This window comes from Castanea sativa, chromosome 4 (genome assembly GCF_040712315.1).
Source record: "Castanea sativa cultivar Marrone di Chiusa Pesio chromosome 4, ASM4071231v1".
In the NCBI taxonomy this organism is placed as follows: domain Eukaryota; kingdom Viridiplantae; phylum Streptophyta; class Magnoliopsida; order Fagales; family Fagaceae; genus Castanea; species Castanea sativa.
In genome coordinates this window covers 20063151-20135239 of record NC_134016.1, presented here as the reverse complement: position 1 = coordinate 20135239, position 72089 = coordinate 20063151, and the positions used below count along the sequence as shown (strand labels likewise).

Here is a 72089-nt window from a genome sequence, read left to right as displayed (position 1 = left end):
GAGTTGCCAATTTTAGACCAAATCAACTTTAATTTAGGCTTCTATTATTTAGAATGTTATTTAGCTATTTTCCTATTTTGGAGCTGCTAATTTCAGATCAAATCAATTTTAATTTAGGCTTTTATTATTTAGTACATTTTTTTTAATAGATTTTTCTATTTTCAGTCATGTCTTATAAATAGCATGCACTCAATGTAATAGAGGATCATTGAATAAAAAAATCGAAAAAAAAACGTGAGGTTTTGCTTCTTCTTTTGGTTCTTCAATAACTGTGAACTTATCAGAGATTCTTCCTTGTGGTGTTCAAATTTTATACTTTCGGTTCGTGATTCAATTATAATCATTGGATCGAGGTCTGTTACTTATACCTTTGGTTCGCGTTTTATTTATAAATGTTGGGTCGGAGTTTCTATCAAAATCTAAATTTTAGCTTTCTTGGGTAAGTATTCCAATATTAATTGTTGGGTCTCAAGGCATGTTGATTGAGTTTCGCATCAGTAGAAGTGCAGTTTCCTTGTTGAACATCAAGATCACGTCAAATATGGTAGGTCTATCAGCTGCATTTTCTTGGATGCAAAGGAGTGCTATGTTTATGTATCTCAACAGGACATTTGCAGGACAAACCCACAACCATAAAGCAAAAAGCAAAAAAATAAAATAAAATGAAACCCATGAAGTGTTGCAATCTGATCGCCCTCATCCTCTCTTTCTCTCCTGTCCACCCATAGCTACCACAACCACTATCAGAACCCACAACTTAGCACTACCACCACCTCGCCCACAATCCACAACCACTGCAATACACAACCCATAACCACACCATAATCAGATCATTATCAAACTCACAACCCCCAAAAAAAACCCTTAAAGCAAAGATGGTGGTGGTCGATTTGGTTTATCGCTATGGTGGCTAATCGGCCTCGTCAACGCCACCATTGGAAAGAGGAGATGAGAGAGAGTGATTAGCTAATTTACTCATATCAAGAACCCAGATTGACTTTCAATGCAATGGAACAAAGGGATAAATTTGAGTTTGAGAGAGAGAGACGATGGTAGTGAGTGAGAGAGACGATGAGAGTTTGAGAAAGAGAAATGATGAAGTAAATAAGTTGGCCTGTCAATTTGATCTTGTTTTGACACACAGCTTGTTTCTCTATAAAATTCCCTATTTGATCTTTTTTTTTATGTTTTTTTTTTTTTTTGGAGGAGAGAGACATAGAAGGGAAGAGAAAATACATTTTTCCCCTTCATTTTAATGGAGGTGGGTAATGGACACTAAATAGAGTTAAGCATAGGTGGGCAAAATGTTAAGTTTTAAACTACGAGTAGGCAAGGTGCAAAATGGGCCAAACCACTAGTGAGTTTATTGTAATTTGCCCTGTTTTTATTTTATGAGACCCAATAAAATATTTAAGAGAGAAATTGATTTGTTTGCCCATGGCCAAGCCCATTTGAATAATCCATTATTCACCATTTATGAATTAAAACAAAAAATAATCAAAAGCTAGAAGATGTCTACCCAGTTAAAAATGGGTTAAAATTAAATAAAGAACAAGACCCAAGCAGGAAGTGCTTGCTAGCAAGCCTTGGTGGTTGACAATAAAGCAAGCAGCAAAAAAGAAGTTTTCAAAGGCAAAAATGCAGAAACAACGTCATCAAATTCGGAAGATGTTGGTGTGATCTTATCTGATAGCATCTCATGTGGTTGAAGCTTCAGCCTTCAACAATGGCTCTAAACTTGTAAGTACTCAAAAAAAAAACTTTAACGGTTTGACGTATGAGAACCGCTTACGGTTTTCAAACTCGGAAGGTTCAACCGCAGTTTGCACGATTCACTGACTTTCCTTACATAGGCCAGTTCTTAGAGTTTAAAGAATCGTGTTGGTGAACGGTTTCTAGTTAATCTAGTTAGACAATAAGGTCCGATCCGAGTTTCAAACCCATGTCAGAGACTTTACCACTGAAAAATAATTGAACTTGTATTACACTAAATAGTTCTTAGCATGTCAATCACTGCAACTCTTGGATAAAAAATTTATAAATTGGATATAATAAAGAAGAAGATAAAGGAAACGATGACTAATTAATTTTGGTTTAAATGGCATCTTCTCTCTACTCATTGGGCATATATATATATGGTTCTACAAAATAAATCTTTGAATTGATTAACATGGGATTCAGGATTTGGCCAGATTTATTCCAATATCAAAGATTGAGCTAATTATTATCCAAATTAAAAATACAAATTGAATTATATAAGTCATTATGGCATGTTAGAAAGGGGGTTCTAGTAAGCTTAATTAATTAATGGTGGTGAGATTTGAAACTCAATTGCTTAACGAGGAATAATATTGTAAAGAAAATTTGTGAGAGAGGAGCATTCGATATAATACACTTGAAGTATGTAGTATCCATTGCCGTCACGTGGCGTGGAGTCGATGAGCACACACCAAAGACCCTCCCTTTTTTATTTAGCAAAAAAAAAAAAAAAAAAAACCCTGAATCATGTACTCCTCTCGTCTCTGTATAGGCTCTTTTCACCAGTTCAATTTTTTTTTTTGGAGTGAAAAGTTTAATTTTATTGACTTGCTAGTTGACATGAAGTGTAGTTTAATACATTATTTTTCTTTTTTATGCACTTATTATGCATATCCTGTGTATTAGGGTTACAAATTTTTGTTTGTTTTTTATGAAATTGTCTACCTATTAATTTTTTTTTTTTTTTTATATAAGTTCATTAAGAAAGGGGGAATTACATAAAAAGACCAAAACTTTACCCTATTTCAAATTAGTTCTTAACTTTTATAACTCTCATCATTCATCTTCATTATTCATTTATGTTAATCTGAGCAGTAATACTAATAGGAGAGATTATAATTTTTGATTTCTTGACAATCACTTTTTCACTTAAAGCTAATGCTTTTTTTTTTTTTTTTGGAGAAAGAAAGCATTGAATTTCATTATATATATATATATATAAATAGTCATGGTCGGCTAACAATACAAAGTCGAGGTGTGGAGGAACATCCACCATCCACGCCGTAAAACCTGCAACATGTCTTGCATGTTTAGCTAGGTTATGAGCAATAAAATTGCCAAGTCTTCAAGTGTGGGAAAAGGAAATACAATTGACATCTGTAGTAGCTTTGGCCAAAGCAAGAATGTGGCCAAATGGAGATAAAGAATCTTCATTACTCTTGAGAGCTTTTATTACTTACTCTTACCTATGTGATGGGATAATCCTTGTTACTTACTCTTATTTGATTCCTACGAAACCATATAGTCCATAAGATAACTACCATCAACTCTAGCTCTTTCCTTTCGTTGTTCGGATAGAGAAGTAAATCCTTAATGTTACAAAAGAATTAAGTTCGACGAAAAGAAAACTCTAGCATGGAATCCCAGATTGGTGAGAGGTTCAGACACTCCCAGATTTCGTGTAGGATAGTTTCCTCAACTTGCTTGTAGTGATTAAGTGTTTCATCTTGGAGAATTTGTCACTTTTTCAAGTTCTTCTTCACTGGGACAACATCTCCACATGACCTCCAAGTGAAATTCTTAACTTTGTTTGGGACATTAAGATCCCAAATCAGCTTCCATATCCCATTGTCATGCATCAAGTTTCCAGAAGTCTAAGTGTTCAACTTTTCTTTTGCTAGGAAATTGCAACCCGACTTAACTGTGTACTCACATAAAGAATGAGATACCACATTTTGTTGCCCAAAATTGCGTGCGGAAACTGTGTTGTTCATGGGTTGAAACCGGCCTTCCCTATTTCTGGCTTGTTCCTTGGTACTTGGGCAGAAACTCTAGTTTTTTTGTTTTTTTGGGTCAATGGTCAACTGGTTAACGCTGACTAGCAGCCACAAAAGGTGCGCCAGGCAGTCCCGACGGCTACTAAAGGTGCGTTGGGCTGTCCAAGCCGTATGGTAGCCTAATAATGGGCCCCAAAGCTCCATTTTGACCATTCTGACTTCATTTCTTTAAATTCTCACTTCTAAAAAGTTTCTTGAAGCAAGTCACGATCTAGCGAGTCCAGCTTTCAACTTCAGTCTTCAGTTTTGCACTTAAGGTCAATGTCTATTTCTCTCTCTCTCTCTCTCTCTCTCTCTCTCTCTCTCTCTCTCTCTCTCTCTTTATTTTTTATTTTTTGCAAATATATTAGTAGCAAAGCAACCACCAAAGCATGCTAGCATTTATTTTATTTTTGGTATTTTTGAATATTTTATTTTTGGTTTTTATCGTTTGTTTTATTTTATCATCTATGCCATGATGATGTTGGAAAATATATATGTTCAAATGTTTAAGTAGCATAGCTGAACTTGCATATGTTGGATGTTATGAAAACACATGAAACACTAACAAAACTAAAAGGAAAGCTAGGTAAATATGAGAGACTATGCATGATAAAGATAGGAAATTTTGAGAGAATTGAAAATGTGAAAGCAATGCAATTTTGAGTGAGGGTAGTTTTGGAAAACAAAGGATTAAACGGTCTCTGCCAAATTTGAATCTTGGTGAGATGAAATAGTTCCTGCCGAATCTGAATCTCAAATAAGGCATATGATGCATAGGACCAAACGGTAGCTGCCAAATCTGAATCCTGGTGAGACTAAACAGTCGCTGCCGAATCTAAATCTCGAAGAACGTATAGGATGCATAGGACTAAACGGTCGCTTCTGAATCTGAATTCTGGTGATACTAAATGGTCACTGCTGACTCTGAATCTCAAAAAAGGAATAGGATGCCTAGGACTAAATAGTCACTGCCGAATTTGAATCCTAATGAGACAAAATGGTCACTGCCGAATCTGAATCCTGATGAATGTGATGGAAAAATACATCTTTGTATCGCATACAAGACATACGCAGTGAAAAATAAATGGATCTACTTCATTCGTAATTGATAACATGCACCATATAAGTTTCAGAAATTAAAAATAAGAGAGTGTACCTTGAAGCGGTGAATTTCAAAACAAAGATTAGAAGCACTTGGGAACACTTTCAAACTTTACTCCAATTCCACTAACGCCCAAGAAGTGTGGTCTCTCAATCAGTTCAAAGGAGAATAAGAGAGAGGCATTTCCTCACTCACATACACACCATTTTACAATAGTGTCTCACACACACAAAATTCTGTATGTTTCTTCCTTTATATCTAACTGATTATCTAATTAGGCTGGTCTTTTAGGCCTTTCCAATTGGGCTTAAGTATGTGGCTTGGAGTGGGCCTTGGGCTTTTTTGTCAACTCTTGACAAGTCCAAAGTTACTATTAACTATATTTAATACCACTATATAAATATAGTTGCACTCTAGGCCTTATTTATAAATTATATCCCAAGACTTTATTGTACATACAACCCCTTCATAAAATATTCGTAGTAATACAAAGTCATGAATGTAGACTGCCACTTTATAAATTACTACATCTTAATTCCTTGAGTATCCGGTTTAATCATTTTAATGTTATTCATCATATATTTATGAAATCCAATTCCATAAATATATACTTTAGTAACTCCTTACTAAAGTGGTTAGGCCTAACGCTCTGAATAACCAAACCCATGAAAGTTATCTCAAGGAAATATTTTACATCTCCATTAAGAGACTATGAATTCCATCTTAAGAATATATGTTCCATCAACATTTAATGTGGCTGCTCAACATACTGAGGTTTTGATCATTACTCTAGCTCTCACTCCTGATATATCAAAGCAACCTACACTTCATGATCAAGTTCATTATTCTCTCAGGATTAAGAGTTCATGTAAATAGAAGTTGTGAGATTTATTATTCATTTGACAGTCGTTATGAGAATAATAAATCTCACAGCGGTCCAATTCAATATGTCTTAACACTAAAAACATATCAACATACCAACTAGAAATCTCCATTTCCTTGATCAAGACAAATCATCTTAGTTGATATATTATAGTCTTCACAGATGAAATGCCCAAATTCATCACCAACTACGAACTAAAATTCTGAGTTTACAAAGAACTTGTAATCTATATCTTCTGTGACTAAATCACATAGATCACATACTATGCATCTCATGGACTATATGATAATGTCCCAATATTCATGTTACCATTATTTTTAGATAATAATAAAACAACTTTATTAATTACAACATTAAGTCATACATAATGTCATACATAGCATCATACATAATGTCATAATGTCCCAATATTTAAGGGCACACATCCCAACAATCACTCACTTGCCCTAAAGACTATTAAGCACTAATCTAACTCCCATCTCTTCCAAATGTGACTCAAAAGTCCTTTGGGGCAAGGCTTTGGTAAAGGGATCCGCTAGATTCTTTGCACCATCAATCTTTTCTACTACTATATCTCCACGAGCAACAATGTCTCGGATGATGTGGTACTTTCTCTCTATGTGCTTTACTTTCTTGTGATTCCTTGGATCCTTGGATTGTGCAACCGCTCCACTATTGTTGTAGAATAATGTGATAGGAACTTGCTCAATTCTCACAACACCAAGATCAGAAAGGAATTTCTTGAGCCAAACAACTTCCATTGCCGCTTCACAAGCAGCAACATATTCAACTTCCATGGTGGAGTCGACAATACAAGATTGCTTAACACTTCTCCAACTTATGGCTCCACCTCCCAAGGTGAACACACAACCAGAAGTGAATTTTCTGAAATCAAGATCTGACTGAAAAATTTGAATCTGTATAACCAATGAGAATCAAATCCTTACTATGGTAAACAAGCATATAATTTCTCGTTCTCCTTAGATACTTCAGAATATGCTTTACAGCTTGCCAATGTTTAAGTCCTGGATTTGATTGATATCGGCTGACCATGCCAATTGAATAACAAATATCCGGCTTAGTACAAAGCATGGCATACATGAGACTTCCCACTACAGAAGCATAGGGAACTTGGCTCATCATGTTTTCTTCCTCAAGAGTCTTAGGCCTTTGGTCATCAGACAGAGGAACTCCATGTCTGAAAGGAGGTAATCCTTTCTTGGAGTTTTGCATGCTAAACCGTTCTAGAACCTTATCTATATATCCAACTTGTGACAAACCTAACATCTTCTTCTTGCGATCTTGCCAAAGCTTGATCCCTAGAATATAGTTAGCATCACCTAAGTCCTTCATATCAAATTGGCTTGACAACCAAACTTTTACTGATGACATCACCCCTACATCATTTCCAATGAGCAGTAAGCACTAGGAACATTACTACTTTGTCTCATTATCTTTTGTACACACATGGTTCATCAAGATTTTGTTCAAAACCAAATGACTTGATTGCTTGATCAAATCTAATGTTCCATGACCTAGATGCTTGCTTAAGTCCATAAATGGACCTTTTCAACTTGTATACCATAAGCTTTTGGTTCTTTGCTATGAAACCTTCTGATTGCAACATATAGATTTCTTCCTCAAGATTGCCATTAAGAAATGCAGTATTGACATCCATTTGTCAAATCTCATAATCATAATAAGCAGCAATGGATATGAGAGTTCTGATAGATTTAAGCATGGCTACTGGTGAAAAGGTTTCATTATAATCAATACCTTCTTTTGTGTATACCCTTTCACCATTAGTCTTGCTTTAAAAGTTTCAACATTTCCATCTATCCTCTCTTCCTCTTGTAAACCCAATTGCAACCAACATTTAATGCCGTTAGGTGCCTTTACAAGATCCCAAACTTGATTGGAATACATTGAATCTAATTCAGATTTCATAGCTTGGACCCAATGATGTGCATCTATATCATTCATTGCCTCTTCATAAGTGTAGGGATCCGATTCAGCCTCTTCTGAGATAGCTTTATAAATTTCTCCCAAACCTATAAATCTTATAAGAGACCGAACAATTCTCCCACTACGACGAGGCACTTGTGTACTAGACATCTCATAAGTAGTATCTTGTGGTGTATCTAATACAGCTACATCATCCCCTAGTTTCATCCATTGGTTGTTCAACTATAGGTTCATCTATTTCAGCCAAAACAACTTTACTTCTAGGATTAAACTTATTCACATAATCATCTTCCAAAAATTTGGCATGGGTACTTTCAAACACTTTATTGTCCTTATGATTATAGAGTAAAAAACCCTTAGTTTCCTTTGAATACCCTAAAAACATGCATACTTCCGTTTTTGCTTCCAACTTATCAGACTTCCCTTTCAACACATGTGTTGGACATTCCCAAATGTGGAGATATTTAATACTAGGCTTGCGTCCACTCCACAATTCCTTGAGTGTGTTGGGAACAGATTTTGATGGAACTAAATTCAAAATGTATATTGCATTTTTTAGTGCAAATCCCCAAAAAGAAACCAGTAAAGTTGAATAACTCATCATGGACCTAACCATTTCTAAAAAAGTCCTATTCCTTCTCTCTGCTACACCATTTTTTTTGGGAGTTCCAAGTGTAGTCAATTGGGATACAATCCCATTTTGAATTAGGTAATCCTTGAAATTCCCAAGAAGGTATTCGCCACCTCGATCAGATTGAATGGCCTTTATGCATTTACTTAATTGATTCTCAACTTCAGCTCTAAACTCTTTGAACTTTTCAAAGGCTTCGGATTTTCGTCTCATTAGGTACACATAACCATATCTTAAGTAATCATCCGTAAAAGTGATGAAGTACTCATAACCTCCTTTTACTTAGGTTGACATAGGACCACATACATCTGTATGAACTAATTCAAGCAACTCTTGGGCTCTTCTACCTTTTACGTTAAAAGGTCGATTGGTCATTTTACCCTCCAAACAAGATTCACAAACTGGAAAATCATCAAGTGCCAAAGATATGCATCATTAGAAGAATGAAACTTTCTCTTTAATGATTTCACATGAGACCTATCATCTAATTCAAAATTGTATAATTCATGCTTATTAGGAGTTAAAATATAAAGACCATCCATAATATCGCCAGAACAGATAAACATTTTATCCTTATTTATTACAACATTGCCTTTCAGGATAACACAATATCCATGCATACCTAAATAAGTTGTAGAAATTAAATTCTTAAGAACATTAGGTACATACAAACAGTCTTCCAATATTAAAACTCTAGACTCAAAGCATAAATTAAACACTTCAACAGCTACAACCGGAATCCTGCTCCAATCAGCCAAAGTAAGAAATAGTTCTCCCTCATTCAACTTTCTGGTCTCCTGAAACCCCTGCAAGGAATTGCAGATATGATTAGTACAACCTGAATCCACACACCAGGAATCCGTGGGATTCTGTACTAAACATATTTCAAGAAGAAATGAACTTTTCATACCCCTATTCTTTGCAGCTTTGAAAATTAGACAATTCCTCTTCCAATGTCCTTTCTCACCACAATGGAAACATTTTCCTTTGGCCTTCTTTCCTTTGTTGGCAACTCCTAAGGCAATTTGCCATCTTGCTTGGTAAAGTCCTTCTTCTTCTTCTTCTTCTTACCCTTACCTTTCGACTTAGGTTGAGAAGTAAAAGCTTCACCCACATTGGCCTCAACACTAGAAGTACTAAGGATGCCTTACACCACCACCAACTCATTCATCAATTCAGACAATGAATAAACCTTTTTGTTCATATCATAATTCAGTCTGAATTCCTTGAATGATTCTGGTAGTGACTGGAGTATCATATCCACTTGGGATTCTTCATCAATATCGGCACCTAAAACTTCCAATGTATTCAGATTAGAGATCATCCTAAGACAATGCTCTCTAACTGAAGTGCCTTCAACCATTTTGGTATTATAAATCTGCCTCATAGTTTCTTGCCTTGCAGAACGGCCTTGCTCACCAAACATCTCCTTCAGACTTAGCATAATGTCCAAAGCTAGTTCTACATCCTGCATTTGATGATGTAGAACATTTGAGATAGATGCAAGGATATAACACTTAGCCATCTCATTAGATTTCTACCAACGATCATATCGCTATTTTTCCTCAATAGGAGCATCTAATGATGGAAAGTTAGGACATGGTTGAGTAAGCACATACTTGTGCTCTTCAACAGTAAGAACAATATCCAAATTTCTTTTCTAGTCAACATAGTTGGATCCAGTCAGTTTGTTTGATTAAGAATAGCAACAAGTGGGCTAAATGATGCCATGATAAAATTTGAAAATAATAAACATGAATATAACAAGTAAACTGGACATTATCAATTTAGCATATAAGCATATAGTATGGAACCTTAATAAAACCATAATATAATATATGCAACAACAACCCAATCCCATGTCTATAATTCCTTGGTAGCAAGTTTATTATAAACACTATGATTGATTGAGAACTATTCTCATTATTAGTGTTATCATGATAACTCTTATCAAACACTAATAATATGCCGTATTACCTTTGGCCTCTAAGTAATAATGACATAGCTCCTTTGGGAGGTTATCAAGTGGGCATGTAATCGTTATTCCATGTAGGCGTGGGAGCACATGATCATTGAAACATGTGATCATGAAAGAAGTATGTTAACATAAGAGCATCCAATCATATAAGTGTTCGAGCATATGAGAATTAAGGTATATAGGCATATGTACAAGTTCTCTTCAAAGCATGTAGACATAGTAGCATACAAATATCAAAGCATGCAAACATATAAATGTATGATCACCAAAGCATGTGTACATAGAAGTATGTGAATTTCAAAATATGTGAACATAAAAGCATGTGATCATCTAAGCAAGTAGTCATGAGAGCATATGATCAACAAAGCAAGCACACATGTGAGCACGAGATCAACAAAGCATGTGAACATACAAGTACATGAGCATTTAAATCTCAAAGAACACATACATCTTACCGTTCAAATACCTTAGGATCTTAGCACAATCATCAAAGCATGTGTGTGCTCGAGCATCCAATAACATGAACGTTTCAGTCTACAAGCGCATAGATATGTCGCCGATCAAGTGCATTCACATGTGGTAAAAAAATAAACATTTTGAAGGAGTGACACTTGATTTATATGTAGCATATAAGCATGAGAGAATACAATTATTTGATCATAAGAGCATACAATCATGTGATCATTAGAGCTTAAAGCATATGAGAATTTATGAACCCAAGTACACATACGTTAAATCTACCAATAACCTTAGCATTCAAGCAAAATCATCAAAGGATTTTAGCGTACGAACGTCCAACTTCATGATCACTTAAGCCTCCAAGCCTATGCACATATTAGCAGCCAAGTGTGTGCACATGTGCGTGGATATCATACATGTGAATGTCAACGCTTATGAGTGTGTGATTATCAAAGCATATGAATGTAGGAGCATATAATCATCTAATCATCCAAACGTATGGGCATAAAATTATAAAAGCAAGTGGGCATGTAATCGTTAAACCTTGTAGGCGTGGGAGCAAATGACCATTGAAACAAGTGATCATCAAAGAAGTATGTTAACATAGGAGCATCCAATCATAGAAGTGTCCGAGCATATGAGAATTGAGGCATATAGGCATATGTACAAGTTCTCTTTAATGCAAGTAGACATAGTAGCATACGATTATCAAAGCACGTGAACATAGAAATGTATCATCATTAAAGCATGTGTACATAGAAGAGTGTGAATTTCAAAAGATTTGAACATGAAAGCAGGTGATTATCTAAGCAAGTAAACATGAGAGCATATGATCGTCAAAGCAAGTACACATGTGAGAACGAGTTCAACAAAGCATGTGAACATACAAGCACATGAGCATTTAAACCCTAAAGTACAAATGCATCTTATCGTTTAATAACCTTAGGATTTAAGCACAATCATCAAAACATGTGAGTGCCTGAGCATTCAACTTCGTGAACGTTTCAGTCTCCACACGTATAGATGTATCGTCGATCAAGTGTGTTAACATGTGGTTAAAAAATAAATCTTATAAAGGAGTACCACTTAATTTATATGTAGCATTTAAGCATGAGAGAATACAAGCATTTGATCATGAGAGGATACAATCTTGTGATCATTAGAGCACAAAGTATATAAGAACTTAGGAATCCAAGTACACATACCTCAAATCAACCAATCACCTCGACATTTAGTGCTTATGAGCATACGATCATCGAAATATGTGAACATCAATGCTAGTTAGCATAGGAGCATGTGATCATCAATGCAAGTAGACATGTGAGCATTTTATCATCTCAACAAAGACAAATGTGAGTAGTTTATCGACAAAGCATGTCAACGTACAAGCATGTGATCATGAGAGCATACATGCATATGAGCATTTAAGCACCCTAGTACACATACCTCTAATCTCTCAATCATCTCGTGATTCAAGCAAAATCATCAATGCATTTGAGCATACAGGCATCCTAATACACGATCACTTTAGTCTTCGAGCCGATTGACATTTCATCATCCATGTGTGTGCACATGTGTGTGGATATCGAACATGTGGATATCAATGCGTGTGAGCATTAAAGATGTAAACGTGGAAGCACTCTATCTTCTAGCATGTGAACTTAAAGGTATGTGATCAATGAAGCATGTCAACATAGGAGCATCCAATAATAAAAGTGTCCGAGCATATGATCATCAAGGCATATAGGCAAGAGAACATGTTCTCGTCAATCCATATAGAGATAGGAGAATAAGATTATCAAAGCATGCGAACATCAAAACATGTGAACATAGAAGCACATGATCGTCAAAGCAAGTAGACATGAGAGCATATGATCGCTAAAGCAAGTACACATGTGAGCGTGAGATCAACAAAGCATGTGAACATACAAGCACATGAGCATTCAAACCTCAAAGTACACATACATCTTACCGTTCAATTTCCTTAGGATATAAGCACAATCATCAAAGCGAGTGCCCAAGCATCCAACGTCAATGCAAGTACACATGTGAGCACGAGATCAACAAAGCATGTGGACATACAAGCACATGAGCATTGAAATCCCAAAGTACACATACATCTTACCGTTCAATTACCTTAGGATCTTAGCACAATCATCAAAGCACGTGTGTGCCCGAGCATCCAACTACATGAACGTTTCAATCTCCAAGCGCATAGATATATCGCCGATCCAGTCCGTTCACATGTGGTAAAAAATAAATCTTTTAAAGGAGTGACACTTAATTTATACGTAGCATTTAAGCATGAGAGAATACAATCATTTGATCATGAGTGCATACAATCATATGATCATTAGAGCTTAAAGCATATGAGAATTTATGAACCCAAGTACATATACCTCAAATCTACCAATTTCCTTAGCATTCAAGCAAAATCATCAAAGGATTTTAGCGTACAAACGTCCAACTTCATGATATCTTAAGCCTCCAAGTCTATACACATATTAGCAGCCAAGTGTCTGAGCATCCAACTGCATGAACGTTTCAGTCTCCAAGTATATAGATATATCGTGGAACGAGTGTGTTCACATGTGGTTAAAAAATAAATCTTTTGAAAGGGTGATATTTAATTTAGGTGTAGCATTTAAGCATGAGAGAATACAAGCATTTGATCAAGAGAGCATACAATCATGTTATCATTAGAACTTAAAGCATATGAGAATTTATGAACCCATGTACACATACCTCAAATCTACCAATCACCTAAGCATTCAAGCAAAATCATAAAAGCATTTGAGCTAACGAATGTCCAAGTGTGTGCACATGTGCATGAATATCATATGAGTGAATATCAACAATTGTGAACTCACGATTATCAAAGCATTTGAATGTAGGAGCATATAATCATCAAATTGTCCAAATGTATGAGCACGAAGTTATCAAATCATGTGAACATAGAAATGTATGATCATTAAAGCATGTGTACATAGAAAAGTGTGAATTTCAAAAGATTTGAACATGAAAGCCGGTGATCATCTAAGCAAGCAAACATGAGAGCATATGATCGTCAAAGCAAGTACACATATGAGCACAAGATCAATAAAGCATGCGAACATACAAGCACATGAGCATTTAAACCCCAAAGTACACATGCATCTTACCGTTCAATAACCTTAGGATTTAAGCACAATCATCAAAACATGTGAGTGCCTGAGCATTCCCCTACGTGAACGTTTCAGTCTCCATACGTATAGATGTATCGTCGATCAAGTGTGTTCACATATGGTTAAAAAATAAATCTTATGAAGGAGTAGCACTTAATTTATATATAGCATTTAAGCATGAGAAAATACAAGCATTTGATCATAAAAGCATATAATCATGAGATCATCAGAGCATAAAGCATACGAGAATTTAAGAATCCAAGTACACATACCTCAAATCTACCAATCACCTCAACATTTAGTGTTTATAAGCATACGATCATCGAAATATGTGAACATCAATGCTAGTGAGCATAGGAGTATGTGATCATCAATGTAAGTAGACATGTGAGCATTTTATCATCTTTACAAAGGCAAATGTGAGTAGTTTATCGACAAAGCATGTCAACATTCAAGCATGTGATCATGATATCATACATGCATATGAGTATTTAAGCACCCTAGTACACATACCTCTAATCTCACAATCATCTCATGATTCAAGAAAAATCATCAATGCATTTGAGCATACAAACTTCCCACTACACAATCACTTTAGTCTTCAAGCCAATTGACATTTCATCATCCATGTGCATGCACATGTGTGGATATCGAACATGTGGATATCAATGCGAGTGAGCATTAAAGCATGTAAACATGGAAGCACTCTATCGTCTGGCATGTGAACTAAAATGTATGTGATCAACAAAGCATGTTAACATAGGAGAATCCAATCATAAAAGTGTCCAAGCATACGAGCATCAAGGCATATAGGCAGGAGAACACGCTCTCGTCAATCCATATAGACATAGGAGAATATGATCATCAAAGCATGTGAACTGAAGGAAAAATTCTGGTTTTGTATCTCATACAAAACACATAGCGGAAGCAACAAACAATGATCTATTTCATTCATGGTTGATAACGTGCACTATGTAAATTTCAGAATTTAAGAACAAGATGGCGTACCTTGGTGTGGAGAAATTCAAAACAAAGATTAGAAGCACTTGGGAACACTTTTAATCTTCACTCCAATTCCACTTTACGCCCAAGATGTGTGGTCTCTCAAGTAAGGGGAGAATGAAAGTGTGTCTCACACTTGAATCACACACCGTTTATTATTTTACGCCTAATAAAAAATCCTATGTATGTTTCTCCCTTTATAACTAAACCATTATCTAATTAGAGCAAATGGCCTTTTAGGCCTTTAAAATTGGGCTTTCGTGTGTGGCTTGGAGTGGGACCAAAACGTTTGGACCAATAAGACACTAGCTCCAATGGGTCTTGGGCTTTTCCATAAAACTCTTGACAAGTCCAAAGTTACCATTAATTATATTCTAAAATACTCACTATATAAATATAATTGCACTCTAGGCCTTATTGCATAAATTATATCCCAAGACTTTATTATACACGTAACCCCTTCATAAAATATTCGTAGTAACTCAAAGTCATAATCAATGTAGATTGCCACTTTGTAAATTACTACATCTTATCCTTTTGTAGGAGAATGGAATTAAAGTTATTCAGTGGATTTGTGAAATCCAATTTCATAAAGCTACATACTTTAGTAATTTCTTACTAAAGTGGCTATGATGAAGTTAAAAAAGACCAACCCATTAAATTTAAGTCTCAATTGGAGCAGGGAATCATTTTATATCTCCATTAAGAGACTAGTTGAATTCCATCTTGAGGATATAGCCTGCACATCAGTTAGTATTTTTGGCATAACTTTAGGCTCAGATGTCCAATTGAGATGATTCAAGTTGGGCTGGAAATTTAACTTAAAGGACTACAACTTTGATAGTTTACCAAAAGTCCGAATTCTGACGTTAAGAATGGGCCAAAATTGTCGGTTAAGTGAGATTTATTATTCATCTGGAATTTTCCCCAAACGGGAATTCAACTTGTAATAGGATTCTTTGACCTATTTAAAGGCTCTTTAGGGCATAAACATATCAACTAGAAGTCTCCAGGGCTTCCATGATCATAGACAAATCATCTTAGTTGATACATTATAGTTTTCTTCCATGACAGTTAGTTTTATTTTATTTGTCTAGTTTAATGTTTAGTTTTTTATTCTTGTGTTTTATTTTAATTATTATGAGTAGCTAAATTTATAATACAATGAAACCTTGTTAAGACTATATGAGTAATGTCTCATGTGATTTGATTTTACCCACATTAGTTGTTAGATAATTATTTAAATTGTTCTTGCTTCATATCAATTGACTAAGATGAGATTCTAGATATAGTTCAATCATGTTTTTCTAATGATCATAGGATTTGTCTTAATTAATTGAATGCTTGGTTTATTAATTCTTGATTATGAAATTGGATATCGCTTGTGATTTATCGGTCAATGGATACAATTTATGATTTGATTTTTAGAATTAGATATGATCTTGTGATTTGTTTGGCTATAGATACAATTGATGATTTGATCAACAAAGCATGTGATGCGAAGAAGAACATGCTTTTGATTTTTAAAATAAAGATTTTAATGAGAATATTTTCCATGATAGCAAGATTGATTTCTAGATTATCATGTAGTAGTTGGGAAAAATTAATGATCATAAATATATGCTGATATGACTTACAAGGCGGATTCCAAAACCTTAATTCTTTTCCCTTGATTGTTTACATCTTTTTATTGCTTTATATATTTGCTTAGTTTAACTATTTGCTTAATTTGATTATTTGCTTAGTTTATTTAATTTTAAAACAACCAATTTTTATTAAACTAGATTAAGATTAATTTGGTTAAGATTTAATTAATTTTCCTACGTTCATTCAAGTCCCTGTGGGTTCGACCTCGTTCTTATCAAACTATACTTTGATACGGTTCGTACACTTGCGAGTATTTTAAAATTTCACAACAATACCTTACCATATCAGGAATCAAATTTTTGACTTAAAAAGCATTAAATGCACCTAAAAACAAGGAAAAAAGCTTTTAAAAAAAACGTTCTAAATAATAAAAGCCCTAAATTCAGGTAGATTTGGTCTGAAATAACAACTCCAGAATAGGAAAAAATCTCCATTAACTGATATAGAGCTGGAAAGTCAAACAGCCATAAATCACTCCCAATTAAGCCAGATCAGCCCTCAATAGCTTTGATTAAATTTATTGCGCCTTCATCTTCCTTTGGGCCAAGCTTGGAATGTCCTACATTAGAATCAACCCAAATCTCTTTAATCAGCCCATTAAGTGATTCTTTGATTTTCTTGGATCTTGCTCTTGTAATAGGCCCAACTGGAACATGCAATGGATCCTTGAATACTTGTTGATTCTCATCAACATGTGAACATACAAGCAAATGAGCATTTAAGCCTCAAAATACACATACATCTTACCGTTCAATTACCTTTGGATTTAAGCACAATCATCGAAGCATATGGGTGTCCGTGCATCAAACTACATGAACGTTTCTGTCTCCATGTGTATAGATATATCGTCAATCAAGTGTGTGCACATGTGGTTTAAAAATAAATCTTATGAACGAGTGACTCTTAATTTATATGTAAACATTTAAGCATTAGAAAAAACAAGCATTTGATCATAAGAGCATACAATCAAGTGATCATTAGAGCAAAAAGCACATGTGAATTTAAGACCCCAAGAACACATACCTCAAATCTTCCGATCAACTCAACATTGAAGCAAAATCGTCAAAGTGTTTGAGCGTACAAAGTTCCAACTACATGATCACTTATGCATCCAAGCCTATACAAATATTAGCATCCAAGTGTGTGCACATGTGCGTGAATATAATACGAGTTAATTGAAGGAAAAAATTCTGGTTTTGCATCTCATGCAAAACCCACAGCGGAAGCGACGAACAAGGATCTATTTCATTCATGATTGATAACATGCACTACATAAATTTCAGAATTTAAGAACAAGATAGCGTACCTTGATGTGGAGAAATTCAAAACAAATATTAGAAGCACTTGGGAACACTTTTAATCTTCACTCCAATTCCACTTTACGCCCAAGATGTGTGGTCTCTCAATCAGTTTTTCAAAGAGAGAATGAAAGTGTGTCTCATCTAATAAAAATTATGTATGTTTCTCCCTTTATAACTAACTAATTCTCTAATTGGGCTGGCCTATTGGGCCTTTCCAATTGGGCTTTAATGTGTGGCTTGGAGTGGGACCAAAAGGGACCAATAAGACACTAGCTCCAATGGGCCTTGGACTTTTCCGTCAACTCTTGACAAGTCCAAAGTTACCATTAATTATATTTAATACCACTATATAAATATAATTGCACTCTAGGCCTTATTAATAAATTATATCCCAAGACTTTATTATACACGTAACCCCTTCATAAAATATTCGTAGTAACACAAAGTCATAAATGTAGACTGCCACTTTGTAAATTACTACATCTTATCCTTGAGTACCCGGTTTAATTCTTTAAAGTTATTCATTATATATTTATGAAATTCAATTTCATAAATATATACTTTAGTAATTTCTTACTAAAGTGGTTAGGCCTAACTTTCTGAATAACTGAACCCATTAAACTTATCTCAAGGGAATACTTTATATCTCTATCAAGAGACTATGAATTCCATCTTGAGAATATATGTTCCATCAACACTAAATGTGGCTGCCCAACATACTGAGGTTTTGACCGTCACTTCAGATCTCACTCCTGATATATCAAAGCAACCTACACTTCATGATCAGGTCCATTATTCTCTCAGGATTAAGAGTTCATGCAAATAGAAGTCGTGAGATTTATTATTCATTTGACAGTCATTAGGAGAATAATAAATCTCACAGCGGTCCTGTTCAATATGTTTTAACTCTTAAAACATATCAACATATCAACTAGAAGTCTCCACTTCCATGATCAAGACAAATCATCTTAGTTGACACGTTATAGTCTTCGCAGATGAAATGCCCAATTTCATCACCGACTACGAACTATTAATTCTGAGTTTACAAAGAACTTGTGATTTACATCTTCTGTGACTTTTCACATAAATCACATACAATGCATCTCATGGACTATATGATAATGTCCCATATTCATGTTACCATTATTTTGGATAATAATAAAATAACTTTATCAATCACAATATTAAGTCATACATCATGTCATACATAATGTCATACATAATATCATACATAGCATCATACAATAGGATTTAAGGGCACTAATCCTAACATTAATATCAACACTTGTGAGCATGCGATTAGTAAAGCATTTGAATGTAGAAGCACATAATCATCTAATCATCCAAATGTGTGGGCATAAAATTATAAAAGCAAGTGGGTATGTAATCGTTAAACCATGTAGGCATGAGAGCATATGACAATTGAAACATGTGATCGTCAAAGAAATATGTTAACATAGGAGCATCTAATCATAGAAGTGTCCGAGCATATGAGCATTAAGGCATATAGGCATATGTACAAGTTCTCTTCAAAGCATGTAAACATAGTAGCATACGATTATCAAAGCATGTTAACATAGAAATGTATGATCATCAAAACATATGTACATAGAGGTATGTGAATTTCAAAAGATGTGAACATAAAAGGATGTGATCATCTAAGCAAGTAGACATGAGAGCATTTGAGCGTCAATGCAAGTACACATGTGAGCACGAGAGCAACAAAGCATGTGAAATACATGCACATGAGCATTTAAATAGTAAAGTACACATACATCTTACCGTTCAATTACCTTAGGATCTTAGCACAATCATCACAGCACGTGTGTGCCCAAGAATCCAATTACATGAACGTTTCAGTCTCCAAGTGCATAGATATATCGCCGATCAAGTGCGTTCACATGTGGTAAAAATTAAATCTTTTGAAGGAGTGACACTTAATTTATACGTAGCATTTAAGCATTAAAGAATACAAGCATTTAATCCTGAGAGCATACAATCATGTAATCATTAAAGCTTAAAGCATATGAGAATTTATGAAACCAAGTACACATACCTCAAATCTACCAATCACCTTAGCATTCAAGCGAAATCATCAAAGGATTTTAGCGTACGAATGTCCAACTTCATGATCACTTAAGCCTTCAAGCCTATAAACATATTAGCAACCAAGTGTGTGAACATGTGCGTGGATATCATACATGTGAATATCAATGCATGTAAGCATAGGATTATCAAAGCATATGAATGTAGGAGTATATAATCATCAAATCGTCGAAACGTATGAGCATTAAATTATAAAAGCAAGTGGGCATGTAATCGTTAATGCATGCAGGCATGGGAGCATATGACCATTTAAACATGTGATCATCAAAGAAATATGTTAACATAGGAGTATCCAATCATAGAAGTGCCCAAGCATAGGAGCATTAAGGCATGTAGGCATGTGGATAAGTTATCTTGAAAGCATGTAGACATAGTAGCATACATTTATCAAAGCATGTGAACATAGAAATGTATGATCCTCAGAGCATGTGTACATAGAAGTGTGTGAATTTCAAAAGATGTGAACATAAAAGCACTTAATCATCCAAGCAAGTAGACATGAGAGCATATGATCGTCAAAGCAAGTACACGTGCGAGCACGAGTTCAACAAAGAATGTGAACATACAAGCACATGAGCATTCAAACCTCAAAGTACACATACATTTTACCATTCATTTACCTTAGGATTTGAGCACAATAGCATATAGAAATAAATCTTTTGAAGGTGTGACACTTAATTTATATGTAGCATTTAAGCATGAGAGAATACAAGCATTTGATCATGAAAGCATGCAATCATTTGATCATTAGAGCTTAAAGCATATGAGAATTTAAGAACCATAATACACATACCTTAAATCTACTGATCACCTCAGCATTCAAGCAAAATCATCAAAGCATTTGAGCTTACGAACGTCCAACTACATAATCACTTATGCCTCCAAGCCTATACACATATTAGCATCCAAGTGTGTGCACATGTGCGTGGATATCATACAAGTGAATATCAACACTTGTGAGCATGCGATTATCAAAGCATTTGATTATAGGAGCATATAATCATCTAATCATCCAAACGTATGGGCATAAAATTATAAAAGCAAATGGGCATGTTATCGTTAAACCATGTAGGCATGGGAGAACATGACCATTGAAACATGTGATCATCAAAGATGTATGTTAACATAGGAGCATCCAATCATAGAAGTGTCCGAGCATATGACAATTAAGGCATATAGGCATATGTACAAGTTCTCTTTAAAGCATGTAGACATAGTAGCATACGATTATCAAAGCATGTGAACATAGAAATGTATGATCATCAACGCAAGTGTACATAGAAATATGTGAATTTCGAAAGATTTGAACATGAAAGCATGTGATCATCTAAGTAAGTAGACATGAGAGCATATGATCATCAAAGGAAGTACACATGCGAGCGCGAGATCAACAAAGCATGTGAACATACAAGCACATGAGCATTCAAACCTCAAAGTACACATACATCTTACCGTTCATTTACCTTAGGATTTGAGCACAATCATCAAAGCATGTGTGTGCCCGAGCATCCAACTACATGAACGTTTTAGTCTCCATGCGTATAGATGTATCATCGATCAAGTGTTTTCACATGTGGTTAAAAAATAAATCTTATGAAGGAGTAACACTTAATTTATGTGTAGCATTTAAGCATGAGAGAATACAATCATTTGATCATAAGAGCATACAATCATGTTATCATTAGAGCATAAAACATATCAGAATTTAAGAATCCAAGTACACATACATCAAATCTACCAATCACCTCAGCATTCATTTCTTATGAATATCATATGAGTGAATATCAATCCTTGTGAGCATGCGATTATCAAAGCCTTTGAACATAGAAGCATATTGTCACGCCCCAAACCCCAAGGGGTCCAAAGCATGCGAAAGACGTCTCAACTACCTGTAAATTTTTCCTTTTTTGACAATTCAATCCACATAAATCCTATCAAGTACCAACATCAATAATTATCATAATAATTGCATTGAATATGCTCTCAAAGTAATTTAGAGCTCTAAGCATTAATTACAAGGACCATTGGCCACAAAAGAATAGAGGTCTAAATAAATAATTACATATCAACAGCTTGTCCCATCAGTGGGAATAAAGTCACAACCACTACAATATACAAACGAATGAGTCAAGCCTATTCTAAGATGTACATCATCTAATGTCTCCATTACCAAGTTCAGCCTCCATCAATAGTTAGTCTAACTACTGTTAGCCACCAATAAAGCTGTCTCAAAAATTGTTGCCTGCTCTGAAAAGTTTATAAAAATAATAGAATGAGACAGAGCCCAGTAAGTAGCATAATTAATGGGGGTGGGGGATATGCAAGTTTCATCTTTAATAATAATAATATGACAAGAATGATTAAGTAATGAAACACAAAGTTTCTCAAAGTAAATACCTTGAAACTATATACCATAATCTACAATCTGTGAGCACTAACAATATAATTTTCCAAGCCATAAAATCTAACATACGGTAAATTATTACAAATATACCACTCTACCACATAGACCGGTCAGGGGATCCACCCATTCACAACTGGCATGGTGTTGTCCTCTCTGGTATGCAGACTCTTGACCCATGGACAGCAGCCTCACCCATACCCTCATGGTTTTTCTCTCTCCACATGCGCAGCAGAGAGAGCGCGTCAAATAGGACCTCTCTTGCATGTGGTCTCTTGGCCCCATGGACAGCAGCCTCACCCACACACAATCAAGGAACCTCTTCCCTCTATGGGCAGCAGGGAAGAACGCGTCATCCAAAGTGAAAGGGCACTAACCTGGATTTGATTCTGTTGTCACAAAGACTACGAAAACTAAATCGGGTGATCACCGAGAAATCACACATGGCATGGTGTTAAAACCACATAAAGCTCACAGTATACATTTCCTTCCAAATACAGTTTCTATCCAGGTAGTTTCAGAAAGTCCATAAATAATCTAACTTCCACAAAGTTTGTAAGGTCTTCAACTTCATTCTTGTCAAAAAGATTTTTTATCAATTTCCCAAATAATAGGACAAGATACACATCTTTAGATTTTCCAATAAACCATAAAAATCCATAATTTCCTTATCAAAGATTAAATAAAAGATGCTCATATTTTTCATGTCAACAATTCATGCATTTCCCCAAATGCAATACCAAATATGATGCATTTTCATATATAATAATATATAATAGGATCACAACACTACACTTTTAAGAAAACATATATCCATATATAATTTTCCAAAATGTGTTTGACCCAAAAACATCATTTATGAAACATGGTTAATTTCCAAAAATATCCCATTAAGAAGCTACTTACCTCGCAACCACAAAAGCCTAACTCTCCAAGCTCCAAGGAGATTAGCTAGAACCTAAACAATATCAAGTAAACCTATCACAATAAGTATAGAGCTTGAAATTGTATCTAGCTACAATTTAGGATTTGCCAAATAAGCGCTTAAGTAGGTAAGACTAGTATTTAACCTCATCAATAATAATATATACCACTTTCCAAAGTTTCTCAACAAATTGATTCACAAGGCTTCAACTCCAATTTATAAAGTTAACCCATTTAATATCATCTCCAACATTATGACTAGCTTCCATAAAATTTACACTACATTATTAAGAGACCTGTAAAAGAAAAATCAAAATATCCTTCAAGACAAGAAATTTAGGACTTCAACTAACTCCAAATAAACCTAATGGCAATAAAAAAATTAAATTTACCGACCATCACATGTCATAACTTAAAACCCCTAAATTTTCCTGTTGGGGTTTATGCCCTAAAAATCCAATTTATTGGCATGTCATAAATAATTAAATTGTTTAGTTATATGAGACTATTTATAAATGAACTAATGGGACATTATCATAGTCCATGAGATGCATTGTATGTGATTTATGTGATTTAGTCACAGAAGATGTAAATCACAAGTTCCTTGTAAACTCAAAATGTAGTTCGTAGTCGGTGATGAAATTAGGTGTTTCATCTATGAAGACTATAACACATCAACTAAGATTATTTGTCTTGATCATGGAAGTGGAGACTTCTAGTTTATGTGTCGATGTGTCTTAAGAGTTAGGACATATTGAACTGGACCGCTGTGAGATTAATTATTCAATCAACAATTGTCATCTGAATAATTAATCTCACGACTTCTAATTTCATAGACTTTTAATCCTGAGAGGGTAGTGAACCCGATCATGAAATGTAGGTTACTTTGATATATCAGGAGTGAGATCTAATATTCATGTTTAAAACCTCAGTATGTTGGGTAACCACACGTAGTGTTGAGGGAACACATATTCTCAAGATGGAATCCATAATCTCTTTTTATAGAGACACGAAATATCCCCTTGAGATAAGTTTAATGGGAAATAGTTATTCAATGCGCCCACTTTAGTAAGGAGTTACTAAAACTTATATTTATTGAAATTGGATTTCAATAAATGTGAATAACTAAAAGATTAAATCAGATACTCAAGGATAAAATAGTTGTTTACAAAGTGGCAGTTTATTATGACTTTGTTCACTGTGGATATTTCATGGACGGGTCAAATGATATTATTAGAGTTTTATTAATAAGGCCTAGAGTGCAATTATATTTATATAATGGTATTAAATATAATTAATTGTAACTTTGGACTTGTCAAGAGTTGACAAAAAAGCCCAAGACCCATTGGAGCTTGTGTCTTATTGGTCCCACTCCAAGCCACACACTAAAGCCCAATTGCAAAGGCCCAATAGGCCAGCCCAATTAGATAATTAGTTTGTTATAAAGGGAGAAACATACAGAATTTTTTATTAGAAAAATGAGAGATATCATTGTGAAATGGTGTGTATGTGTGAGTGAAGCCACTCAATTATTCTCCCTTGGAAACTGATTGAGAGGCCACACTTCTTAGGCGTAAAGTGGAATTGGAGTGAAGATTAAAAGTGTTCCCAAGTACTTCTAATATTTTGTTTTGAATTTCACCGCACCAAGGTACGCTATCTTGTTCTTAAATTTTGAAACTTACATTGTGCATGTTATCAATCATGAATGAAATAGATCTATGTTTGTTGCTTCCGCTGTGTGTTTTGTATGAGATACAAAATCAGATTTTCCAACATTTTCACCATACATAAATCTTAAGTAGTCATTTTTAGCACAAATTATATATCCACTCATCAAATAATTCCACCAATACAAAACCCATACATAAAAACACATAAATATCACTTCCAATGCTCATAAATCACATGGATATCATTATTAAAGCTTAGATAAAAATAACCTCAAGCAAAAGTGTAAAACCCACCAAAAAGATTAGAAATTTTTATCTCAAATAAAAGATGTGAAGGTGCTTATGGGTTCACAAGAATTTTTCCAGTGATCTTGCCGGAAAAATGATGGTGGAAATAGTGATAGGGAGGTACCGGCGGGAGAGTTTGAGGAAGTGGAGAGGAGTGTTCTACCGAAAATGAAAAAGAAGAAAAGAAAGAAAGGAAAATAAGAAGGGATGGCCGGCCAAGTGATGGAGTGATAATGTGAGATGAGTGGTGGGTAGTGAATGAGTAGGTGGGGCACGTGTGGTCCCAAAAATATCTCACCTTACACCTTTTTTGTTTTTTAACAGGATGGGACGTTACACATATAATCATTAAATCATCCAAACGTATGAGCATGAAATTATACAAGCAAGTGGGCATGTTATCGTTAAAGCATGTAGGCATAGGAGCATATGACCATCAAAACATGTGATCATCAAAGAAGCATGTTAACATAGGAGCATCCAATCATAGAAGTGCCCAAGCACATGAGCATTAAGGCCTATAGCCAAGTGGACAACTTCTTTTCAAAGCAAGTAGACATACCTCTAAGCATACGATCATCAAAGCATGTAAACATAAAAGTATATGAATCTCAAAAGATGTGAATATAAAAGCATATGAATCTCAAAAGATGTGAACATAAAAACATGTAATCATTTAAGCAAATAGACATATTAGCAAATGATCATCAAAGCAAGTACACATGTGAGCATATGATCAACCAAGCATTGAACATACAAGCAAGTGAGCATTTTAGCATCCAAGTACACATACAACTTACCATCCCATCACTTGAGGAATTAAGCACTATCGTCAAAGCATGTGTGTGCCCGAGCATCCAACTACATGAGCATTTCAGTCTCTAAGCATATAGATATATCGTGATTCAAGTAGTGCAAGTGCTTAAAAAATAAATCTTATGATGGAGTGACACTTAATTTATATGTAAGCATTTAAGCATGAGAGTGTACAAGCATTTGATCTTGAGAGAATACTAGAATGTCATCATTAGAGCATACAAGCATATGAGCATTTAAGAACCAATGTTCACATACCTCAAATCTACCAATCACCTAAGCATTCAAGCAAAATCGTTAAAATGTTTGAGCGCATGAACGTCAAACTACATGATCACCTAAGCCTCCAAGCCTATAAATATATTAACATCCAAGTGTGTGTACATGTGTGTGGATATCATACAAGTGAATATCAATGTTTGTGAGCATGCAATTATAAAAGCATTTTAACATGGTATCATGTAATCATCAAATTTCCAAGCATATGAGCATGAAGTTATACAAGCAAGTGGGGATTTGATCATTAAAGTATGTAGGCATAGGAGTATATGATCATCAAATCATGTGAGAATCAAAGAATTGAACATCAAAGCATCTAAAACATTGGAGAATTTGATCGCCATATGAGCATGTAGACATGAGAGCATTTGATCGTCAAAGCAAGTATACATGTGAGCATATTATCAACAATGCATGAGAACATAAAAGCATTTGATCATGAGATCAAACAAGAATGTGATCGTGAGAGCATACAAGAATATGAGCATTTAAGTACCCCAATACACATACCTCTAATCTCTCAATCTTCTCAGCATTCAAGCGCAATCATCAAAGCATTTAAGCACACATATGTTCGACAATTCGATCACTTATGTCTCCAAGCCTACAGACATTTCATGATCATTGTGTGTGCATGTGTGTGATCATCAAACATATGAATATAAATGCATGTCAACATGCAATCATCAAAGCATTTGTACATATGATCAAGTAATCATCAAAGCATCCAAGCATCTGAAATGGGAACACACGATCATTGAACATGTGAACATCAAAGCATGTGCTCATGTGATCATCAAAGCAAGTGAACATGTGAGCATTTTATCATCAAAGCAATGACAAATATGAGTAGGTGATGAACAAAGCGTGTGAATATACAAGCTGTTAGAATCAGTGCCCTTAAATCCTATTATATGATGCTATGTATGACATTATGTATGACTTAATGTTGTATTAGTAAAGTTGTTTTATTATAATCTAAAATAATAGTAACATGAATATTGGACATTAGCATATAGTCCATGAGATGCATAGTATGTGATTTATGTGATTTAGTCATAAAAGATATAAGTCACAAGTTCTTTGTAAACTCAGAATTTTAGTTCGTAGTCAGTGATGAAATTGGGCATTTCATCTGCGAAGACTATAACATATCAACTAAGATTATTTGTCTTAATCATGGAAGTGGAGACTTCTAGTTGGTATGTTGATATGTTTTAAGAGTTAAGACATATTGAACTGGACTACTATGAGATTTATTGTTCTCCTAACGACTTTTAAATGAATAATAATTCTCATGACTTATATTTACATGAACTCTTAATCCTAAGAGCATAATGGACCTGATCATGAAGTATAAGTTGCTTTGATATATTAGGAGTGAGATCTATAGTAATAGTCAAAACCTCAGTATATTAGGCAGCCACATTTAATGTTAATGGAACATATATTCTCAAGATGGAATTCATAGTCTCTTAACGGAGATACAAAATATTCCTTTGAGATAAGTTTAATGGGTTTGTTATTTAGAATGTTAGGCCTAACTACTTTAATAAATAGTTACTAAAGTATATATTTATGAAATTGGATTTCATAAATATATGATGAATAACTTAAAAGATTAAACCGGGTACTCAAGGATTAAGATGTAGTAATCTACAAAGTGACAGTCTACATTTATGACTTGTATTACTATGAATATTTTATGAAGGGGTTGCATGTATAATAAAGTCTTGGGATACAATTTATAAATAAAGGCCTAGAGTGCAACTATGTTTATATAGTAGTATTAAATATAGTTAATGGTAACTTTGGACTTGTCAAAAGTTGACAGAAAAACTCAAGGCCCATTGGAGCTAGTGTCATATTGGTCCCACTCCAAGCCACATACTAAAGCCCAATTGGAAAGGCCCAAAAGGCTAGCCTAATTAAGATAATCAGTTATAAGGAGAGAAACATACAGAATTTTAATGTATAAAAAAGAGAGAGACATCATTGTGAAATTGTGTGTATATGAGAATAAGACACTCTATCATTCTCCCTTGGAAACTGATTGAGAGACCACACTTCTTGGGCGTAAAGTGGAATTTGAGTGAAAATTAAAAGTGTTCCTAAGTACTTCTGATTTTGGTTTTGATTTTCACCACACCAAGGTATGCTCTCTTGTTCTTGAATTCTGAAATTTGCATAGTACATGTTAACAATTGCGAATGAAGTAGATCCATTAATTTTCCACTGCATATGTTTTGTATGCGATACAAACATATATTTTTCCATCACAAGTATGTGATCATCAAAGCATACATGCATATGAGTGTTTAAGCACCCAAGTACACATACCTCTAATCTCCAAATCATCTCAGCATTCAAGCAAAATCATCAACGCATTTGAATGTACAAGCATCCTACTACATGAGCACTATAGCCTTCTAGCCAATAGACATTCCATCATCCAAGTGTGTGCACGTTTGTGGATATCAAACATGTGACTAGTAATGCATGTGAGCACGCAATATTCGAAGCATTTCAAAATAGGAGTAGGTAATCATCAAAGCGTCTAAGCATATGAGCTTGAAGGCGTACATGCAAATGGTCACGTGGTCATCAAAGCATGTAAATATGGAAGCACTTTATGATCATCAAAGCATGTGAACAAAAAAGCATGTGATCATTCAAGTGTGCGCACATGTGGTTAAAAAATAAATCATATGGAGTGATAATTTATATGTAAGCATTTAAGAATGAGAGTATACAACCATTTGATCATGAGTGCACACATGTGAGCACTTGATCAACAAAGCATTGAACATACAAACACATGAGCATTTAAACATCCAAGTACACACATACATCTTACTGTCCAATCACCTTAGGATTTAAGCATGATCATCAAATCGAGCGAGTGCCCGACCATCCTACTACATGATCGTTTCAGTCTCCAAGAATATAGATATATCGTCATTCAAGTGTGTGCACATATGGTTAAAAAATAAATCTTATGAAGGAATGACACTTAATTTATATGTAAGCATTAAGCATGAGTATACAAGCATTTGATTTTGAGGGCATACAAGCATGTGATCATTAGAGCATACAAGCATTTGAGCATTTAAGAACCCAAGTACACATACCTCAAATCTACCAATCAACACAGCATTAAAAAAAAACCGTCAAAGCTTTTGAGCTCACAAAACGTCTAACCACATGATCACTTTAGCCTCCAAGCCTATAAATATATTAGCATCCAAGTGTGTGCACATGTTTGTGGACATCATAGCAGTGAATATCAATGCTTGTGAGCATGCGATTATCAAGGCATTTGAATGTAGGAGCATGTAATCATCAAATCGTCCAAGTGTATAAGCATGAATTTATATAGGTAAATGCGAATGTGATTGTTAAAGCATGTAAGCGTGGGAGAATATAATCATTGATGCATATGTAGACACGTGAGCATGTGATTATCGAAGCAAATACACGTGTACATGTTATCAAAAAAGCATGAGAACATACAAACATTTGATCATGAGCTTAAGCAATAATGTGATCGTGAGAGCATAAAAGCATATGAGCATTTAAGCACCCTAGTACACATACCTCTAATCTCCCAATCTCCTAAGCACTCAAGCACAATCGTCGAATCATTTGAGTGCATCTACGTCCGATAACACGATCACTTACACCTCCAAGCCTATAGACATTTCATGATCATCGTGTGTGCACATTGTGTGTGGATATCAAACATGTGAATATCAATGTATGTGAGCATGTAATCACCAAAGCATGAGCAAGTAATCATCAAAGCATCCAAGCATATGGGAATAATGGCATACAGGTAAGTGGGCATGTGATCATCAAAGCATATAGACATAGGAGCATATGATCATCGAAATATGTGAACATCAAAGCATGGGAGTATATGAGCATGTGATCATCAATGCAAGTAGACATGTGAGCATTTTATCAACACAACAAAGACAAATGTGAGTAGGTTATCAACAAAGCATGTGAACATACGAACATGTGATCATGAAAGCATACATGCATATGAGCATTTAAGCACCTTAGTACACATACCTCTAAGCTCCCAATCAAATCAGCATTCAAGCATAAGAGCTCGAAGGCATATAGGTAAGTGGGCATGTGATCATCAAATCATGTAGACATGGAAGCAATCTATCAACGTGGCTTATGAACTTAGATGCATGTGATCAACAAATCATGTTAACAAAGGAGCATCCAATCATAAAAGTGTCTAAGCATATGAGCATCAAGGTGTATAGGCAAATGGACATGTTCTCATCAAAGCATATAGACATAGGAGCAAACGATCATCAAAGCATATGAGTGCCCAAGCATCCAACTACATGAGCATATCAACTTCAAAGCATATAGATTTATCATCATTCAAGTGTGTGCACATGTGGTTAAAAAATAAATCTTACAAAGGAGTGACACTTAATTTAAATGTGAGCATTTAAGCATGAGAGTGTACAAGTATTTAAGCATGAGAGCATATAAGCATGTGATCACTAGAGCATACGAGCATTTAAGAACCCAAGTACACATACCTTTAATCTTGCAATCACCTTAGCATTCAAGCAAAATCGTCAAAGCTTCCGAGCGCACGAACGTCCAACTACCTGATCACTTAAGCCTCCAAGCTTATAGACATATTAGTATCCAAGTGTGCGCACATGTGTGTGGATAGTAAACATGTGAATATCAATTCTAATGAGCATGAAAATATCAAAGCATTTGAACATAGGCGCATGTAATCATCAAAGCATCCAAGCATATGCATGTGAAGTTATACAAGAAAGTAGACATGTGATCGTCAAAGAATGTAGGCATGTGAGCATACGATCATCGAAGCACGTGATCATCAAAGAATTTGAACATCAAAGGATCTAAACATCGGAGCATGTGATCACCAAAGCAAGTAGACATATGAGTATGTGATCATCAAAGCAAGTACACATGTGGGCATATTATCAACAAAGCATGAGAACATTTGCATTTGATCATGAGAGCATGCAAGTATATAAGCATTTAAGCACCCAAGTATACATACCTCTAATCTCCCAATCAACTTTGCATTCGAGCACAATTGTTAATGCATTTGAGTGCACGAACGCCCAACTACACGATCACTTAAGCCTCCAAGCCTATAGACATATCATCATCCAAGTGTGTGCATATGTATATGGATATCAAACATATGAATATCAATGTATGTGAGCATGGGAGCACGTCATAATCAAAGTATATGAGTATGGGGTCATGTCATCACCAAATCTTGTTATCATGGGAGTATGTAATCATCAAGAGCATGTGAGCATTCCAACCTATAAGCATTCAAGCATGTGAGCAATCAAGCATGTCAGCAACCAAGCATGTCAGCAACCAAGCCTGTCATCGTGGGAGCCTACGATCATCGTAGCATGTAAAAATGTGAGCAACTAAGCATGTAAGAACTAATGAGCATTAGCACGCACGTGCATCAAAATGGATGAGCACATCAGTCTCCAAAAATATAAATATATTGATATCCAAGTGTCTGCACATATGGATACAAAAAAAGGATTGATGCTTATTGAGAATTAATGAATAAATTTTATGAAGGAGTGACACTTAATTTAACTTATGAGCATTTAAGCATGAGAGTATACAAACATGTTAGCATGAGAGCATACAAGCATGTGATCATAGTGCAAACAAGCATATGAGCATTTAAGCACCCAAGTACACATACCTCTTACCGTCCAATCACCTCAAAATTCAAGCACAATTGTCAAGGCATTTGAGCACATGAATGTCCAATCGCATGATCAATTATACCTCTAAGCATATAGACTCATCATCATCCAAATGTGTGCAAATATGTGTGGATATCAAACATGTGAATATCAATGCATGTGAACATGAGAACATGAGAACATGGGACCATGGGATTATCAAAGCATGGGAGCATGTGAGCATGGGAGAATGTGATCATCACTTAAAAATAGACGAAGGAGTCACCACCTAGTTATCGGTCCAAGAACTAAAACATGACTCCATGAAGATCTACCTACCAGACTAGGTCTGGAGTTAGGATGTAGGATGGGAAGAGGTTAGGCACCCTAATCTTACCTAGCCATAGCCATCTTTCAAATATCATAGCTTGATAATGGTCAAGTGGTGTCTATCTTATGGGTCTATGTGAATCCACGCATACATCTAAGCCCTAGTGTTCCTCTACGGATCATGTGAAACAAATAAAATAGAAAGCAGAAAAAGGATCATGTGGAAGAAAATCAAGCATGTGAAGGTCAACAAAAGAGAGCACACAAGTATGTGTGTATGGGAGCACACAAGCATGTGCACATGAGAGCATACTAGCATATTAGCATACAAGCATGTAAGAATATGGGAGCATGTAATCATCAAAGCATGTTCACGTAGGAGCATATCATTATTAAAGCATGTAGATATGTGAGCATTTAATAATCAAAGCATGAGAGCATGTGATCATCAAAACATGTAGACATGTGAGAATTTAATAACCAACCATATTTTATTACTTACCAAATTCCATCCCCAATTTTATATCAAATTAATTTCCAAAAGAAAATCTTTTAACATTGAAAGTATTTATTACTTGCTTTCCAAAACCTCATCTTTGAAATAGTTGACAAAAGATTTAATTCTCATTGATTAGAAAAGATTTCCTCTTTAAATGCCCATTCAAGACTTCCCTTAAATTGATCGATCGACTTTAAATTTGAATTCAAATCTTCAAGACCAATGTACAAGGAAAGTATTATGCATGTCAACCATATAAAAAAAGGGAAGAAAATAAATCATGCAATCACAGTTTAATCAAGTCATTGATTACCCAATTAAATGCAAGAATTTATTTCCAAACTCCATGGGGACTATTTAGCTATGTATGTCCAGACACGAGGTTAAATTAGAAAACAGTGCAAGTAAGAATACATTGGCTGCCATGTTTAGATATAAAAGGAAACAAAATATTATCATGTAATAAAGGAAACTAATAACACTTGTATCAATCCAAGAATTACTAAATCACCTTAGCATGCAGGACCATATTCAATGCCATTCAAAAATAAAAGGTTTATTGTAAAGCTAGGCTACAAATACCAAATAAAATTTTCAATCAAACCAAAATCACCATTTCTACAACCTCCACTGCCAGTACTATGCGCTCTACTAACTTCATAAAAGTTGAGATTTCAACAAAGGGTGATAATTCTCAAGGACAAAACTTAGGTACAGTATCTTAGATGATGTTTCTTAAGTTCCCCTTTTAAGATTTAGCCATGTGGCTATTTAATTAAAAAATACACTTTCATCTCATAAAAAAAAATCCACATGGCAGAATCTTAAGAATGGAACTTAAAGAACAACACCTAAGTACTGTACGTAAGTCTTACCCTTCTCATAAACCCCGCTAAACAATTAAAACCCATTTTGATTATTTCTTTTAGGGTCAAATCAATAGCTATGCTTTGAGGAAGTTTCTTCTCAATTAAGTTTTAAGACAAACAGAGTGTAGCATAAATTCAAAATTCAATGATTGAGAGAAACACATTACTATCTAGGGTGGGATTTTTAAAGTACTAGCTAACTAGTTACTACACACTATTTGACCTACACAATTGAATATTCCTCAAAAAAAAAAAACATCAAATTATAGAATTTAGAGAGCAAAAATATTGAAGAACCTACCTGTAATTGTGAAGGCTTAGGATCTTCTCCAAAAATGTCATGCAGCGTATTGATGTCAATGGACAAGTCCTCGTCGTCGCTACCATCACCAAAAAAAAAAACACAATCATAATCAATGGTAGAGAAATCACCACATGGTCAGAATTCCGACCCGTCATTGGCTATCAACAAGATCTAAGAAAAGAAATTAAGTCATAATACCTCATTTAGCCAAGTCCACATGCATAAGCTTCAATTGGAAACAAATTCATGATGGAAAACATTCTAATCGTTCACTTTAATTTCCATGCCTATTCATCATACCTCATTTAACCATTTGATTCTAAATGAGACTCTACGAGGAAATATTCAAAGCACCAAAATATGCAATATCTCATACGCAATAAATTCTAATCTATTGTACATCAACGAATTCAAGTAACATGCTAGAGAAAAGTAAATCAAAAGCCACAACTGTCACGCTCAACATCAAATTTCACTTACAACTAACCATAAGAGGGGTTTTAAAAAATCAACCTGATTTCATGACCAGTAAAAATAGAAATTTAAAAACAAAGGAATTTTTTAACAAGATAAGGTGTCAAATCGAAACTGTAAAGAAAACAAATGCAATCTGAAACCTTAGTGGAAGTCACTACACAATTTGTAATCTATCCATCTGCATCCTAAAATGTGCATCATTTTTACTTATAGTAAGTAAAACTAGGTTTTAGTTTTATAAAACTAGTATAATGATCAAGAGACTATATCTTCTTTGACAATTTTTTATTAAAAGCAACAAGGCTTTCCCAAAACATAACAGAAAACATGTTCATATATACAAGAAAAATTTAGAAAGATTCGCCTTCATTGAGAAATTGGATAACCCAGCTTTGATTCAAAATCAAGTACCTACTCACATTCTGACCCAGCTTTTCCTTTTTTTTAAGGCAAGATCATGCACAACAACCTACATATAGGTTCCAAAACAACCAAAAGCAAAATGAGAATAACTATTGGGGCAACAAATAAGTGATACATCAACTTCATAAGGTAAGAGAGACTGCTCATAAGAGATCATGAAAATCGTTTACATGAGATTTAACTTACTATAGAGCACATAAACTCAAAACAATCTTAGGAACTCAGCTCAAAAACTTTTGGGCATATCAAGAAAAATGCATAACAAGAATAATGCAAATAATAAACAAACTACTAACATGAATATGGTACAAAAGCACAACAATTTTCACCACAGAACTACTTAAAGAACGTATAATAGCGTTGCAAAACAGAGAAGTGCTAAACAAACTCCAAGCCATTCCAGTCAACCAATTTTAACACAAACTAGTTCCTCACCTTAACTACACAAAGGAAACCACCTTGCATGATATACTACAACAAAACCTAATGATCTGACTCATACACTACAACAAAACCAATTCTATTAGGTTACAACTAATCCTAATCAAATTAAAAATAAATTCTAAGCCACTTATTGGGTCTATTATTATTGTAAATTCAATTGGGTCTATTACTATTGTAAATTCTATTATTATTAGTCACTGTTCCTATTACTATTATGCACAATAAAGTTTTGAATCTTAAAAATGTCGCCGGAATATTTTCTGTTGCAAGCACAAAATTATTTACAGCTATTTGCCAGAACAATTAACTTCTTTTTCCCTAGATGGATAAACTTTATCACCATACAGGAAGTGAAACACAATAAATAAATAAATAAAAGCAGTTGTTACCTTCTTCAATGGTTTCAACTCCAGGAAGAACCTTTGCAAGACTCTCTGGCCCCAACATTTTAGTGAACGAATTATACTGGTGGACATCCTGCAACTTTATTATGTTACGAAGAGCAGAGTCAAGAGGAAATAAGAAGTACAAATTAATTGAAAAAACAGGATTGACACCTGATCTTCAAACACCACACATTTTTTTGAAAAGGAAGTACAAATTAATTAAATGTTGCATATTACATTTTAAACAAAGTTGATCAAATCTGATTAAGTTGAAATGGGAATAGGATCCTCTCCATCTCAAATGAATCGATTTCATGGTTAAGATTTTAAGCATTACAAATCTAAAGATGTCTCTAGTGCCATCATCATGTATACCTGTTACATACAACAAATACAATATGAACACTAAAATGGACTATCTCCATTCCACTAGAAATTGAGAGGAACCTAGCTCATTCAAATGATAGTGTTCTTAGGGAAAATTCTTAGGTTGAGGAGTATAGCATGGCTCCAGTTATATGTTTTTGACCCTCTAGGAGTTCATTAATGTTCATTGACTGCAAACAAAACATATGTATTATATGAGAACACCATACTAAGATAAACCCTGAATCCACCCACCGCCATCCACCTTTGCACTACATGGATATAATGGCTCAAAGAAAAGAACTGAAATATAAATAAAACAGAAAGACCGCATGACTAGAGTGTAGAGAAGAAAACGTGTAGATACTATTCCCCGAACAAAATGAATCAAGCATCGCAATGGGAACATAAATTTTGACCATGAAAGAGTACACTTTAGCTGCCCTGTATAAAATATCAGGAGTGATATAAACATGATTCAGATATAGTTGAATTAGGGACAGATTTACTAACCAAAGTAAAGAACTGATTTAATATTGTTAATAGAAAATGTTAGACAGAAAATAACAAGTTGGCAATGCAAATACATATTTAAGCTTTTCTTTCTTGGTATGTAAACACATACATATCAGCCAAGAACAATTATCGCAGAAATAAAGAGATCTAGAAAAAAGTTAGGGAACTGAGCACATTGCATTGAAGGGAATGTCATAAGTTACCTTCTGAGCTTTGTCGTCTTTTTCAAGGCTATTTTTCTTCTTAAGCTTCTCCAAAGACTTCTGGATTAACATTAGAAAAGCAACATGAAACCATTCAAATATAACATACAACCAATGAAAAAAAAAAGAAAAAGACTACAAACTAGTTTACCCACCGGTTTGATGACAAGGCTGTCATCCTTATCAAGAGTGACCTTTGCCTGCACGGTCTTTCTCAAAGCACACCTTCTCGCATTCTTCAAGTGTCATATTCTGTAAGAAAACCAAGCGATCAATTTAACTTTCAATTGACAAGATGATAACAATTTGAAATGAATGATATCCTTACCTTCTCTTCATCATCATCATCACCAGCATCTTTGGCCATATTTTCAGAATTATCTTGAGCTTTAAGCTTCCCTTGTTTGTGCTCAGCATCTTTAGGTTCTTTTGGTAGTCACAGAAATATCCCTATTATATACAAGAATAAAAGAAATAAATAAAAATCAGAATATAAAAGTCTACATATCAATAGAGCAATTCAGCTGGACCTGGCAATGGCTTCTTGCCTCAAAAAACTTCAACCAGTGATTAGGGCTTCTTTCTCGTTGATCAGTTCGCCTCCGCTCTATTGAAGGGTCTCCATTCCTACGGTGGTTTTGTCAACGAACGCGTCTCGGGCTGGATTGACTAACTTAACCCTTAAGGGGGCCTTGCCATAGTTGGGTGCTCTGCTTTAGTGTGATTGACAAAGGCTAGGCTAGGTTTGGTAATACCCAAAACAAATTAAAAGAGATCGGGGTCGAAAATTGGCAAGGAACTTTTTCCCCCCAAAAAAAAGGGCAGCTGCAGTCGAACTCTAATTCTGGAAATAAGTCGGGGCCCTTTTACCAAGTCTACCGAATAGAAGATGATAGAGGGCCAACTATCGTTGCGTTGCCCAAGACGGTGCCGTCTCACTTCGAGTTCCTTCCTTTATAGTAAAATCTGATAATACATTTTGGCGATCTTACCTACCAAATAAAAGGCCTGCTAGGTGATCGAAACCGCTCAGGTCAGTGAGGACTCACTCACTCACCTACTCCTTATCTATCTAATAGTTTCTTCTATCTACAGAATTCAAAAGGCGACCCGCCGCGCCGAGCTATAAGATAAGAGACAGCTATTGTACTACTTGACTAGTAAGAAAAAGCTTACATAAAAACTGGAAGACTCTTGTATGTACGGTAACCCTCTCTTCCGCTATTGGTGGACTGTTGCACAGAAAGGCCAACAGAAGCAACCTTTCTTAGCGTGCTTTTCAAGCGCTTAGCTTCTGCTAGCGGCAGGCGGCAAGGCCATAAAGTAAGTTCAGTCGGAAGCCTAAGCCAAGAAAAGAAGGTACGAACGAAGTGACGGGCCCCTTTAGAGATAGGGTAGGGGGGCGGCTTTCTTGTGGTAGTAATTGCGAGCATCTCTCCTGGTCTCTTAGCGTGCAGGGTGTGCTTGCATGCCGCTTTAGGCACATCTCTCTTTCTTAGTTTCACGCTGGCCTAATGAATGAAAGTTAGTCTTTTAGTAAGCGTATATAAGCAACTGTTTAGTGTATAAGCAATTCTTTAGTGGCCACACCGAAAGGTACGTACGGTGGAGGTTGGTTGAAGATGATGTTACGCGGCATTCAGAACCATCCTTGAAGTGAATGAATTAGAAAGAACAAAGAAGTAAGGAAATGAGACGACTCTTTCTTGAACTATATCATAAACAGATCTTCCCCTTCACACCAATCACGAGTTTTTCTTCATTCCTCTCGTATATCGTCGTAACGCCCTTAATGCTAGGTATTGAAAAAGACTTTTCATGTCATTCCCATTTAGGTCCGATTCGGATCCCTCCGTTGTTTTCTTTTCCTCCCGCACCTTTTCCTTGAAATGAGAAAGAAGATGGTACACTCGAATCGTATTATTTAAGTGCTTATTTCTTGCCAAAGATCCTACTTCTACAATTGGTAGGTCATCGGGTTATTCAAATAAGTTGTGTTTTCCGTGGTTTTCCCATGTTACAACTTCCGTACCAATTCGGTCGATCCGGAATGGATCGGTTAAACATTCCATTAGGGAGCCTAGTCTTGACTCTTTTGTGTGGTATTCATTCTCGTTCGGCTCTTGGAATCACATCCGGCAGTGGTTGGAACAGCTTGCAAAATCCAACCACTTCACCTACTTCATTGCCCCCAACCGTTTCTTGTACCTCTATTGAAACAGAATGGTTTCATGTTCCTTTATTGATTGGTTATTCCTCTCTGTTTGTATCTCTTTTTCCAATTTTGGTCTCGATTAGTTTACAAGATTGAATGGCCAATTCTCCTCCGGACCCTCGATTCGATTGTTTTCCAAGAATGTTGAGCCGGGTATGTAAGCCATGTATCTTGGAGGAACTTCAAAGATTATATATCGGTTTCATGTATCGGTTTTTTGCACCCTGTTTAGGTCTTGCAGCTATTAATAATATATATAAAAAAATGGATTATTATATAATATTTAGAACAAAATTCTTTTTTTATTTAGAAAACAGATTATATATATGTCCAATCTCTAGTGGTGATGGAACCAACCAAGATGTATGTCGTCCAACCCGACCTCAGACTCTTTCTTCCCGACCTATTTGACTCTCTAGCCGCAGTTATTTAGGTGGTATCCCAAGATTGAAGAGCTCGAATTCCTCCCGGGAACACACGAAACAAAGATATGAACTAGGTAAATAGAAATGGAAAAAAGATGTTTCCAATTCATCAAAATCAAAAGCTTTTTCTACATCTATATGATCTAAAAAAGTAGATCGATATTGCCCATATAATGGAAGTAGATCTTGGTCCATGGAGTCCCAAGAAGGTAAGAACTCTAACCTGTCCGATGCTTCTTCGGCCAAATACGATATACAAGTGGGACCTGCACTATGAGCAAGCTGTGCGAAAAACCGCTTCTTTTTTCCGGTTTCGCAACAACTTGGGCGAAATGGGGTTCTACTGGGAAACCATGGATTTTTTAGTTTTCTCCATTGGTTACTGGTCGAGCCACTGGAATGGAATGAGATAAGAATCTCTGGAGATCTTTCTACTCCACTTACTCGTAACAGGCTTTCCTTCTGTAGAAGACTTCTTCCAAATGGCATAATTGTCTGATTTATTCCTCGATCTTCTTTAAAGACTGACTCCTCCTACTCCTTCTTCTTTAGTACAGAATCGTCGTTGGTCCTTTTGATCACTACTTTTCTTGAGTTTAAGAAAACTCCTTTTTTCTTAAATGGGTTTTTTTTTTCATTAATAGTATCCTCTCTAATAATCCTGGTATATAGTCTCGGCAAATGATCTTCTTTTTCTTTCTTTCTGCTTATATTTCCTATGTTATTTGAGATGATTCTCGTATCTTCTTGTTTTATTCCCCGACTCTGTAAGCCTATTCGCCGCCACTAAATATTGGATTCTTCCTTCTTTTCTTTTTTTTCTAATAGTCTAACTGCCATGGTAACCAAGATCCATAATATGAAAACAAAAATGAGAATTTGAATACGATACGAGATCATAGGCAAACGCAACTCCAAATTAGAATACGAGACAGGATTCCATCCATCAGTATGTAACCCCCGCTGCTCCCTTAGTGCTAAAATTTCTCTATATGCCTGGGTTTTCCCCCTTTGTTCGCGACCACAAAAAAAAGAATGGAATTGTAGTTTTGTTTTTCTAGTCCCATGAATCTCCTACGATTCCCCTCTGAACACCTACTCTACTAACTCATAACCTTAAAATCTTTTTTTTTTTTTTCTATAAGTTAGTCTAATAGATTAGCATTCCGCATTCCATTTGGAAAGCCTTTTCGCTTATGAGACTAACTCCAATGAATGCCACCAACAAGAAAGCTAAGTTTGCCGCCCTAGCCTTTCTAACCATTGGTTCCAGGATGACAACCAAAGACTAAAGCCCGATCCGAGCAAGATCGTCAAATGTCTACGCGTGGGGCCATTGTTGACACCCCTTGCATTCCAAACAATTGCAATTGTGGAAATTTTGGAAATAGAGTGGAGTGGGGCTTAGCCCCAAGTTTGGATTGTGCCCTAGTAGTCGCGCTCTTACCCAGGTGCTACCATTTGTTTGCCTTGTTCGGAGGCTCCGGTTTCAAATCTTTCTCAAAGATAGATGATTGTGGGTCCTGAGAGGAGCTATTGGATTCTTCATCATGATCATTGGAATGAATAGGCTTTGAGGACCTTCCTTCTAAGGAGAAAGCACGAACTTGTCTCTGTATGGCAACCACTAAAAAAAGATAGTGAACCTTCAGTTTATTGGATTCCGGGCCGGATGGATCCAGTGCATAATCCATAGGGGGTCTTGATTATCAACAAAATTTCTGCCAACTAGTTTCTCTTCCTGCTGTCCCCGTGAGGCAGAGCTACCGCCGGTATTAGGGGCTTCGTTAACCGAAGGCTATTTTCCAATAGCAAAATACTCCGGTTGTTGAAGAATAGGAGCTTGGGGATTGTTATCTAGTTCAAGCTCTTCGCCCTGAGGACCATCTTCAATGGTTTGCATGTAAGCAGCAGCAACATCTGAATCACAAGGGCTAACTTCAGTGGTAGAAGCCCTGACTTACTTAAAAGCTTCTGGATTGGTTGGGTCATTAGTATGAAAAAAAAAATCGGAGCATTATTTGCAGCTTCAGCCACACCAGCATTCACCTCAGCAGGTGCATTTTGAACAGTAGCCGCATTATCAGCAGCAAGCATCGTTTCAGTGGTAGGCGCTGCCCGTATTGGTAGCATTGGTTCTTGGAACATAGGCCATTCTCGTTGTGCTGACTACTCAGAGAGACTCTTTAGGAGTCAAAGTATCCGATTCGGCTTGCCTCTGGAAGCTCTATTTTGATACCTCAGCGGACTACTTGTTTGAAGCTTTCAATATCTTGTTCTCAATGACCGGATCTCGCACTTCCTTCCCCACCCACCTACCCTCTTTACCAGGTAAATTTCCCTCAAATTCAATGAGACAAGTCCCTTCTTTGCTATGCGAGACTGGCAACAAACAAGGCTTGTTGCCTTTTAGTAGTCAGGAAATGAGACCTCGTCAACTACTTAGTTTTCTGGACAAAGAGAAAGCACAACAACCTTGATTTGCGGCTTTGAACCGATTGGAGGGAGTTCTAACGATTGTAGCATAGGCCGAGCACTCTTCTCGATCCAATACAATTTTTGGATGCACTCTCGCCTTAAGTGGTTGAAACCTCTATGTGGAAAAGTTTCTTATTGCAAAATGAATGGCATTCTAGAAGCTCTCACTAAAACAAGGACTTCCTATATTGTACTAACAGTAGAGTTAGTGGACATAGGGCATGCCCCCCTCCTGACGTTCCCCTAGCGGGTGAACTACCAATAGCAATTGAAGCTCCTTATGCCCGGTTCCGTTCTCCCCTAAAAACAAAAGCAATTTAGCTACTAGTCCGAAAGCCAGAAGCCGAAGGCCAATGACACTAGCTAACTAGCTGATAGAGATGCCACAGCTGCTTCTTCTAGAAGAGTTGCAAAAGCGAATACCACTACATTAGCTACCTCCTTTGCTGATAGAGTGGCAGAAGGCGGGTACGACATTATACCTACCATTCCATCAGCAAAAAAGACCTTGACTTTTGGGGCCAACCACGCAATAAGAGCAGTTGCTGCATTGCCAGCATTGTTCTCATTATTAAAGTTACATAGTCACCGAGCAAGTCGAATTGCTTCCAGTTTAACCTTAAAGTCCTTCAACAAAACTACACCAATTATGCTTTATCTGACACATTGACCCCACGACACAAAGCAACAAATTAATCAGGAAAAAAATTTATGTTATGTAAAACCTAATCATTAATCAGTTTTCACTATCTATATAACCATCTTCAATTACTTATATATCATTGAATTAGACACCGAACCCAGTGAATCAGAAGACAAAGCCAGTCCCTTCTATTCTATAATTTGACATTCAAATCTCTTTTAATAGCATCCAGTAATTCAATGTGTATTAATAATTTACGGATTACAAAAATTATAAAATAATAATATAGTTTCCATAATATAAGATTCAGTGTGTACTAAATAACTTTTTCTATTTTATCTACAAACCAAGCACAACAAATAACCAAAAGAATAACATCGATAATACAAAGCTAAAGAGCAAATAATCTGAACAGGGCCAAGAATAACCAAGCATCTTAATAGAGCTAAGAATTCTGAATTGAAAAAAGCTAAAGAGAAAACAATACCTTGAATTAAACGAAAATATAATTTAAAAATATTAGTAAACCAAAGTGCTTCACAAACAGAACAAGGTAAGAGAGAAAATCCTATAATTATGTTGGTATTATGAAGACAATTATTAGTAATTTTATCTTATAAGGCCGAATGTATAGATAAAATCCTAAAATTATACAATTTTTTTTTTTTTTTGGTTGGTAAAATTCTTTATAACTTTATATAATTTTTTCTTTTAAAAATGGATATTTAATGACATTTATAAGGTATTTAATATTTCTTATAAGGCCATAAAAAAAACTAAAATTATACAATTTTTTTTTTATATCTCAAAAATATATTGTGAAATATGTTTAAATGGTACTAAATAGTTTTATTCAATCATTAATATAATACAAAAAACACAAACCAAGATATTTATATATAAAGCTCCACCAAGGAAATACATTTATTATAAATGAAAGATTTTTAATATATGAGACGTATATATGGATAGCAAGAGTGTAAATATTCATTAAGAAATTTTGTGGTTAAGTAGCTATGAAGTAAGGTGACCTTGATAACATTAGTAAGCCTCCTTCACACCCTTGATCATAAGATCCTAGGCATCCCACCCCAAATTTATGATCTTTGGCCGCATAGTTTCTTCTCAAACTCAATCTACTACCAATCTAAATCACACACAGATAAAACACAACAAAAAGAGGGGGGATCAATACAAACATCAATCAACACTGTAACACAGATAATTATATAAGTTTCACAGTTAAAGTAAATACAACCACTGATTCTCTCATCTACTGGGTTGTGTTCCTAGCAACCCTACAAAAGCAAAAAGGGGAAAGAAAAAAGCAATAAGAATACAGCACTAAGTTTTATAACCATGAACAAAAGAGAATTAAAGATATCAACTATTCCAATTATTTCTCTTTTGATGTTGGTTTTCCAACATGTTCTCAGGACCAAATAGAATAACAGAAGAATTTGAAAATTCCAAATGAAAAATAATATCAAACTAACTCATTTGCAACACAACTCACTATGAAATTCCACAATAGACATGTCAAACCAATTAATTAACAGAACTATATATTCTAACAGTGTAAGTAAGAACAATTACACTTATTTACTACCAACATGTTTGAGCAGTTAAGTAACAAAACTATACATTCAAACAATGTAAGTAAGAACTATTACAATTATCCAAAAAAAAAATCTTTCTTCGTTAAAAATCAAAACAAGGGCCAATCAAAATCAAATAAACCCATTTGCAAATCACAATTTCAATTAAAACCCACTATACAATTTCACACTTGCTATCAGATTTTTATTTTTTTAAAAACAAACAATTCAGCACTGTAATATATATATAGTGTACATCCAATGGTGACACACAACAAATAAGGATTTATTCACTGAGACCCATTATCAAACATCTACCAGGCACTATAACTGGTATTTCACTTTTTCTTTTCTTTCTTTCTTTTTTTTTTTTTCCTTTTAGGGACAAATTTCAGCTTTATAACAAAACGAAGACAGCCACTGTGGGGTGTTTGGTACATGTTTTCAAACAACAATTTTCAGTTTTTAAACAACATTACACGTATTTTCACACAATTTTTCACTAATACGTATTTCTATACATGTTTTCAAACAACATTTTTCAGTTTTTAAGTGCATATACCAAACACCCCTATATTTGCTTGTTTTCTTTTTTCTTTTTTCTTTTTTTTTACAAATTTTTTTTCTTTTTTCCTAAAAGGTAAATTGCTATATTGTCAATTACAAAATTACTTAGAGGGCATGATGAGACTTATATACAATATTATTTCACCAAGAAAAAGTCAAATTATATCTATTTTGGTCCAATAAAGTCTATTTCGGTCACATTCCGTCCAATTATATCTACTTTGGTCCAATTTGGTCCACTCGGTCAAATTTGGTCCCCTTCGTTCTATTTTGAACTATTTGGGTCTTAAATTGATTCTTTTTGTAGACTGTCTTTTCAAGTTTAGCTCAAGAATTCTTACTCTCTTTTTTTTCTTAATTTTTGGTTGAAAAGTATGAAATTTTATTATATTTGGGCTAAACATTTTAATTTTAAGTTAAAAAATTCAAACAACATAGAGATTATAAACTAGAAATATGAATATAAAAATGCAATAAAAATTATATATATTCAAAACTCTTGTTCAAACCACCTCAGTCCTATTAGGTCCATTTTGTCTTCATCGGTTCACTTTGGTTCTATTTGTTCTACGTTGGTCTTATTGGGTCTATTGAAACTAAAAAAAAATTACTTTATAAAAAGTTTCATATAGGTCCATGCATCTACACGGCAACTGTGGATTAAACAATAGTATGGGTTCAAAAGCATGGTCATGTATGGTTGGTTATGTATGGTCATCTACAAAAGGTTGATTAGCCTATACTAAAAAATAAAAAGTATAATAATAATGAGAGCCATGTGAATGGTCTGCTGCCTAGTACCTATGAAAAGCAAAAGACGGAAACAAATCAAGTAAAACAAAAACAAAACAAAAACAAAAAACAAAAAAAAAACTGAAAAGTGAAAGGGAAGTGGGAAGTGGCACAACCTGAAAATAAGGAACAAGGTTTCATGAAAGTGGCCCTGAAAAGTTGAAAAGTCGGGATGTCACAAGCTAAAAAGAGTGAGTTTAAAAAGCAACGAGTAAAATAATTTTTTTTTAGTCTGGGTAATTTTGGCAAAAATACTCTTGAAATCACTAGAATGATCAATATACCCCCCAAATCACCAAAATTACCAAAATACCCCCAAAATCACAAAAAGTAATAAATAAATAAACAAAAACCTCTTAATTGAAGAAAATAGCCTCAAAATCTCTAAAATGACCAAAACACCCCTAAAACGGCTAGAATGAGCATTCAAATCTCGATACATTGTAAATAACCAAAATGCCCCAAACATCTAAAATGATTAAAAAATAAACCTCAACATCGCTAAAATGACCAAATTGCCCTAAAATCGTCTAGAATGACCAAATAAACTTGAAACCGACCAAAATACCCCTAAAATCTAAAAAGTGAACAAAATACTCCTGAAACCTCAAATGATAAAAAATGCCCACGAAACTTCTAAACTGACCAAAATAACTAAAAACCTATAAAATGACCCAAAAAAGTACCCAAACCTCTAAAATGACCAATATTTCCTTGAAATCTGTAAAATGACCAAAATACCCACTAAAATGGTCCAAAAAATCCTAAAACCTCAAAAATGACCACAATACCTCTAGAACCACTTAATGACACAATATAACCCAAAATTTTTGGTTATTTTGAAGGTTTCAAGTATTTTAATCCCATTTATAATTTTCAAAGTTTAAAGGTTTCAGGATATTTTGTTCATTTTAGAGGTTTCAGGTTTTTGTGCTCATTTTAGAGGATATGATGTCATTTTGGTCATTTTTGCAATTTTGGGGGTATTTTAATCATTTTACGGGTTTTAGGGTATTCTTGATCATTTTAGCGATTTCGTGGTATTTTTTTGTCATTTTAGAGGTTTTAAAGTCTTTTTGCTCAGTCTAGAGTAATTAACGGCATTTTGGTCATTTTGTGATTGTGGGGGTATTATTTTAATCCTTTTACAAGTTTTGGGTATTTTTGGTCATTTTTACTGGTTTTGAGGTACTTTTGGTCATTTGAGAGGTTTCGGGATAATTTGATCATTCAAGTCGATGTATTGTTGGTTCCAAATTTCTGGGGCATTTTGTTCCTTTTAATGGTTTCGAGTGTTGGGGGGGGGGGGGGAGGGTAATTTTTGGTCATTTTGGTGATTTCAGGGGTATTTTTATATTATGGTTTTAGGATTAATTTCGCCATTTTAGAGGTTTTAGAAGTATTTTGGTCATTTTTTAGGTTTCGAAGGTATTTTGGTCATTTTAGTGGTTTCATAGTATTTTTCATCATTTTAGAGGTTTCTCGAGGTATTTTCATCATTTTAGTGGTTTCGAAAGTATTTTGGTCATTTTAGAAGTTTCGAGAATTTTTTTTTTTGGTCATTTTTCTGGTTTTAGGATATTTTCTGTCATTTTAGAAAAATCAAGGTATTTTTGCTCATTTTAGATGTTTTGGGGAACTTTGGTCATTTTATAGATTACATGGTATTTTGGTCATTTGAGAGGGCCGACCTTGTGAGCTCTTGGTGTTACAGTGAAGAGAGAGGGATTTTGAGATTAGAGTGTAAGAATTTTTTTTTTTTTTTTTTTAAGTTGATGAGGTTGAAGAATAAGAAAAAGAATTAAATAGATAATGATTATCATTTTTTTAAGAAATGATTTTAAATTAAATTAGATTTTAGTTTTTTCTTTAAATTTAATTTATTTTTTATTTAAATTTTCTAATATGGCTTTTAAAAATAAAATAAAAAATGCCAAATAAAATATTTTATTAGCCATGTCAACATTTTACTGTACAAACATGGCGTTCTGTTTGTCATATATGCATTTTCTGTTAGTGGATTGATGACACAGAACAAAATGAAAATGATTTTTTCTATTTTCAGATACTGAAGTAGGCGCAAAATCAATTTAGGAATCAAAATGATATTAGACCCTAAATGTAAAGATCAAAAATATATTTTCGCCTAACACTCACACAGCCAGTCAGCCATAGCCTTCACCGGTCACAACACATGATAAAATCCACAATTCAACAAATGCCTAAATAAAAATTGAACAGAATACTACATGAATTTATTCACAAACAATAAAACTGCAAAAATAATACTCCCTCAATCCTCAGCCCCAAATCAACCAAATTGTCCTGAATAGAAAATCCTCAATTCATAAACATAATTCCTCCACAAACACACAGAATCAAGGCAAAATCAAATTAACATATCTTTTTTGTAACAAAAATTATTGCAAAGTTACTTCACGTTCCCGCCCAACAATGTAGTCTCCAAAAATCCATCCTATTCCCCAGAAGGAATTATGGGGCCTTCTTGACTCGCACTTATCTACCATCCCACATGAAAATTTTGAAACCCCAGATAAAAAAAAAAAAAAAAACCACTCCTGTTCAAGTAGTCCACAGTTTAGAGCCCCAACACCCACACGATAAAGACCGGCCCCAATAATCTCAAGAGTCAAGAGTCAAGAAAAGACTACTCATTCTATTTACCCTCCCAAATTCTCACAATCCCTCTCTCCCAGAAGACACAAAAGTCCTCACTTGCCCTCTCTCCATAAATTCACATCACCAAACTCAAACCAAATAAACAACTTTCTTATTTATTAAAATTTTAAATAAGTAATAATTTTACAGAACTGAAACTGCTCTTTCCGCTGGAGCAATGGAGGTACAAAAGGTGGCCATCGATCATGGCCATTGATGTATTGTGTATACTTATATTAAACAAATGACAGAATTTGCGCAGGTTAACAAAGATTCATGCTTAGTCCACTGCAAATCGTACCATAGTTATGAAAAACAAAATAAAACAAAGCAAGTTTAAAAAAAAAAGGTTAAGGTCTTTTACATTCCAACTCATTGCTCATACTATAATATAGAAAAGATCAAACTTCATAACCTTCGAACCATCATCAGTACCAAAACAACTGGTGCAATTGACCATCAGACACGTCTATAGTAACTACCATAAGCTACTTTCTTTTGCCTGTTCCTATCTTCTAGTATATATACTTTGATAGTATCATTCGTCCAAGGCAAAAGTTAATAGTCGTAATACTATCACAAAATTCTAAAAATATTACGCAAAATGTGAGTAGTTCTCAAAATAGTATCATGTCAGATACCATTGCCAGTGTTGGTATGGGGATGTGGGGAGTACTGGGACATAAGCTGGGCTAGTTCAGCATCGAACTCTTTTTCCACCTCTACTTCTTCCTCCCAGTGCCTCTTCTTCATTGCAGCTATTTTCTCTTCATGAATCTTAACTAGATTGTCTCTCTGAGACACAAAAACTTCCATCTCTTTGTCTTGACACTCGATGAATTTTTCAATTTCTTCCGCCCTGTGTTAAAATAACAGAAAACACAAACATGTAATGAGTAACAAACATTTAAAAAGAAGCGATAATAAAAGCACTATCTTAGATTTTAATAGTATAAAAACCTGCACATTATAGCAACCGCATCAGAGGTTGCAAAGTGCAAAAATACAAAAAGTGGTTAATTTTACACATTTTAACCAAAAGAACATCCACATCAGCACTTGCAAAATTGTGCATAAATACAAAGTGCTACAGTAACTGTGCATATATGCACAATTACTGTAGCTTTTCTATTCGTTATTTTAATATTATCTTTATATATTATAAAAACATATTTCACTCTTTTTCTCTCCTCTAACCTGAGCAACACCAACACCTCTCAGTGCTCTCTCCCTGTTTCATTCATGTCCTCTTCCTCTCATATTCTCTCTTCGTCCGCTTCTCTCAGCTCTTGCTTTTGCTCATACTCATCACCACAGGAAAGAATGCGATCGGTTTGGGGGGTTTTGTAGCCCAGTGCGGAGGGTGGATCAGCTTGGAGTTATCTCTATTGACAGATTTTGGGGCAAATTTCTCCAAAATGGTATGGGTTTTTCTCATTGAGATTTTAGGGTTTTGTTTTCTTTGGCTGAGTAAGATTCTTGGAAGTTTCTCTAAACTAATTTTTTAGGGTTTACTGTTAGTTCAAGCCTTAAAAATGATGTAAATTAAAAGATTGTTCTACTCTAAAATTTTGAGTTCCAGAAACTCAATAAACGTGAACCTATAACTCAAGTGAGGGAATGAAAGTGTTCATTTTGGGACTCATTGGGATTCTGTTTGTAGTGTGTTATGACTCTGTCTTGTTGTTGATGTCTCTGTCTCTGTCTCTGTCTTGTAGTTGTGGTTTGTTATGACTCTGTTTTTTAATGCCTTGGTTGATGTCTTTGTGCTGCACGTTTTGGATTTGTACAGATACAATTCAAGGCTTTTTATTTACAATAGAATTTGTAATAGAATTCGTTCAAGGCCTTTTTTTAATAATAGAATTTGTATAGGTACAAAATTTAAAATACAAGAGTGTTTGAAATACAAGAGTACTGTGAAATACAAAGGTATTTGAAGTGGTAACAACTCTATCCTATCTTATCACAATCCTAGAGTTGTTAGGATTTGTATCTTGTATTCTATGTTATCACCTTCAAGTGGTTTCTTCATTGCTCTCTTATCCATTAATTGTGGCTCTTGTTTTGTTGAAACATCAAGAATTTTAATTCAGATCCATGAGTTGGTGGCTGTAGTTTAATTTCTTAATGCAAAATTGAAAAAAACCGACATTTTTTATATGGACTTTCAAAGTAATGATGTTTTTATTACTTGGTTAATAGATTTGTGCCTTCTTGGCTGCTTTGTTTGACCTTCTCGGCTGCTGTGCTTATCTCACACTTGATAGTGTTAACAATCCACCCACCAGTGGGTCACTATTCGGCGGTACGGTGGGCGGCAAGACCAATCCGGCGGCGTTTGTAGGAGCCACTATTTCGGCGGTTCAAACATCAGACCTCCACCACAAGCGGCTCCACTAGCCAAGCCAGTGGTGTTGGTAGTTTACTTAAAACTTAAGTTTAAATTAAAAAAGTATGACCATTAGGTAAAATAATAAAAAATTGATGAAGAAAGAAAATTTTATTGAAATATCTTGTAAATAAATAAACTTATGTGATTGTTTTGAAAAAGTGATTGCTAAAAAAAAAAAAAGTAGGTTCTTATGCTAAAATGGACAGAATAATTTACACGGACAGGTGCAGTTGCTCTTACCTGCGCTTTGCATCTGATGAATTTGCATTTAACTGCTTCACCTTCTCGCGTTCCTCCTGCTGCATCCTCTCAAAATTTTCTTCCTTTTCATCCCTTGATTCGCGAATTATTTTGAGCTGATCCTCGTAAAACTGTTGTTGCTGGTCCATCTTCATATAAAAATAAAAATATTAAAACACCGAGCCAAATTGAATTAATGTTCAAAACATGGAGAGATATCAAACGGTCAAGAAAAACACAGACCAGAAAAAGGCTAGCAAGCTTTCCATCTAACTTGGAAATAAATTAATTAATTGATTAAAAAAAAAAAGAACCAGGATATAGCGTTTCTGAATAGAGCAAAACAAAAAAGTCTACCGTAGTTAATGTAAATACAGTCAACCAGCATTTTCTTTGCTCAAAGGATATCATAAAATAATATACCTAGAGTCATCCTATCTAGAAGAACATAATTGATAAGTTATGCACCTAGTTAATGATTTCTAGCTGATTGACCTATCCCTATGTTAGAAATAATATACCTACAGAGTCATAAAAAATAAGCGATACCAACAAGTCAAAAACAGAACATATTTACAAAGTTTGTGACCTCTACTTTAGATGTCATTTCAAGAACAAACTATGATACCAAGTGCTTTTTTCATGGTCCATACCATACAGCACAAGAAGGCAGGATCTAACAACTGTAGCAAAATATACTAGTTTCCATCTTAAACCGTAAAATTTTCCTGCAATTGGGAGTATTACCTCTTCCTTGTTCTCTTCATGCTGCTTGTTGGTTCTTTGTCTCACAATACGAATTTCCTCCTGTGTTTTGCGCAGCTTCTCACTCACAATTTCAAGAGATTCTTCAACAGTTTTTGAATGCCTTCGTTCCTTCACAACTTTGTTCTTCAAATAGACAAGTTGCTGATTGTCCTCACTCATCTGCCTGATTTGCTTCACAACCATCTCCTGATACGACCTCATTTCATACTTGAGCTTTGATTTCTCTAATCAATCATAATTCTTAAAGCATGTCAGAGGCAACTACACACCACATCAGCATAGTTATTATTCACAAAGAAGAAAAATAGTAAAAAGAAAAAACATTATGCATTTTAGGTTTATCACAAGTCTTCAAGGTATTTGACTGATGAGAGAGAGAGAGAGAGAGAGAACCTTTGGTATGCTCATTGAATATATCCAAATCTTCTTTCACGGCCATGTAGCCGTAAAGCTGGCGATTGCCACCTGCTGAAAACCTGACACGGTTACGCTCCCAAGCATTCCTGTCAGTTCCTTGCCCAGCAAAATGCTTGTGTAGGCGCTCAGCCTCTAAATAGCCCCTTGCAGATGCCTCAAAAATCAGGAGACTCATCCCACGGTGCCCCTGTGGTCCATATGCGTGTCGCGCCTTCACAGCATCATATGAGCTAAAATAGTCAAGCAGCTCCTGGTTTCCCATGCCTACCCACTGCCACATTTGACAAGTAAAATTAAAGCATAAATCATATCAAACAATCTCAATAAAAAGGAACAAGTTTACCTCCAAACATATTGGACAAAAGATAGTGGGTTGAAAATGCATATGTGATGACAATATCTTGGATATTAATTTGCAAATGCAGACAAGATAATATGATTGTACCTTGTCTTTCTCGTCTTGTTCAAGCTTTGTATTCATGATTACAACCATGGGAGGCCAGACTATTTCATGATCTCTCTCGTCATCTTTCAGACCTTTCCATCTACCAAAAGCCTCTCCAGCTGGAACGACTGAAGTTCCCCTAAGGCGCAACTCTTCTTCCAATATTTCAGCCAACTCCCTATGCATTTTCACTCTTTTCGACCCTTTTGTTTTGGCGTGTGTCATCAGGGGCTGCAAGCCTCGATACCAGTCAATAGCACCAGGACCACCTTGACAGGCAGGACAGTGCCACTGCCTTGCTGGGTCGTTTATGTCCTCAATGGACAAGTCATCCAGAATGCTAAAAAACTTCTTGAACCAACTGCTCTTCTTCCGAGTGTTATGACTCTTTTCACTCGCATCAGAATCAAATTCATCACTAAGTAAATCATCATCACTATCATCAATTTCATCAGAGAGGTCCTCATCATCCTTCTCCCCATCACTGTATTCATCCTTTTGCTGGCCATCCTCAGAACCCTTGGATTGCGCGGAACCAGCTACAGAATGCCAGTTCCATCCACTCTGCAATGGAGGCCCAATTACAGGTTGTTGGGGGGGCTTGTAGTTGTTATCGAAACACCTTGTGGAGGAAGATTGGGGCCTCGCAACATATCCCCTTCCAGCAGGTCGCCTAGAATCACCCGCTTGTGATGGCCAGGTATTTCCTGACCCCCTTCCAGCTCCTCCACCATTACCCCAGGTGCCTTGTTTTTGAACCGTATTTGGATTCGGATTTCCCCACCCTCTAGAATTAGTAGTAGCAGTAGCATTATTATTATTATTATTATTATTATTCTGAATAGCTCGTTTTGCAGTACTGCTTCCAGCTCTGTTCTTAGGCTTCCTTGCATAAACCTCCCATTCACCATCATCATCTTGCCCTGAATTCAGATTCATGTCTGCCACTCCATGACTCAACTGCTCTGTGTTTTTACCTGAACTCATCTTTTGGCTGCAATTATAAAAATAAATCAACTTTACTAAGAAATTTGCACTTTATTCATAATTTTACCCCAGAATATTATTTTCAACAAATATTTAAACAAAGAAGTTTCGAATTTTTTTCTTGTTCAATAAAAATCAGACTTTTCCTTAAGAAAACAACAAAAGGAAAATTAAATTAAAATAATAATAATAATAATAGTAATATTGCAGCAAAAACCACACAAAAGAGTATCAATTGACACTGAATATAATGCCCCACCAAGTTGAATTTTACAGATCATTTTAAGAGCGAACCACACATGAAAATGCAGTATTTATTAACTCCTTTTTTTTTCCTTATGCTTTCTCAGAATCCAAACAGAGCATTAAGGGACATATACACAAAACAAACTCATATCTTACCAAAAACAAAGGGGGAAAATTTTGAATACCCATAAATGGCTTGGACGAACACCAATTTTTACCAAAAATGAACTCGAAATACCATCAATACATCCATTGCACACAGATCCAACTGTATAAAACTAAAAAGTAAAGATTTTTAACTTCTAGAGAACGAGAGAGTTCAAATTTTAGAGGGAGAAAGCACAAGTTTTAGCTTAAGAAGAAACCCTAGGTTTCGCGAAAACGATACCGATCGTCCATTGCACATACACTACAATCAACAAGCAAACATGTTGGTGCTACATGCACATGCATACACACAAAGCGCATATACATACACACAAAATGTATATTCAGTACGATTATTTGAAGCGAGAATCAGAAAATCAGTTCAAGCTAAAGAAATAGTAATGCATCAAGAGCAAAATGCAAGAAACCTGAACGTAGTGTACGGAAAATAGGTTTTAGTGTGTGTGAGACTGTTAGAGAGAGAGAGAGAGAGAGAGAGAGAAGAGAGTATGGGAAGCAATACCTGTGGATCGCAACCGATCGTCGGTGGAGGATGATCGGAATGCCGGGAATAGCGAGGTTCTACGAGAAACTCGCCGGAGATTGAGAGTCACGCGCGGAGGGTTTGAAATGAAAGCGCAGGAGAGAGAGAAAAAAACAAACACAGAGAGAGTGTGTGTGTGGGTGATGCGAAATGCGTGCAGAGTGAGGCTTTTGACGAGACGAAGACTAATGGATTTTGTTTTATTTTTATAGACTGCTACTTAGTCCTCAAGTCTCGGGCCCCAAATTTTTATTCAATTTGGTTTTTTTTTTTCCCTGATATTTGCTTTTCCAAACTTTCTCAGTAAGTTTCCAATATTTTTTTTTTTTAAAGATAAATTACACCTTAAAGTGTGAACATTTAGATTTTATACTTAAGAGACCGTTTGGATCCAGCTTCTTCTAGCTGCGTCCACGTTTTATTATTTTTTTTTTTCAACGCGTGTTTGTTATTGTTTATTGGCTATGAACAATGATTTTAGGCCAATGAACAGTAACTTCTAGAATGAATAGTATTTTTTACCCCTTTAAAAATTATTTTGCTACAGTGTTTTCAGTTTTCAGCAATAAGTTCTATCCAAACGGACTCTTAATGTTTAGAATTTGAACTTCACCTGAAGTTTTATTTTATTTGCATTAACAATCTCTCTTATCAATATTCTATATTAAAAGTGTATTTAGATATCGCTTATTACTAAAAACTGAAAACTCTGTAGTAAAATAATTTTTAAATGTGTAAATAGTACTGTGGAATCTATTTTTAAAGTTATTTTTGGTGAAAAAGGTAATTGCGGGTCCCGTGAACAGTGCACGAGACCCACCATATTTTGGCCAAACGCAGACGCATAGGAGAAAAAGCGCAATCCAAACGAATACTAAGGGTCCGTTTGGATAGAACTTATTGCTGAAAACTGAAAACACTGTAGCAAAATAATTTTTAAATGTGTAAATAGTATTGCGGGACCCATGTTTGATAAAAAATTGTCAAAAACGTACATGAACAGTGCGCGCACAGTACGCGCACAGTGCGCATAGTGCGCGCACAGTACGCGCACAGTGCGCGCACTGCGCGCTTGTCCCCCACAGCAGAAGAAAAAAAAAAAACAAAAAAACAAAACGCAGACGCAGCCCATAATAAGCTGGATCCAAACCAGCACTAAGTGCCCCATAAATTTGTCACGTGTATTTAGTTTATCCAATAAACTAATACAATATTATTTTTGCAACCTAAAAAAAATGAATAATTAAATAATTAAAAATGAAATGACATAAAAAAAATGGCGTGACATCATTTTATTGGATGAACTAAATACACATGGTAAGTGTAAGGACACTAAAAATAAAGGCTAGAGTCCACCTAGAATAGTGGTACATTGTCCTTCAAATCAAGAAACAATAAATTTTTAAGAGAGTGGGTCTTTAACTCAAGTGCAATGTAAAAGTAAGTCTAAATCTAAGGTTGCTGAATCTAAAGTAACAGATAAGTGCACTTAGAACAATAATTGAGGATAATACCCTCCTCGGGTGGGTCCGAGGCTCAATCTTTTATAAATAAGTTAAGCTCCTGTTCTTTACAAGGTAATCCACAATTCTCTCACTTGTTTCTTTTTTCTTGGAGATTATTCATCCCCTTTTTCTTGGAGGTTCCCTTCCTTTTATAGTCCTTTTCCTAGCATTCTAGCCCTCCACTTGTACGTTTCAGGTGATCCCTTAGGATACTTGTCCCATTAGGACCCTTCTAGAGGTGGTAGAGAGAATTGTTAGTTGTGATGTTACTGTTCAAGAGTCATTTCCTCATTAATGTAGCTGGTTAGGTGGTGCAAAGTATTGTATGCAGAGGTGGGAAGTTTCTTCTTCAAGAAGCTTTCTCTTACCACCCTCACAAGTCTCGTTTCCTCCCATTACTATCTTTTCCCTTGACCTTGGGCTTCAAAAAGGTGTCAGTCATCCTTTGGCTCTCTTGCTTTCTTTGGGTAGGCACAGTCCTTTGAGTTGGCCTATCTTTCTTCGCTTGGATTGGACAAATTTGTCCTCGAATTGGGCTCTTCGGTCCTCGACTCCACCATAATAGCCCCTTAAAACCTTGCTCTCGAGAGATACTCTAAGAGCGAGGTTTTAGTAGAAGGTGGGAGGGTTGTCACGTGCTAATCGCATTCCCACATGGGGACGTTGTTTCATCTGTCTTGTGAACGCTCCTAACGCTTCGGTATCCACATCGCTACAAGTACTGCATCAGGCAACTATTTGTCCCCCCACGGTCTACAGTGCAATGGTGATCCATCAGCCCAGATTTCTTAGGATTAATGAGCAGGAAATTTATCATCCATTTCCTATCCCTATACATAGGGGAAGTAGGAGTAATTTTTCCCATTTACATAATTTTGTAATTTTCCTTTGAAGTAGCAGTCCGATGAGATCTTCCATTAGAGTTCATAAGTGCCTTTGGCCCTTTACCCATCATTATAAAAGGAATTCTTTTTTTCTTTCTTCCCTTTTTTATTTTTACCTAATAGGATTACATGGGTAGGTTTGCTAAGTTAGTTGATACTTCGGAGGTTATGGCCACCTTTAAGGCTAAGTATAGGATCCCCGAAAACATAGAACTACAACATTGTGAGTTAGGAGAGTGACTTATAGGTAAACCCCCATGGGGCATTAGTTATCCCCATGATTGTCTTTATTGAAGGCGGAATGGAGATTCCTCTGGATAAAGTAACAAGGGATTTCCTTATTAATTTTAGGCTCTCCCCTACCCAATGCTCTCCCAACCTTTTTAGGGCCATTAGTAGTGTGGATATGATAAACTGAAAAATGGGGACCAACCTCACTTGGCACGACGTGAACTGTGTTTACAATTTCCAAAGGGGGAAGGATACGGGTTACTATTTTAAGTGTAGAGTTCCCTCTGTTAGATTGATTTCTTGTATTCCCGAGTCCAATAAGGATATGGACAAAGACTTCCTCATCATCTTGGGTCAATGACATGATGGTTTGCACTACCCTACCCAAGATGGGGAACTAGGTGGGGTACTCGAGGACTTAGAATAACTAGAGTACCTTCTTCCTTTAGCTTCTTTTATTTTCAATTCTTATCGAACTAGTTTCTTTTACAGACAAGTTCCACATAGCTCCAAATCGCAACTTGGTTAGTTTCGCGGAGCTGAATAGGATTTTGCAATCCGAGATCTTTCTCCACCTAGACGGGCAGCTTCAGGTAGTTCACGTGATCCTCAGGTTCAAGCCCATTTCTAAATGCTTCCAATCCCCTAAGCATGTAATCAAAGCCAAAGATATGAGGTTTGCACTAATTGACGTAACTGTCCTCAAATTTTTTACCGAACCTCCTCCACTAAGCACTTAAGACATTAGGCTACTTGCTCAGCTTATGGCTAAGCTCCTTTACTCCCATGAGAAGACAATCCCTTCCGACAAGGAGCGGGAAGAACCAGTCTCTGAACCCACCCAAGCTGACACAGAGAGAGAGAGTTTGAAGTATTCTACCGAGCTAACTTTGAGGAGCCTCCCGAGCCCAATCGTTGTCCTCGCGTTATTACTTAAGTCAGCACTAGCCAAGAGGCTATTGATATCCTTAAGGAATGGTGGTCGAAGAGAAGACGCCCGACCTCCTGGCACTACTTACTGCCCATGCTAGGGGAAATGCCTCGCAGTGCCAATCGTCCATCGGCCACCTATTTCTATCCCACCTCATCCCTTTGCCTTGGAAGCAACTGAAAAGAAGAGGAAATGAGGAAAATAGTCTGGAAAGGAGAGTTTAGAGGAGGGGAAATACCCCCGACCTCCCAACAACTGCCTTCTAAGAAGCCTAGACTTACGAGGGCTTAGTAAAAGAATGACCCATCTGAAGGGGCTGGCAAAAGCGCTGAAGGGGAGCAACATGTCAAGGCCACCATCTCGAACCTTGCCTTTGTGCTTAGCACAGGGGACCCCCTCACATCAAAGGAAACTTTGAGGGATGCCCGGAAGGGCAGATTTAGGCTAGTTTTTAAATTTTTGAGAAAGCTTTGCTCCTTCCCTAAGACATGTAGGATCTGAAGAACATGAGGAAATGCGAGGTGCTTCTCTCGCTAAAGAGGGACCTTGATTTATTCATATCCCTAGTGCTAAGACCTTAACGCGCACATTTTTTTTATAGGCTATGTAGGCATCCTTTTGTGGTCGAGGAATGGGTTAACTATGCTCTTCTAAGTCCCGAGAGGTGAAAAATAAGTTGGCGATCTTAGAGAAGGTCTTGGATAAGGTAGAGAAGAAGTATAAGGATTCTGTCTTCCACCTGGCCGAGGCTAAAAGGGGGCGCAAGAGTGCTGAGGCTACCTTGGGAGGGGTAGAGAGGTAGGCCGTGGAGTTACAAGTTTTACTGAAGAAAACCAAAGCGTAGCTAACCTCGGCAAAAGATCAAATCAAGCTTTAGATAAAGGAGCTAGAAGGTAAGGATGCCAAGAAAGGGAAGGCTGAGCAAGCCACATACGATGCTAGAATGAACAAGACAGCCCAAAATCTGACTGCCCAGCTTCGGGATATTGCTCGGGCCTTCTGCCTCGAAGTATAAGGGGAGGATCTAAATGCAACGGGAGTAGATGCTAGCTAGGACCTTAAAGGGCCCTCTAGTGTTTATTATCCCCCTACCCTTCGCATTGCTCCCATCCCTACTCCCCTAGTGCCTAGTTCTACTCCTGCTTCCTCGGCACTGCAACCTTTAGTTGCTTCATCTACCGAGCCATCTGCTGAGAAAGAGAAGCAAGGCCTAATACAAGTAGTGGAGTTGGAAGCTTAGGAGGTCGAGGAAGGTGTGCAGCCCTAGGGTAAAGATAAAGAGAGAGAAGAAGGCTGCTGAATAGTTCTATTAGTTAAGGACTTAGGCAAATTTTGTAACAGGTTAGATCTAGTAGTTGCTCTTTCTTTTTCTTCTACTTCTGACCCTTTTATAAAAAGATCTCCAAGCTTGAATGAATGGATCCAAATTTTTTTTTTATGACAATCTTGTTTTACTTACACAGTTACTTTTTGCTTCGCAACCTATTGCATATATATAATTTTTATATATATTAACTTCACTTTCTTTTTAACACTCCTTTGATTGAAAAGTATGATCCAAAGATTGTTAAGTCACCAAAATCCTGATTAGAATCTAATAGATTTTCCTAAGGATAGTTTACCCTAGGCTAGCAACTTGAGGAATGGAACATAATCGAGGTTCTGTTTAACACTTAGCTAATTCAATAAGAGTTAAATTATCCAAGGTATGTGACCCGAGGGGTTGAACATAACCGAGATTCTGTTTAACACTTAGCTAATTTTTAATAAGAGTTAACCAAGATTTTGTTTAACACTTAGCTAATTCTAATATAAAATAGGACAAAATGTTAGGATGTGTGCTCTTAAATCCTATTGTATGATGCTATGTATGACATTAATTTTGTAATTAATAAAGTTATTTTATTATTATCTAAAAATAATGGTAACATGAATATTGGGTCATTATCATATAGTCTATGAGATGCATAGTATATGATTTATGTGAAAAGTCACAAAAGATATAAATAACAAGTTCTTTGTAAACTTAGAATTTTAATTCGTAGTCGGTGATGAAATTGGGCATTTTATCTGCGAAGACTATGACATATAAACTAAGATGTTTTGTCTTAATCATGTAAATAGAGATTTCTAATTGGTATGTTGATATGTTTTAAGAGTTAAAACATATGGAACTGGACTGTTGTGAGATTTATTATTCTTCTAATGACTGTCAAATGAATAATAAATCTCACGACTTCTATTTACATGAACTCTTAATCTCAAGAAAATAATGGACTTGATCAGGAAGTGTAGGTTGCTTTGATATATCAAGAGTGAGATCTAAAGTAACGATCAAAACCTCAGTATGTTGGGCGACCACATTTAGTGTTGATGGAACATATATTCTCAAGATGGAATTCATAGTCTCTTAACGGAGATATAAAATATTCTTTTAAGATAAAGTTTAATAGATTTGGTTATTCAGAGAGTTAGACCTAACCACTTTAGTAAGGAGTTACTAAAGTATATATTTATGGAATTGGATTTTATAAATGTATGATGAATAACTTAAAAGATTAATCTAGGTACTCAAGGAATTAAGATGTAGTAATCTTCAAAGTAGCAGTCTACCTTCATGACTTTGTATTTCTACGAATATTTTATGAAGGGGTTACATGTACAATAAAGTTTTGGGATATAATTTATAAATAAAGCCTAAAGTGCAACTATATTTATTTAGTGTGGTATTAAATCTAATTAATGGTAACTTTGGACTTATCAAGAGTTAACAAAAAAGCCTAAGACCCATTGGAGCTAGTGTCTTATTGGTCCCCTTTGGCCCCACTCCAAGCCACACACTTAAGCCCAATTGGAAAGGCCCAAAAAGCCAGCCTAATTAGATAATTAGTTAGATACAAAGGGAGACACATACATAATTTTAGAGCGAGTGTGACACTATTATGAAATGGTGTGTATGTGTGAGAGAAAGCCACTCTCTAATACTCCATTGGAAATTGATTGAGAGACCACACTTCTTGGATGTTAGTAGAATTGGAGTGAAGATTAAAAGTGTTTCCAAGTTCTTCTAATCTTTGTTTTGAAATTCACTGCTTCAAGGTACGTTTTCTTGTTCTTAAATTTTGAAATTACATAGTGTATGTTATCAATCGCGAATGAAGTAGATTCGTTAATTTTTCGCTGCGTATGTTTTGTATGAGATACAAACTGATGGGACTGACGAACTCACATTCTGTAGATGACATCACACTCGTCCACCTCAACAAAGCATGGACAAGCACAAATAAATCAATAATAAAGAACACTTAATACCTCAGGCAATTACCGATCAAATGGCAAACCGTTGGAATCTCATTAAATTCCATAATCATGAGACTGGGGTGTTACGAGAAGAGCATTAAAACCACAATCAAGGTCCCAACGGCTAGAAACCCCCAAAGACTATATATATATACACGATCATTAGAAGCACAGAAGGTACACAACTCCAACCTCAAAGACATACTTTTACACTTCTCATTTTATTCCAAAAGGATTTCTAATCACTAACTTAAGCATTGGAGATGTTGTGACTGGCACCACACCAGTGTCCATTGTTGGAAAATTTGGTTTTGTATTTCATACAAAACACACAGCGGAAGTAACAAACATGGATCTATTTTATTCATAACTGACAACATGCACCATGTAAATTTTAGAATTTAAGAACAAGATAGCGTACCTTGGTATGGTGAAATTCAAAAAAAAAATTAGAAGTACTCGGAAACACTTTTAATCTTCACTTCAATTCCACTTTACGCCCAAGATGTGTGGTCTCTCAGTCAGTTTTCAAGGGAGAATGATAGAGTGTCTCATTCTCACATGCACACCATTTCACAATGATGTCTCTCTTCCTTATTTTCTCTTCTTATAAAAAATTATGTATGTCCTCCCTTTACAACTAACAGATTATCAATTGGGCTGGCCTATTGGACCTTTCCAATTGAGCTTTTGTGTATGGTTTGGAGTGGGACTAAAATGGACCAATAAGACACTAGCTCCAATGGGCTTTGGGCTTTTCCGTCAACTTTTGACAAGTCCAAAGTTACCATTAATTATATTTAATACCACTATATAAATATAATTGCACTCTAGGCCTTATTAATAAATTATATCCCAAAACTTTATTATACATGCAACCCCTTCATAAAATATTTGTAGCAATACAAAGTCATGAAATAGACTGCCACTTTGAAAATTACTATATCTTAATCCTTGAGTACCCGATTTAATCCTTTAAGGTTATTCATCATATATTTATGAAATCCAATTTCATAAATATATACTTTAGTAACTCCTTACTAAAGTGGTTAGGCCTAACACTCTGAATAACCAAACCCATTAAACTTATCTCAAGGAAATATTTTATATTTTCGTTAAAAGATTATGAATTCCATCTTGAGAATATATGTTCCATCAACACCAAATGTGGCTGCTCAACATACTGAGGTTTTGACTGTTACTTTAGATCTCACTCCTGATATATCAAAGCAACCTACACCTCATGATCAGATCCATTATTCTTTTAGGTTTAAGAGTTCATGCAAATAGAAGTCGTGAGATTTATTATTCATTTGACAGTCATTAGGAGAATAATAAATCTCACACGGTTCAATTCAATATGTCTTAACTCTTAAAACATATCAACATATCAACTAGAAGTCCCTACTTCCATGATCAAGACAAATCATCTTAGTTGATACGTTATAGTCTTCGCAGATAAAATGCCCAATTTCATCACCGACTATGAACTATAAATTCTGAGTTTATAAAGAATTTGTGACTTATATCTTTTGCGATTAAATCACATAAATCACATACTATGTATCTCATGGATTATATGATAATGTCAAATATTCATGTTACCATTATTTTAGATAAAAATAAAACAACTTTTTTAATCATAACATTAAATCATACATAGTATCATACAATATGATTTAAGGGCACATATCCTAACATCCACCTCAGAGAAGTTTCTCTCATTTTGCAGGAACATTGACGAGGTCTCGACATCATATGAACGAATGTACACAGCTGACGAATTAGACTTCATCAGCTTGGTGCCGTCTGTGGGAAACGATATTTTTGTACTAAGGTTCGAGAATACAGTTCCAACCATTCTCAACAATCTAGATGGAGTCTTGTTTAGACCCTGCGACATTGGCCCTGCAAATCCAAGCACTCACAACTAGCGTGGAAGAACTTACCAGAAAACCAGGAGATGAGGCAACGACTCCAGCAGGAGACCAACCGATCTAGAGATAATCAAGAAGACAAGGGGGATAACTAGAGGTGAAGTTATCAAAGGTCCACCATTCTAGATAAACCTAGCTCAGAACTTCCTCGGGAAATGAGAAAGGAAATGGATGTGTTAAGGAACGCTATCAAAGAAAAAACAGATCGAAGTATGGATAGAATGGTCAGGACCACAGATTCTCCTTTCACAACAGCAGTTCTTAAGTGCCCAGTACCATCGAAGTTCCGCCTACCTCAACTCGAACAGTTCAACGGGCTTAAGGATCCCTTGGACCATCTCAACAATTTCAAGACAACGCTGGGTCTTTAACAACCCCCTCACGAGATAATGTGCCGCTCTTTCCCTACTACTCTCAAAGGGGTTGCGAGGGAATGGTTCATGAAACTACCTGCCTCTTCTATTGACAACTTCGACCAATTGAGCAGTTCTTCCTATGCCACTTCGTAGGGGGGCAGCCCCTGAAGAGGCCAGCAGACCATTTGCTCACCATCAAGCAAGGAGAAAAAGAGACCCCGAGGTCTTACGTGAAGCGCTTCACCCGCGAGACTTTGGAAGTAGACAAAGCTGATGACAAGGTATAGTTAATCACCTTTAAAGCTGGATTGAAGTCCAGAGAGTTCGTGGTGTCACTTGCAAAGAATCCTCCAAAGATGATGGCAGAAATGCTCCTGAAGGCGCAGAAGTACATGAACGTTGACGACGCTCTAGTCGCAATAAAGGACGTGGAAAAAACCAATGACAAAGGAATAAAGGAGGACGATCACATAGGACGAAAAAGGGAGCGACAAGATCGTCAGTCCAAAGGCAGGAGTAAAAGAAAGAACGAAAAAACTCCTCGAACGGTAAAATTCACTCCTTTAGTTATGCCTGTTGACAAAATTTTGGCACAGATTAAGGATGAGCACTACCTCAAATGGCCAAGACCACTACATTCGTCACCCACGTGCGTGAAAAAAAGAAGTATTGCCGATTCCACAAGGATCATGGCCACTACATTGAGGATTGCAAAGACTTGAAGGAGCAGATAGAGGACCTAATATGGAAAGGGAAACTGCAAAAGTTTGTGAAAACGGGATAATCTAGTAGATTCAGAGAGTATAGTAAAAACCAGCGTGAATCCACGCCAAAGGACGTGGATCACACATTCCAACGACCACCAAGCGTGATAGGAGAGATAAAGACAATCATAGGAGGACCGTCCACAGGCGGCTCATTCAAATCTCTCAAGAAAGCATATCAGAGGCAGCTGAATAGCCTCCGCTGTATACCTCCGTTTAAGCAAAGACGGACGGACCAAGACATGTTTTTCTTGGAGGATGACGCTAGGGGAGTGAAACAGCCTCATGACGACCCCTTGGTCATAATGCTCACAATAGAAGGATTTAACACCAGGAGAATCCTCATGGATAATGGCAGCTCTGCAGATATTATCTACCTCTCTGCTTTTCAGCAACTGAAGCTAAATCCAGAACGGCTGCGCCCATTTGGTTCCCCCCTCGTCAGTTTCAGTGGAGACAGGGTATATCCTAAAGGTATAGTGACACTAACGATCACGGTGGGGCCTCACCCAAGACAACTGACTCGTCAATTGGACTTCCTGGTGGTTGACTACCCTTAGTCATATAATGTGATCATAGGAAGGCCCACACTCAACCGTTGGAGAGCATCGACGTTCACCTATTGCTTGAGAGGTAAAGTTTGTAACAGAAAATAGTGTTGGAGAGGTGAAGGGAGATCAAGTACTAGCCAGAGAATGCTATCAAGCTGTGCTAGCTGCAAAAGAAAACCATACATGGATGATTGAGGAGGAGCAGGAAGACAAAGTGGAAGCCCTAGAGACAGTAGAGCTGGTCAAAGGAGATGCAGCCAAGACGACTAGAATGGGGACGATGTTTAGCGCTGAGATGAGGACGAGGCTCCTCCAGCTCCTTAGAGAGAACCTGGATATCTTCACTTGGAGTCACGAGGACATGCTGGGCATATCCCTCAAAGTCACGAGGACATGCCTGGCATATCCCCCAAAGTCATCCAACACAGGCTGAATGTGGATCTCGAGAAGAGGCCTGTCCAGCAAAGACGCCGGGTCTTCGCTCCAAAATGAAATCAAGCAATTATAAACGAGGTTAACAAGCTGTTGTTAGCAGGTTTTATTCAAGAAGTTTATTACCTAAACTAGCTCGCCAAAGTTGTCTTGGTGAAGAAAGAAAACGGGAAATGGAGAATGTGCGTGGACTTCACGGACTTGAATAAAGCTTGCCCAAAAAACAGCTTCCCTTTGCCCAGAATAGACTAGCTTGTGGATTCTATAGCAGGGCATAAACTGCTGACGTTCATGGATGAATTCTCGGGATACAATCAAATAAAGATGGCTGAAGAAGACCAGGAGAAAACTGCTTTCATCACGAGTCAAAGGCTTTATTACTATGAGGTAATGCCCTTCGGACTGAAGAACGCAGGGGCAACCTACCAGAGGTTAGTAAATAGAATGTTCAGCAAATAGATCGGGAGAAATATGGAGGTATATGTAGATGATATGCTCGTCAAGAGCAAAGAAGAGCTTGTTCACCTGGATGACCTTGGTAAAACATTCGCCACGCTCAAGTAGTACCAGATGAAGTTGAACCCCAATAAGTGTGCTTTCGGAGTAGCTTCGAGAAAGTTTTTGGGATTCATGGAATCCTAAAGGGGGATAGAAACAAACCTAGAGAAGGTACGAGCCATACTCGACATGACATCGCCAAAGACCGTTAAGGAAGTCCAGAAGCTTACAGGCAGAATAGCGGCACTTAATAGGTTCGCCTCTAAAGCGACAGACAAATGCCTACCCTTCTTTAAGACATTAAAGAAAGCCTTTGTCTGGACTGACGAATGTGAGGCAGCATTCTAAGAGCTCAAGCGTTACTTGAGCAATCCTCCCCTCCTAAGTCCGTCCAAGGAGGGGGAGAACTTGTATTTGTATCTCGCAATATCAGCCACGGCCGTAAGCGCAGCCTTGATTCGAGAAGAAGACAAGAAATAGCTCCTAGTGTACTACGTATTAGCCAAGCTTTTTAGGGGGCAGAAGCCAAGTACCCGAGAATTGAAAAGATTGCATTCGCATTAATAGTAGCTTCGCGCAAGTTACGACCATACTTTCAAGTGAACCCATCAAAAAGTCCATGAATGGGCTGAGGCGGCTGGGAGAATGGTCTAGTGGGCAATTGAGCTTAGCTAGTTCGACATTGAGTACCACCCTAAGATAGCAAATAAGGCCTAGGCTTTGGCAGACTTCATTGCCGAGTTCACCTTCCTAGACGAGGATAACCCCTTTGATGACATAGAGCGTTAGACGATACAGACTGATGGTTCATTCGCCTAAAAGAAGGGAGGAGCAGGGGTAGTCATCATCACCCTAGAAGGAGAAATACTTAAATATGGGGTCCAGCTAAAATTTCCAGCCACTAATAACGAAGCTGAGTATGAAGGAATGTTGATGGGGATAAGGGTCGGGAAAGCACTAGGGGCAAAAAAGTGCTCCTCTAGAGTGATTCTAAGCTGGTGATAGGGGCAGATAAGGGACAAATATGAAGCAAAGGAAGAGAGAATGTGAAAATACCTTAGGCTGACGAAGCATTTAACACGAGAGTTTGACAAAGTAGAATTTGTGCAAATCCCAAGAAGCGAGAACATGGTGGCAGATGAAATAACGAAGCTAGTATCGTCAGAAGAGGGATCAACGAACATGGACTTGAAAATGGAAGTCCAAAGACACCCCAGTATTGAAGAGGTTCCTACATTTGTAATCTATAGTACAAATAACTGGATGACCCCGATCATATCCTTCCTCCAAGACGGGCACCTCCCACAAGACGCTGAAGAAGCTAGGAAGGTCAGGAAGAGAGCAGCCAAATTTACGATCCTAAATGATACCTTGTACAAGAGAGACTTCTCCATGCCTTATCTAAAGTGTGTCGACGAAGAAGAAGCCAAGTACATTCTAGAAGAGATCTATGAAGGGGTTTGTGGAGACCACGTGGGCCCTAGGGCCTTGGTAAGCAAAGTTATCTGAACGAGTTATTTCTGGCCTACTATGCAGGTAAATGCGAGGGAACTCGTCAAGAAGTGCGATAGGTGCTAGAGATTCGGGAATGTCCAATGCCTTCCAACAGAGACACTGATGATGACAGCCTCCCGTGGCCATTTGCACAGTGGAGAATTGACATCGTCGGTCCATTGCCACGAGGTAAGGGCCAGGTAAAATTTTTACTAGTCGCTATTGATTACTTTACGAAGTGGGTTAAAGCAGAGGCTTTGTCAACCATTATCGAAGCAAAAGTCCAGACCTTCATATGGAAGAACATAATCTGCAGATTCGGGATCCCACGGACGATTGTATTGGACAACGGATGGCAATTCGACAGTCAAGGTTTTAGAGACTTTTGCTCAGGCCTGGGAATCAAGAACTAATACTCATCCCCAGGACACCCACAAGCAAACGGACAAGCAAAGGTGACCAACCGAACACTCCTCAGGATCATCAAAACCAGACTGGACGATGCTAAGGGGGCCTGGCCTGAGGAATTACCCAATGTGTTGTGGGCCTACCGGACTACAGCAAGAACTCCGACCGGAGAAACTCCCTTCAGACTTATTTATGGTACCGAGGTAGTAATCCCGGTTGAAGTAGGAATAACTAGCGTCGAACGAGAGATGTTCCATAAGGAGAGCAACAGCAACCAATTGAAAGTAAACCTAGACTATTTGGACGAGGTCAGAGATGAAGCTTCCAAAAAGATGACGAAGTATCAGTAAAAGATGGCTGAGCACTACAACAAAAGAGTAAAGCTAAGGCGATTGGACATTGGGGACTTGGTCCTGCAACAGGTCACCCCGGCAACCAAAGACCTAGCCCACGGGAAACTCGGCCCAACCTGGGAGGGACCCTATTGGGTCATCCATTACTCTAGACAGGGCAGCTATCACCTAGAAACCTTAGACGGGTAGAAACTACCACGACCATGGAACATTGAGCACCTGAAGAAATACCATCAAAAGATGTAACAGATAATTGAACTCATTTCTGAAAAGTAATAAAAGGACTATTCAACCAATGGCCTAATGCAAGCAAACCCAGTAGCTTAAAAGTCACAAAAATTTTCTAAGTAATAAGATTCTGCGCTGACGGATGTAAGTTACCGACGAAGCCAAAGGATGACAAGATCCCTCAAATGGGTGTAAGTCACAAAAAATGGGCTAAGTCACACGATTCTGCGCTGACGGATGTAAGTGATGAAGCCAAAGGATGACAAGATCCCTTAAATGGGTGTAAGTCATAAAAAATGGGCTAAGTAACAAGATTCCGCCCTGATGGATGTAAGTTACTGACAAAGCCTAAAGTGGCAAGATCCTTAAAACAGGGTTTAAGTCACATAAGTAACAAGATTCTCCATAGACGGATGTAAGTTACCGACGAACAAAAATAAGTGTCCAAATCCCTTCAGTATGGGAAAGTCACAAAGAACGGCCAAGTGATCATGTTTCACTGGACGAAGAAAAGGTATTGATGGATCAGAACCGGCGCAAGTTACCAGAAGAAATAACTAAGGGAATGAGGTAAACAAAGATCACACAAATGCAGGCAAGTAAGTGCACAATTACGAATATAATTAAAAGAAACCCAAAAACAACGGGCACCATTGTTTCCATACTTAAATTAAAGACCTATAAACTCTGGGCTAAAAAAAAAATGTTCTAGAAATAAAGATATTATTCTCAAAATGGAATTAAAAAGGCCCAAAACACACTGGGCACCTAAAGCAAAAAACATTAAAAAAAAAATGTGAGAAAGCAGGTTCAGGTGTCTAGAGGAGGCAGAGGGGCATCCACAGGAGCATTTTCCTCAGGAGCAGCAGACTGTGAAGCCTCGTTAGCTGCCATCTCTATATCCACGTCCTCGAGATCAAGGTTCTCTTAGCTCACTCTGGTTGGGTGTTTGACGAGGTACCACCTCAAGAGCTCGAAGCCTTTAAAGTACTAACTAAAAAGGACGGTGTTGTACTCCTCTGTCGTTTGGAAAGCCTCCACAGACTTTGCAGCAATTGTCTTCAGCATTTCCCTCACCACCAAAAGTTGCTCGTTCTTCTTTGCAACTAATTGTTTTTCCACCTTTAGCTCATCTGAAAGGCCCTTGACCTGCTCCTTTATGGTGTTGGCATCTCCCATAGTTGTGATTAAATCTTTTTTCCTCTTGGAATTTTCGAACTTCAAAGCCTCCACTTGTGAAACCGCCGACGATACCTTCGTCTTCTAAATAAGGAACTCCGAGGTTATGTGAAGGCTTTCCCCTAGTACCTATAAAAAGGGAACCAGATCTCACCAAAAAAAATTGGGGGGGGGGTGAATTTGCAAAGGTACAATACCTGAACGAGTTTGTGGAGGTGACGACTCACAATCTCGTTGGGGGACAAGCTCGAGAATGCTTTCATGTCTTCGGCAGTAAAGCTCTCCTGCACTTGCGTTAATGCAACTCCAACGTCGTCCTAGACGCTTGATGAACGAGAATCTGCTTTTTCCTTCCCCTTGTCGTCGGTCTGCGACCTTTTTCGTTAGGGGATGATCTCCTCAACTGAAGCAGCCGAGGAGGCCGTCCTCTTTGTCTCTGTCCCAAGAGTGACTGGGGTACCTGTAGTGACGAAAGCCCCTTTGTCTGTTACTCGCAGAGCCTAGGTCTCGATGTTGGAAAAGGGCTCGTTCTTCTTTGCCCTCATTCGTGCATACATCCCTTGGTTAAACTTCGTCGACATCTCTGCTAAAGGAAAACCAAGGAAAACCCTTTGTTTTAAAATTAAAAAAAAAAAAGAGAAAGAGAGAAAAGAAAGACAGCATGGACGAGCTCAAGCAAACACTTACTCTTTTTTTGCTCGATATCTAAATTTCGCAGGACGAAGACTGATGGCCCTAGAGTCTGTGGATCTACTAGATCGCCAAAATGTTTAATGGTCCTTGTGTACTCGATGGATTTCTTAACCCGCTTCTTATACCTACTCTTAAGCTTGGGTCGTCTCTTAACTGCGTAAGAAAATAAACAAAAGAGTTAATGACGATAAAATGAATGCAAGCAGAATAAAGGTTAAAGGAACAGAGGAAATGACGACGCACCTAAGTTTGGGGATCTCCACCGATGAAGCAATCTAGGGAGATCACCCCAAACTTTGTCAGAGGGAGTCTCCTAGTCATCCCTGGACACAAAAAAGAACCAGGACTTGCAGTATTTGAATAGCGAAGGTAGGTCCCGGACGATCCTAGTCCTTCTCTCCCAAGGCACCAGTTCATAGTACCTATGCTCCTTAGACGGCTTTAAACGGTATAAGTAAATAAGCTCGTCCACCCTGATCATGTCCCCCTCTGTAACAGCCAACCATATCTCCATACAGCTGACCACTATCCTCCACGAATTAGGCATAAGTTGCCCAGGAGCAATGCCAAAATGTCCTAGAAGCTCCATGATAAATGGGTGGATGGGTAATCTAAGCCCGTTTAGGAAGGCAGCTTCATAAAAGCACACCTCCCCAAGCAAGAAGTGGTAGGCTCATTCCTCCTGGCAAGGTAGACAAATCCTAACCCTATCAGGAAATTGAAATCTATCCTTAAACCTAGAAAGCGTCTTACTGTCCAAACCACACACCTCACCAAGGGCGTGAAAAGCCCTAACCGTTTGAGGGACGGAGATGGCGGTATCCCCCCCCCTCACGGGATCGTCACTAGACGACAGACCGGTATCAAGCTCGCTCGATCTTACCTCAGAAATTCCTCCTCTCCCACTCACCAATCCCTCAAACCAATCAATCGATTGACTAAGCACGGGAAATAACTCACCGGACACGATGCCTAAACCGCTACCCTCAAAAAAAAAATTCCCAATAAAAGGGAGAGAAGCACGGGAAGTATCAAAAGAAGCCCCCAAACGTGCAAAAAGAAAGAAATTGAGGGGTAAGCTACCCTAACCTTAGAACTATCGACCATGAAAACCAAAGGAATGAAGGGAAAGAATGGATCTTAAGAACCCCAAAAAACCAAAGACATACAAAGAAATAGGGAAGAAAAAGGAAAAATCAGAAATCTGCCATGCTGTAAAAACAAGAAAGGAAAAGAAAGGAGAAAAACGTACCTTAAAATGCAAAAAAAATGAGAGCACCAGCTCGGAGAAAATCACAGAGAGAGATCAAAGAAGAAGAAGCTCAGAACAATGATTGGAAGTTGGAGAAAGTGAAGGACAAAGTGAAAAGTGGAGAAGTTTAAAAACCAAGACACCCAAAAACTGAAATTCAGCGGGAAACCCAAGAGTCATACCATTGGAGCATTAACTGCACTGGGTAAAGCACGCCACATGGCCACGATGCGTGAGATGCCACCACTACGCATTAAATGAGGAGCAAAACCTTAAGAGCCAAGTCCAATCAGAAAAATTGTCATCTTCCGATAATCGTCTTAGCACCTCAAGACAACCACAGAACTTGGGGGGTAGCTGATGGGACCGAAGAACTCACATTTTGTAGACAACATCACTCTCATCCACCTCAACAAAGCATGGACGAGCACAAGTAAATCAATAATAAAGAACACTTAATACCTCAAGCGGTTACCGATCAGATGGCAGACTGTTGGAATCTCATTAAATTCCATAATCATGAGCCCAGGGCATTA

At 36.7% G+C, this 72089-nt stretch overlaps 1 protein-coding gene and 2 long non-coding RNA genes across 3 annotated transcripts; all 3 read right to left on the bottom strand.

Moving 5' to 3' along the window:
- Positions 1 to 22042: 22042 nt before the first annotated feature.
- On the bottom strand, positions 22043 to 30105 carry LOC142630295 (uncharacterized). The gene is made up of 3 exons (XR_012843272.1): positions 30014 to 30105; positions 23343 to 23394; positions 22043 to 22282 (listed from the first exon to the last, which is right to left on the bottom strand). It is a non-coding gene; the product is annotated as an uncharacterized LOC142630295 (long non-coding RNA).
- A 5791-nt stretch (positions 30106 to 35896) lies between these two features.
- Positions 35897 to 37393, bottom strand: LOC142630296 (uncharacterized). The gene is made up of 4 exons (XR_012843273.1): positions 37300 to 37393; positions 37127 to 37223; positions 36972 to 37031; positions 35897 to 35977 (listed from the first exon to the last, which is right to left on the bottom strand). It is a non-coding gene; the product is annotated as an uncharacterized LOC142630296 (long non-coding RNA).
- An 11233-nt stretch (positions 37394 to 48626) lies between these two features.
- LOC142631117 (protein SUPPRESSOR OF GENE SILENCING 3) lies at positions 48627 to 54737 on the bottom strand. The gene is made up of 6 exons (XM_075805201.1): positions 54537 to 54737; positions 52634 to 53627; positions 52165 to 52459; positions 51751 to 51995; positions 51004 to 51152; positions 48627 to 49227 (listed from the first exon to the last, which is right to left on the bottom strand). The coding sequence occupies exons 2-6, from the start codon at positions 53618 to 53620 to the stop codon at positions 49002 to 49004; spliced, it is 1902 nt and encodes a 633-aa protein (XP_075661316.1). The 5' UTR covers positions 53621 to 53627; positions 54537 to 54737; the 3' UTR covers positions 48627 to 49001.
- Between the last annotated feature and the right edge of the window lie 17352 nt (positions 54738 to 72089).

Coding starts and splice junctions, on each gene's coding strand:
- LOC142631117 (XM_075805201.1), bottom strand. CDS start 53,620: ATGAGTTCAGGTAAAAACACAGAGCAGTTGAGTCATGGAGTGGCAGAC. Junction 51,153..51,750: donor ATGAAGAGAACAAGGAAGAG/GTAATACTCCCA, acceptor TTTTATATGAAG/ATGGACCAGCAACAACAGTT. Junction 49,228..51,003: donor TCATCAGATGCAAAGCGCAG/GTAAGAGCAACT, acceptor ATTTTAACACAG/GGCGGAAGAAATTGAAAAAT.